Here is a 72,089-nt window from a genome sequence, read left to right as displayed (position 1 = left end):
ATCGACATCGTCAAGACAAGAATGTTCCTTGTCAAAAAAAGAAAAAATACAAAGCGTCAACAAAGGAAAGCATGCATATCGGGGCATGTCAGGACAAACCGCACGACTGCTGGGCAACAGAGGAAAACAAACACTTGAACAGAGTGAAAAGACACTCACCATCATCGGACACGTACACTACATTCCCTGATTGTAAATCTGCTTGTCACAAAATCCACCTGCATCGACGAACACCATTCACCAGTGACGAACCACACATCCGCACCCCATCAGAGGCAGACAGAACCCCACCGAAGCTACGCTCCTCTACTGACGGCCAACGCAATTGCAAGGAGCAGAATTAGCGTGTCCACACCCGTCAGTGTCCAAGAAAGAAGTGAATCCTTGCGCCCCCTGCAGGCCGTTCTCATGGGTCGTGACGTCATCCTATTGTCTCAGGGCTACACTGTTTTTTTCCACTAATGCTCCTCTAGACAAGGTCAACCTGAAACAACAGTCGTACGCCAAGGTCTTCGTTCCGGATGTAATAGGATATCACCAGTCGACCGTCGCAAAGCAAAAAAGAAAGGAATGCATGTTCGCTATACAACCGAAGAAAACAGTGCCGTGCTTCTACGCAGCGATCATTATACAGGAGTGAATTCACTTTCGTTTTTCCTTTTATTTCCTTGCACCCATATATAAGAATATTATAGAGCAGAACGGGTAAATGTGAACATCATTCTCTACACACTGTAGCTCTCATCATTTTTAAACCAAACCACTTAACATGTGTTCATAGGTCTTCACTAAATAGGTGAGCCGATAATGACTCAAAATAAAATGAAATAAAATAATCATTCCAGTATCGCTGGCTGCAAGCTTGGGTACCCAACAGAGCAGTGCACTCCCATCAACACGCCTTGGGCTGACCTTACACACCCGAAGCCTTTTCTGAATACATTCTGCTGGTGCTGGAATAAAAGATTTATCGCGATGGTACTACAATGTCAGCTCTGCTTCTGTTAAAGTGATAAAACAGTGCGCTCACTCGGGGGAATCGCGCGCGTCGCGCGTCCAAACCGCGAGAACGGGCCCGCGCGCGGCTCCCGTGGGGCGCGGTTCGGGCGCACTGTTTTATCACTTAAACAGAAGCAGAGCTGACATTGTAGTACCCTCGCGATTTGTTTTCTGATTTGATTTGTTTTCGCGATTTGAAGCTTTGTTTTCTTTGCAAAAATTCAGACTTTATGGTATTAAGCTGTCCGAGTAGAAGTGACTTTCCCTGCTCGCTTAAGATAAATTGTGTGTCCTTTTCCTGTGCTTTCTTTACGCAGGGACAATGCAATTGAGTATTTAGCATTATCCAATAATTATCTGATAGCAGAAATGGGTGTCTTTGTCACAGTTTATTAGCGTGTGCCTCGTTATTTTATTTTTTTTCTCTTATAGCTATGCGAGCAAAAGTGTGCGTAATTTTCGCTGCTCTTTTCTTATTTTCTCTACTTTTACACAGAAGAAAGCCTCCTGGTAAAAGCTGAATAGTGTTCTATCAGTGGAAGAGGGGTTGTTTGCTTGATTTTGTTGGGTGTTCGATATCTTGATGAAGTAAGCAGTGTTTAAATTTGCAGTCATGGGTTTTTGAGCAGAAATGCTGGTATCTGAGCACGGAGTAGAAATTCCTATATTTCTCTGCTCCCTAAGAAACTTTGTATGTCGTTTTCCGAGCAAACCGCGTTTAGTTTACACGAAATAGAAAAATGAAGTTGTGTATGCTCTATATGATTTTCTTTCGCAGGCTTAGGCCCTTTCCCCGATGAGCAGTATTTTGTATGCGATGTCTGGACTTGTTCAGTTGTGTCTTGCAAATTTTACCCTTCGCTAATACCTTGTTGCTGTCATGTTGTGCTAGCCGCGTATAGCGATAAGCGGTGATTCTCCGATTATTCCTGAGCGGTTCGACTTAAGCCTTTTCCCTGCTCACTTAAGGATTTGTGTATCCCTGTCCTGTGCTTTCTTTACGCAAGGGCAATGCGACTCTGTATGTGGCATTATGCAAGAATTATCAGGTGGCAGAAATGGGTGTCTTTTTCTCAGTTTATTAGCGTGCGCTAGGGTTTCTTGCTGTTACAGCTAGTGTGGAACAAATGGCGTGTAATTTTTCGCGGTTCTTTTCTTCTTTCGCTGCTTTTACTCAGAATGTAGGTGAGGGGGGAAAGTCAGCATCCAGGTAGAGCAGGAGAAAGCCGCTCGGCAGAGGAGAGTTCATGAGACTGGAATTTGTTTGTTTTTTGTTATATTTATATGCATGTATGTATGTTGTTTTGTATGTATGCAGTTATAAGTATTTGCGCAGAAATGCTGGTATGTGAGCGTGGAGGAGAAATTACAATATAGCACCTCTCCTTGTGCATTCCTGAGCTGATGACTGTATGTGCCTGCTTTTTTCCTGGTTTGTGACGTCATCATGGCATGTTGGGGCTTGTTTAGCAGTGTTGCAATTTTACCCGTGCTATTATCTTGTTGTTATCTTGGGTTAGCCGCGTAGCGATGTGTGGTGACTCTGCGATTATTCCTGAGGTCTTAAGCCTTTTCCCTGCTCGCTTAAAGGAATTCGTGTGCCCTTGTCTTGTGCTTTCTTTGCGACAATGCGTCTGTGTCTGTAGCTTTGGGAGAATGCGCCTGTGCATGTAGCATTATCTGATACCAGAAATGGGTGTCTTTTTCTTAGTTTATTAGCATATCCTTCAGTTTTTTTAAGTCAAGCACAAGTGCGCGCAATTTTTGCTGCTCTTTCCTCAAATCACTGCTGTTGCGCAGAAGAAAGTCGCATGGTACAGCTGAGAAGTGGGTTTCTCTGCTTGTTTGTTAGATGTTGTTAGGACCTCGGTATGTTGAAGAAGTACGCTGTTATAGGTATTCGTGCAGAAATGCTTGCATCTGAGCGCAGGATAGGAATTCCTGAAGCACAGCACCCTCAGTGTAAATTAATTATTTTGGATATGAGTCTGCTTCACTGCATGACAAGGCTGAAATTGGAAGAGAGAAAAATTGGAACGCTTCATTAATGGCGATCCAAGTAATAGGGCAATTATAGTTTCCATGGAAAGCAGAATTTTAATAGGCTCCTAAAATTACAGTTTTGTAGTAGCTTTTCTAAACTGCAATGCAATAATCATTAATATAGTATAGGAATGCCATCGTGTTCCCGTAAAGGCGTTCTGTCTAGTCCTCCGTCGAGCGCGAATAGAACTTTGCCCCCTGGCGTTCGCGCCTTTTTGCTCGCAGGTGTAGCCTCAGACAACGAATGTATGAGCATAGAATGGGTCATGTATTACATAAGCCTGGTGATGATGTTGAGTGGTCTCACTTATTATTATTTTAAAAGAGCAGTGGTAGTTTACTGGTGATGTGATTCTAATGATCATGATGAGCCTTTGGGGGTGAAAATCGCTAATATGCATGGTGCTTTTTTTTAAATTTTATTGTAAAAGTGTACGTCATTATGAATCGGACAAAGTCTCTTGCAATTCAATAATTAATAGGAGTCTTTGCAGCTGTCTTCTTCAGACAGGATGTGATGACATCACGCAGTTTGTAGCAACGTGTTGACCATTACTGGAAAAAAGTGTAGCAATAGAAAAATGGTGTGTATTGCCCTGGACGGATTTATGATGAGCACTGTTTTTGAATAAGAGGAGTGCATGTGCTTAGAAATACTTTGATACTGGTTTTCTTCTTTGTTCAAGTGTTTCTTTTCGCTTTTTTCCACCTTGTTGTCTGACAAACATGCGCTGACATGCCTGGGCCTGTTCTGACATGCTTTCCTTCTACATGTAGTTTTTCCTTTTTAAAGAGAAACATTCTTGACGATGTCGATAGTGCTGCCCTGAATGTGAATAGTGCTACTCTTAATACTTTTGCAATGGACATGTCTTGCTGAACCATTATTCTATTTTTTCCTGTACAGTAAGACTTTGGGAATGAAATGCTTAATTCCTACAATCTCCTCTCATGTATGGTGCTCTTCTGCAATAGTTCCCTATGCAATCATTATAGTAGAATAAAGGAAATAATCTTGGGATAGTGATTCAATAAATAACAGGTCCCCTGTCTAAAGCGTACGCGGCCTTGAGCCACGCACCTGCATGATGACGTCATACCGGGAGATTATTGTTTCAGGTTGACCTTGTCTAGAGGACCATTAGTGAAAAAAAACAGTGTAGCCCTGCGACAATAGGATGACGGCGCGGCCCATGAGAACGGCCTGCAGGGGGCGCAAGGATTCACTTCTCTCTTGGACACTGACGGGTGTGGACACACTAATTCTGCTCCTTGCAATTGCATTGGCCGTCAGTAGAGGAGCATAGCTTCAGTGGGGTTCTGTCTGCCTCTGATGGGGTGCGGATGTGTGGTTCGTCACTGGTGAATGGTGTTCGTCGATGCAGGTGGATTTTGTGACAAGCAGATTTACAATCAGGGAATGTAGTGTACGTGTCCGATGATGGTGAGTGTCTTTACACTCTGTTCAAGTGTTTGTTTTCCTCTGTTGCCCAGCAGTCATGCGACTTGTCCTGACATGCCCCGATATGCATGCTTTCCTTTGTTGACGCTTTGTATCTTTTCTTTTTTTGACAAGGAACCTTCTTGTCTTGACGATGTCGATAGTGCTGCCCTGAATGGGAATAGCACTATTCTTAATAATTTTATGGTTAAATTAGTTCCGAAATTAACCGCAAGAGGGACAGATGCATGACTTTATAGAGGAAAAAAAGCATTACGATTCAGTTCCGTGCCTGGCTATCGGATGGAATAGACGCATCGTTCTGCACTCCTTGGTACTCACACTCTGTGTTGATTTGTTGAGTGCCTAGTCCTCTTATTGGCCATTGATGGAGTTACGTGTTAGGATATTTTGTTCTTTTGCAGTCTCATTTAGTAAGACTTTGGAATTCCTACGATCAGCTTTCATACATGGTGCTCTTCTGCAATAGCTTCCTATGCAATCGTTATAGAAGAATAAAGGAAATAATCTTGGGATAGTGATTCAATAAATAATAGGTCCCCTGACTAGAGTGTACGCATCCTTGAGCCACGCAGGTGCATGATGACGTGATACCGCGGCTTCATTGCAGATTGACCTTGTCCACTTGTGTCGACCGCATGAAAAAAGAAACGTGTAGCCTTGGGACAATGGGATGACGTCACGACCAATGAGCAACGCAAGAAGGGGGCGCAGGAATGCTCTTCTCTCTTAGCCTCTCGCAGGTGGTCGGCGCAGAGGACGCTAAGAGCGCACGCACATGCGTAGGTGCCGCGGCACGGCGCCCCAGTATGGGATGACGTCACGACCAATGAGCGACGCAAGAAGGAGCGCAGGAATGCTCTTCTCTCTTAGCCTCTCGCAGGTGGCCGCAGAGGGCGCTAAGAGCGCGCGCGCATGCATAGCTGCCGCGGCGCGGCGCCCCAGTCAGTTGCTCGCTGGCTGTCGCGGAAAGCAGACGTGCGCTCGGTTGCTCCGCAGTCCCCGCGCTCGCTCAGTTTCTGGCTGGCTGTCGGATGGAGCAGTCGCATCGGTCTGCGCTCCTGCTGTGGTGAGCTGATTTGTTGTGTGACTAATGCTTTCGCCAACTTTGTTCCCGCTTTGTTTGCGAGTTTCGTTCGCGTGCACGTCGGGCGCTGGTTGCTGTTGTCCGGGCATCCCCACCATTTTCTATCTTCTTCTGCCTTGGGAATGAGAGTAGCGCAGGGGTGATTCTTAATAATTTTGTCGTGAGATTAGTTGAGAAAGTAACCGCTAGGGGGTGCAGCTGCGGGACTTTATACAGGAAAAAAAAACATTATGAGTCAGTTCTCTGCCTGGCTGGCTGTCGGATGAAGCAGTCGCATCGTTCTGCGCTCCTGTCGTGGTGGGCTCATTTGTTGTGTAACTAATTCTTTTTGTTGTTAGCTATTGATGGCTAGCATATTTACTCTTGCTTTCCCAGCCTCTGTATAACGAGCGTTTTTCTCCTCGCATGTCCAGAGCTGTCCTAACCTGCCCAGACATGTCATGGTGACGTCACAGCTGACGTCACAGGATGTCCAGAACTTGTGGTCATAGCTGCGATGCTTTGCAACCTGCCTCTGTGCTCCGTCGCTCGGCGATGGTCAGCGGCCATTCCGTACCGCTTTCTTCAAGATGGCGTCGTTGATCTTCAACTAGACTCCTTCTCTCCACTCTATCTCTATCTATTTTTTCTTTTTTATGAACTCTCATAGTGCACAACGGTCAGCTGGTCTGGACACGAGTTAGATGCTCCCCAATTAGTGTGGTGGCTCCCTGGAGGGTGCTGATTAATGTGGGGGGTCCCAATTAGCTCTAATTGCTAATTAAATCGTGTTCAGGCCAGTTGAGCGTTGTGCACTATGAGAGTCCAGTACTTACTACTGATGGGGACGGCGTCGGGCCATCGGGTGTAACGGTCGACAATGGTTAGTAAGTAGCGTTGGTCTCGGGACGGTGGTAAAGGGCCCACAAGGTCAACGTGGAAGTGACGGAAGCGACCGCCGGGTGGGGGGAAGTGGCCGGGAGGGGTCTTAGTATGGCGAGTGACTTTGCTCTTCTGGCAGGCAGTGCAAGATCTTGTCCAGCGCCGGACATCGGTGTTTATACCAGGTCAGACATAACGTGAGCAGAATAGCCGCTGCGTAGCCCGAATGCCAGCATGACTAATGTTGTGCAGCGCCTCAAACGCGGAGAAACGAAGCGAAGCGGACGAGGCGCAGAACCGGAAACGTCACAAGCACTTGACACTTGCCAAGCACTTGTCACTGCCATTTGCACCGCAAGGTGCAAGAGGCAGAGAAACAGACTCCAGGCGGAGGGAAGATTTTGTTGTGCCAGGAGACAAGAGGGCTTGAAGCTCTTTGTTGCAGGCCTGCGCAGCTGCAAGAGCATCGAGTGCGAGAGCAGGAGTAGAGATAGCCTCGATGCGCGAGAGAGCGTCCGCCGCTTGATTCTTGGTCCCGTGAATGAAGCGAATGTACGTGGTGCATTCGGAAATGGAGGAGAGGTGACGAAGATAAGTACAGAGATAGGTCATGCGGTTGGTCTTGAAAATAAAAGTCAAAGGCTTATGATCTGTAAGGACGTGGAAATTGCATCCGTCCAGGCAGTAATGAAAATGCTTGATGGCGTAATAGATGGCGAGAAGTTCGCGGCTGAAGGTACTGTACTTCTCCTCAGATAGTTTAAGGCGCTGGGAAAAGAAAGCCAGTGGCCTCCAATCCGTGGAGGAAGAGTGCTGGAGCACAGCCCCAACAGCTTGTGTTGAGGCATCGACCATGAACCGAAGTGGGGCCGAAGAAATGGGATGCACCAACATAGTAATGGCACCGAACATAATGATGGCTGTCTTTGGAATGTCTTCCGGTGCCACAGATATTTGATGGTAGGCCTTTACCAAATCCATCCTTATCCAAACCAAACTTTTAATTTATATTTTACCAAATCCAACTTATCTCTGCTCCGAAATTCATTTTTGGCATGGCCGTTTCCCTAGAGGGAGGAAACAAATGAACTATTCAATCAATTATGTAACAGAGTCATATTTAAGAACGAATACGGCATTTTTCCAGAACTTTTGTCGTCTTTTAGAAATACTCTGCGCATCTTGCAGTAACTGTGCTTAACAGGGCTGTGCGAATATTGTGATTTTTCGAATTCTGAATAAGCAAATACTTGTGCATTCGATTCGAATTCTCTTTTTTCCTTCTTCTTCTTCTTCTTTTTTTGCAAAACTGTCGAGGAGTGGAATGCCCCTCCACCAGCTGTTCTGTCCCTCTGATCTCTTCCAAGCTTTGTCAACGAGATAAAATCTTTGTTGGCAAAGGGGCTTTTCTTCTTCTTCTTCTTCTTTTTTTTCTGTTTAGTCTTGTTTGTGATCATGTGCGTGATTTATGAGGGTTATATGTTGTTTTCTTGTGAGTCAGGTTACTGTGTTTGTTAGCTTTATATCAGTTTATTTATTTATTTATAGTGCTTCTTGCGATTGCCATAGAAGGAGGGGCAAACACACAAATACGCAAATACACACGTCCAATATGAGTGGAATTGCAATGGAAATGGAAAAGAAATGTTAAAGGAGAAGAAAGCACAAAAAAGCGAAACCAGTCACACATCCTGATCTGTCAAGTAATCAAAAAAGGCTGCGTTAAATGAAGACAAAGTGTCACATGCTATGACCTCTGTTGGCAAAGAATTCCAATCATGGATACAACGAGGAAAAAAAGAGTGCATACAGAGTTTGTTCAAAATCTAAACTTTTCTATATACTTAAGGTGCTGAAAACGCGCTTTGCGCTGAGCAAATGTGATGTAATCATTCCGTCGGATGCATGTTTGGTTGCGAAGAATAGACCAGAATAACTTCAGGCGACAAAGGCTATCCCTGACTGCAAGAGTGGGAAGGCCAGACTCATGCGGAAGCCCCGAGACAGACACTCCACAAGAGTGTTTGTTAAATACGAGGCGAATGGCCCTCCTTTGAATTTGCTCAAGCTTCTGTATGGTTGAAGCAGTCTCAGGAAACCAGACTACTGAAGCATACTCTAAAGGGCGGATCCCATAACACGCGACAAGCGACACACTACAGATTCTGTCGCTGTCGCAGCTGTCGCGGGAGGAGCCTCCCGATCTAAAAACATCATAAAATTTCGACTGAAATGCCGCAGGAAGATAAACACCGAGAGAAGTTTACACTACCGTAAGTTTGTTACAATATGTGCGTCTGTCATGGCGCTGCAGTTCTATCCGTTTCCACACAATGTGCAATAGATTTTGGCCATACGCGATAACCATAGATTCAAACGGCTGCTTTTCCCCTACAATCTCGAAATTTCATTATAACGAAGTTGACGTGCCACTCACGCTACGCTATTTTCCCCGCATCTGTATGCTGTGTCGTTCGCTCCAGCTACATACCGCCAAATCTAGCGAGTTTTGGGCACGCGCCGGGCAACGGTGACTGACGACAAGCGACAAATATCTACGGGAAGCAGATGCAAGATGTTGTAGCTGCGGCACAGTTTTTTTTTTTTTTTTTGTCGCGAGAGCCCGGGTGCCGCCGCCGAATTTGTCGCGTGTATAGCTGTCGCTTGTCGCGGGTTATGGGATCCGCCCTTAATACTGATCGAACCAATGTTCTATCAGCTGTCAACTTCGTATTAACGTTAGCGTCTCGCAACGTCCTTCTCAAGTAATACAGTTTAAAATTTGCTTTATTCATCACTGTCACAATTTGTTTATCCCATCGTAGATTATCCTGAAATATAAGTCCTAAATACTTGTGTTCTTTAACAGAGGTTAGTACTGATTCAATCTTGTAGTCATAGTCGAGGCGGGATCGCTTGCTAGATATACTCATTTTACACTCTTGTCACCATTAACAGACATCTGCCATTTTTTGCACCATGTAGTAATCATGCATAAAGATTCTTGGAGATTCACTTGATCTGATTGCGAAGAAACTTCGGAATAAAGATTACAATCGTCAGCGAAAAGTTTGACATTGACACTAGTATTCTCAGTTATGTCATTGATAAAAGAAACAATGAAATAAAGAAACAATTGGGGGCCGAGAAGGCCGAAAGGCCAGTTTTTGATAGTAGGTTACCATGTGACTGCCTGGGCCCGAGATCGGCCTACAGCATTGCTAAAAAAGAAAGAAAAAAAAGCTAACCGAATGTGGAAAACTACATTGGAATTATGAATAAATAATGATGATGATGTGGGATGTTTTCCTGCGTTGAGTGCAGGTCCTACCTCATTCCAAAAAGGTTCACATGAAAGGATGACGAGGGAAGGAAATCCCTACAGTTCTTGAAGGAGGCCGGTGACCCTCAGAAAGGAAAGAAAAGCGCCAAGCGCACGGCACTGCTGTGCAGGGTTACTCCATGGCCGAGAACTTTGCAGATGTTGAATGGCCTCTGATCCAGCATTTCAAGCTGACATTTAAAGGCCCGTCGCCCGCATACGTACTGGCTACTGTCTTCTATAATGTGTCGGATTGTTGCTGGGAAACCACAAGTTGTATACAGCGCCGTGTTACTGTGGCCCAGCCTATACCGGAGTGCAGGGGTGAATGCAACGCTAAGTCGTAAACGACGCACAAGAGACGTAAAGAGGCGAGGGAAACCTCCTGGCATTTCAAATGATAGAGTTGGGTCAACAGCATACAGAAGCGACCACCGGGTGATGTCATGGTGGGCCCAGGGCGACGTCAACGCGGACAAGAGGGAGCGTCTATCCCCGTTCGAAAGTATGATGGAGACTGCTGAGCGGCTATGGTGGGTCGCAGCAGCTGCCCGACCGCTACCTCATTGCCTCTTATTCCAATGTAGCTAGGGACCCATTGGAGGGTCAGCCGGTGGCCCCTGTTTTCCAAAACCTTGAGCGTCGTCAAGATGTTCACCACCACCGGAGCCTCGGATGCCCATGTTGTCTATGCACTGCTGCGCTGCCCGCGAATCTGTGTAAACCACCCAGGCGGGGGTGGTGATCCATAATAGATTTGAGGAATAACAGGATGGCATACAACTTCGCAGAAGTGGCCGAGGTGCGGTGTAATAGGCGGAACCCACGTGAAATTGACTCCTCTGGAATTACAAATGCAGCAGATGAGCCGCCAGTAGTGGAAGAACCGTCCGTATATACGGCGGTTTGGTTTCCGTATGTAGCGTCCATCAACTCCAGAGTAGACTGCTTGAGGACTGGAGCAGGGATTTTGCTCTTCGGCCCCTTGACCCCCGGGATGTGAGTCGTGATGGATGGTTTCGGCAGTGTCCATGGTGCTACTGAAGAAGCGGTTGGGGCAACAGTGCAGACAGGTATGTTGCCAGTTACTTCTTGCGCACACAGCGCGATTTTGCCGTGTTTCCGCTTACGAAGCTTCTGTGCCAGTGGGTGACGGCGATGGTGAGCAATCGCAAATAGTGGCGGAAAGTTTCTCTCTGACGGAGGACGCCAATTGGGAGTTCCCTGGCTTTGGCTACCACCATCCTCGTCTCAGCGCAACGCGGAACGCCAAGACAGGTCAGCAAGCTGCGCGCCAAGACACAACGGATCTTGTGTTCGGACGTACGTGATAGTCCGTGCAACGCAGGAAGGCTGTATACTACTGAGCCACGAACAAGCGCTTTGTGCAGTGCAAGAAGGTCCCGCCTAGTACATCCACAGCGCAAGCCGGCAAAGTGACGTATCACATTTCACCAACGTTGCGCCTTTGAAATGAGATGGTGTCTTTCCCACGACAGGTTGCGGTCCAACACAACACCGAGGAACCTGTGGTGCCTGATCTGCCTTAAGGGGATCCCCTGATGTGTAATTGGAACCGGCGCATCTTTTTCCGGGTAAACGGAAGGGTAGCGCTTTTCTCAGTGGAGATGTCCATCCCGGCTTTCAGGAAGTAGGCATGTATGGCATTAAGTGAATTCTGGAGCCGACGCTGAATTGCAGGGCGGGACTTGCCAACCGTCCCGACACAGATATCATCAGCATAGATGGACAGATGCACCCTCCGGGGAAGGCACCCCTTGAGGCCCATCAAGACAATGTTAAATAACAGAGGGCTAAGGACACTTCCCTGAGGAACTCCCTGTGGCACAGTGATCTTTTCCGTGTCCCCCTCGCCAGTAGTGACGAAAATCTTCCGTTCACGGAGGAAGTCGGAGAGCCATGTCAGCGCCCTATGAGGCACCTGGGCCTGCAACAACCCATGAATGACACAAGGATGGCTTACGGAATCGTACGCCCGCTTGATCTCCAGAAAGACAGCCATCGCTATTTGTCTTCGAGCCTTCGCTTCTTCGACCGAAGACACTAAATCGAGCACAGAATCCATCGAGTTACGGTGCCTGCGGAAACCCGCCATTTCCTGAGGAAAAACAGAACTTCGCACCAGCAACCACTCGAGTCTCTGCAGTACCATACGTTCAATGACCTTGCCTAAGCAGCTGGTGAGGCTCACTGGTCGGAAAGACTCCAGATCAGAGGGTTGTTTCCCCGGTTTCAGGATGGGGACTACACATGCCTAATTCCACGCAGCAGGGACCTGCCCATCTCTCCATGACGTGTTATAAACCTCTAAGAGCGCCAAAAGGGATGCGTCGTCCAAATTGCGGAGCGCCACGTAGGTGACCTTGTCTGGACCGGGCGACGACTTCTTGTGGGAGAGTGCCAGCGCAGTCTTGAGCTCAGCAAACGTGGGGTCTTGGAATTTTGAATTGAAGCGATTGCTGTTCTAAACCAAATATATTGGAATAGTTCGGAAGCTCCGCTCATAAGCCCGAAAACGAACAAAAAATCGTGCTCCTAGTATCAGAAATATAACATTAATTTACTTGAGAGCTTGCCTGAATCTCAGCGGCGATCCTGGTCGACACAAAAATTGACCAGAGACAACAATACTCCCGATTTAACAGTATTTGAAAACTGCGTGTTGCTGCTTTCTATAGGCCCGCTCCCTCAGCCTCGAATCTACATTGTCCAAAAAGTTCCAATATATATCCCCTTCTCCAACTGGGCATTCCGTTAATTTATCACGAAAGCTGGAACTTCTAATGACGACGAACTGGCGTGCAAACATTTTCTCTACTGGACAATTCTTGTACCGAGATGCCCGTGTACCGGGATCTCCGTGTACCGAGATGTCCGTGCACCGGAACGTCCGTGTACTGAGATGTCCGTGTACCGAGATGTCCATGCACCGAAATGTCCGTGTATCGGGATGTCCGTACCAGAATGCCCTGTACCGAAACGTATTGTACCGAAATGTCCTAGAGCCAAAACTGAGAGGCAATCCAAAAAGTAGGTAGCGTATTGAGTAGAAGATACCATAAAATGTATTCGAAATAGAGTACAAATACTCAGCCGAAAATGCATTGATTAAGATACCAAATAGTATTTAAAATACAGTATCTTAAATGCAACAATCTAAATACGTCCAAGTCTGCACGGGAGTGACGGAAGATAAGGAACAACCGTAAGATCGCAGAAGACGCTTTGATGTTCCTTCTCCTTCTCTACTCGACTAGTACACTGCGTTCGCGGCGCATTCGTCACTCATAAGCTTCCCAATTCCATCACTTCAATCAATTGCATTCAACACTATAAAGAAGCACTTTGCGAAAATTTTTGTGTTGCTGAATAACTGTTACTCGTATGTAATCTGTGTTACTGGTTCTGTGTTGTATTTGTGTTGTTTTGAAATGCCCTGCTCCCCTCTGTAATGCTTCTGCCCTGAGGACAATAAAATAAATAAATAAATCATCCATGATAAGAGCACGCTATCTTACCTACGGAACGACAGAACCGCTAGCGCTGCTTCCGTCACCTCCTGGATGGTACACGAACTGGCACACGGATAGCTGACCAAAAGAGCGCATTGGTGCACTGCTCCGTGCAAGAAATATGTAAGCTGAAACCGATTAATTAATTGCTCGAAAAAAGCATCTTGCTTTTCTTGGAATATTTTTCGCTGAAGGTCCCGATAAGAAAAAGAGAGGTTCCATAAGCATGCGAAGTAAAATTTAAAAGTTAGGATGCTTACTTCTTTAATTAGTGAGCGTATGCAAATGAGCCACTCACAACTCAGTTCATGGCCGATGTCCCAATGACATTTATCGAAGATATTTTTTTTTATTTTTTTATTGTGTGTTAGCGCCGCGAAGCAACTGTGGCTATGAGCAGCGTACAGATGTGGACAGACGGAGAGAGGACAGCAGGAAGGAGTGGGGGACAGAGGGATTAGTATGCGTCCTGGGCCGATTTCAGGGGGAACTATGCCGACATTCGACAGGAAGGTCTTCGGAAAACCCAGGAAAAACCTCAGACAGCACAGCCGGTGGTAGGATTCGAACCCACCACCTCCCAGTCTACAGCACGGCCTTACGACCAACGAGCGGACGCCTTAGCCCACTCGGCCATGCCGCTGGTATTTACCAAAGAGAAATTTCTTCCATGGCGTCATCTGTTCACGAATTATTCAGCCGGCGTTCTCCATGGAGCACCCGGTATAACGTAGCATTCCAATGCCCGCAGCTGCCTCATGATGGCCTCACCGAACAAACATGCCTGGAGCTATGAGAAGGGGAGGAGTCACGTTGAATATTGCACGATGAACAGCACTGGGAACGGGACCGAGAGAAGAGACGACAGGACAAGTGCTAAGACAGGACCTAGCACTCGTGTTGTCGTCTTTTCTCTCTGTCCCGTTCCCAGTGCTAGTCCATCATACAAGATCAACACCAACAAGCCCGTTTTTTTTACTTTGATGTCGCGTTGAATACCCTGCCGTAAACGCTCCTGTGCTCACGGACAGCTCTATCGTCCGAACCAGAGACCGCAGGCGCAGACTACAGCACAGGTATTTCCACGGGGGGGGGGGGGGGGGGGGGGGGGTTCGCGCTATAATGCTATTGCTTTGGAATCTACTTGCCCGAAAAAGATTTTGGCTGACGGTATTCACCTTCTGGGAACTTTTGCAGGACTTAGGCCTGCTTTAGTTCGCTTTGTTTCGCGGGAAGATAATTTTCTGTATTCAACCAAGTTGCCAAACTAAGGTAACGTTTTGGTGCCGTTAATATGCACAGTAATATGCCGTTAATATGCACGTAGGAAACGTCCAAAGTCATTAAAAGCACACATTCCCAAAGTGCATTGGTACAGTAAAAAAAAAAAAAAAAAAAGTACGATAATCGTGGTTTTGAGACGCGCTGATTGCTGGCACAGCGTCACGGTAGCGGCTGCCGCAGATGATGACACCTCCGTGTGACCACGTTTTGGTGTCTGTTTTCTATTCGCCTCTCCAGCTGGCTGCTCGCCACCTAGCGGATCCCGGCAGAAGCACTCAATGAATGATAGTAACAGCAGACGACAGGTATATTTCGCGCTGACCCAAAACTGCCCCAACGTCCCTTCGTATCCCATGGGGTTTCCCGGCTTACAGAACTCAAACAGGAACAGCACTGCTCAATTCCGCAGCGCTAAAGTACAGCGGAGAAGAATATTCGATGTCGGGAAGGGGAAGAGGAAAAAGATACTATCACAGGAGCGGCGTGGACGAAAGCAACGAAGACAGCAGGAAACCACGAGCGAGTTCTTTGTACAATTTTTGAGGCGTTTCTCGCGGAAGAAGGCACGAAGCAGGGCGCTTTATTCCATAGAGTTAATATAGGAAGACTAGAAAACGTACTTGGCGCGCCGTCAATGGGATTCTCCTATCCCCGAGCGTGACCGCCCGGACGCAGCCATCCGTTGGTCATGGACAGTGTTAGTGGACGAATTTCCGCTGCCTACAGCGTAGCTGCTCTGGTTGTTGCCAACCCTGTGCGGTCACGTGGGATAACAAACGGGGAAACGAGCCGATGGAGGGAACGACGTCCAGCGTAGGAAGCGAGGGATGCCTGGTAATTGCGTTGAGTACGTACGAAACTTCTGGATACGTGCAGAATTGAGTAGTGTTATCGGAATCACAACGTAAACATCATATCAAACGTGAATCATATTTTATCTATGAGATTACTTGGGACACCGCCAACCCTTTGCTTTCCACCAACACAGATGAAGATGTTTACTGCGTATGATGTGTGGAAGCGGCGTTTGTATGCTTTGCGAACGAAATCAATAAGTCGTTACCCATTGTAACAAATGTAGGCGTGTATTTCCGAAGACAACAATAATCCAAAGATGAATACACACAGTAAACCGTCATCTTCATGCTGCTCTGCGAACCAACGGGAACCGGAAATGGCAAAAACGAAACCATCCGCCATTCCATGCTCTGGTCTGTCGAGTTTTGTGATAATAAAGTGACGAACGAACGACAGCACACAAGTGATGTAGTGGGAAAATATTCACTGCTTATTTGTTCAACAAATACATATGAGATACCCATATAGTACGCCGAATTTAGATAGCAAGTGATTAATTTAGGAAAACGAGCACGTCAAGTTTAGCGGAATGGAGCAGCCAACGGAAGGCAACGCCTTCCATGACCAATGGATGGTAGCTTCCTTGTGGTCACGCTTTTTTGAGCGAGTCCGACCCCCCTGCTTTATTCATCGGCAATCATTTTTTTCTCCGCCATCTTGAAGACGACGCGAGCGCCTCTATAGGTATGTTCTTTTTTTTTTTAGAAGAAAAACGATGGGTAATAGCAAAGACAGCTATCGACCGAGTTGTTCTGTTTGGTACGCCTGCTTCTCTGTGACTTAGCTCCACCGCAATTCAGGCACAGATTGAAACAAAGTGGTTGCGCTATGACTAGCTCTGTCTTCAGCAACAGAGAAAAGATAAACACGATTTTGACTTTAGGAGCGGCTAGGACGGAATCTGAGAAGGCAACCGAGAAATACGCGGAGTGGTTTCCCGGTGATAAAGTGCCCACGTTTATGACAATACGGCATACCTATACGGCCGTCTCACTAAAGTTGGTAAATTTCATTCGGGCAAGACGAAAATATATCATGTGGGTACATCTGCAGAAGATGAAATAGCCGTTACCACACCGGGAAGAAGCGCCGAAAACCCACATGTCAGCGTACGCTAGGCTGTCAACAAAAAAAAAAAAAAAAAAAAGAAGAAAAGAAAAGAAAAAGAAAGGAATGGCCAGTTCTCGCATCTCCAGGACACTACGGGACGGGACCGTAACTGTACCATCCGTACCAGGCCTTGTGTGCTGCAGACTTTCCTAGTCGTCCAGACTTCTCTAATACATGTCTGGATTCTGCATCTAAACAACGAGATCACAAACTTCTCGGTCATGGAGCCCTGAAATAATGAGGCGAACTCTACTAGGAGTCCACAAGTCAATACGCACAGGCGCACTTCTGGAGCACAAGTAATTTACGCTGGCTACGGCTGGCAAGAAATCGACCGGCCTCGTACCGTCGACCACTCCCATGTGATAACGACACCAGCGCATGACTCACTCAGCCAATGTCATGAACTTGTACTACAGTGAACGAGAATGTATATTATAGTTCATTATGCATGCACGTCGCAGAAGCGTATGCGTCATGTTGCGTAAGATTAAGAACCACCGTACAAGAAATTTACGTCGGCAAGATACGCTAATCTCTTGGTTTTACGCTGATGGGAACGCTCTTGTGAAGTTGCTAGCTGTCCGAGTCTGCCCTCGTCCGTTTCGCGCTGCTTCGACATATTTCGAGTCAACCAGCACGCTCTACATCCTCTTGCAGTCGTGTAGCAGCTCCCCAGTGGCGCAATTGGTTAGCGCACGGTACTTATATGGCAGTAGCCGTGAGCAATGCCGGGGTTGTGAGTTCGAGCCTCACCTGGGGAAGTTTTTATTTAAGATATTAAAAAATAACTAATAATAAAAAAATAATAAAATAAAATATAAAATAAAATAAAAAATAATAAATAAAATAAAAATTCGAAATCGCGTTATCGCAAGTTTTTGAAAACGGCTCTAGAACACGACTGCCCAAGCCTAGAAGTATTGTGGGCTGCGACGGACAGACAAGTGGTGAATACTCTTCATAGTGCACTTCGAGAGAAAAACACAATCAAAAATCAAAACAGAGTACGTGTGAGGGAGGTACAGGCATGATTTACACGGCAGAGTAAACTGACACACAGTCGTGACAGTCTTGAAAAAAAGAAAAAAGAAAGAAAACCAGCTCACCATAGACAATGAAAGGAAAGGAAAGGAAAGGAAAGGGAGGATCGGATGTAAGCTTACATAACTTCGCTTCGACACTACGTATGAAATTGAGATTTAAGGAATCTGGCGGGAGTTAGTTGGATACCCTTGGGATGTAATACTCTCGCTGCCCTTTGCCGTAGCTTGTAAAGATGCGCGCGGTTATACAAATCATGTCCATGTCCTCATGGATTTCCTTGGGTGTCACACCTTTCTTTTGCAAATACTTTATGACTGCTCGGGTCTCTTGTTTTGTCCATTTTTAGATTTATCGCACTTCCCTTCACCTTTGTATGGGCCTCACCTGCACACAAATTAAAACAGAAATCTGTATTATTTTTTTCTATTTTTATAACAAGTAGTAGTGTGTTACAATGACAAAAATGTTCAGCTATGGCTTCTTTCTGGGTGAGGCTTACAACTTTTTGAACGACCCTCGTAAATATAAATGAGCGTGTCGCAGCTGACGAGACAACAAAAAATACAACTGTACACTTGCGTCTACTAAACACCACTGCAAAATAGATCACAGTACCTGAAAACACCTTTGATGCTGTTTCCGAACACCTTACAAAAGGGTGTTATTTCAGAAAAATGCCCTTCCACTGAGTGCTAGTAATAATAAATGGAAGTGAGTCAGCATGTGTGGCGACATGCCGCATTTCAATCTTTTGACGCTTTTGACGTGCAACTCCGAGACGCACGGTGCTGGAAGCCCACGATCTCATGAGTTCAGCAAGCCAACACGTTACGGACTGAGCTACCCAGGCCGGTTTGGGTGCTGCAGATTATTGGATACGCATTTAGGTGCTACTGGCAAATTGGTACGAAATTATCAGGAAAATAGCGAGTAAGCAGGCCAGCACACGTGAACTTGTTAATATAAATTTATTGTCTTCATCCATAACGGAGCCCTGAGACTGAGGGGACACAAACGACACAGTCTGTGTCGTTCGCTTATGTGTCCCCTCAATATCTGGGTAGTGTTATCGATGTTCGCCGCCATCAGCTCGCCTGTTTCCTCATTGCTCTATCAGATATTTTGTTATTTTTTAAATGGACTAAATTAAATTAAATTAAATTAAAAATTCTATTGCGGGGACACGTGCTGGTCTGTCCCGCTTCCGCAGGCAGACCACTTCAAAATGGTGAGGGTGTTGAATGCAGAGGGGATGGGGAATATGTTTAATAGAATGAAGGGAAAGAAAAATGGAAATGTCAGCCAACCTAATTGCGGCTTGCTATTCTAGAAAAGAAACTCAATATAAACAAAGAAGAAAGAAAGAAAAGGAAAAAGTAAGGAAAAATAAATAAAAACAGTTAGTGCAGCACATGCACGACATGGCACAAGGAAGCCCAGTCAGAGGGCAGACACAAGGCCCCGGTCTTTCAGGAAGCGGAGCAGTGCTGTGGTGACGGCCCACTGGGTAGGCCGAGGGACGGGACCAAGGATGGTGGCCATGGACATTGTGTTGCACACAAGCTGCATTAGACGGCGACGGAGCGCTTGCCGTTTGGGAATATATTGCCGGCAGGTGCGGAAGATAATGCGGAATGCCGGCCACCTCGCCACAACTGGAACCCAAAGGGGAGCTCTATTGACCCATTTTGCGAAGAAGCAATGGGGTGCGGGCAACGTTGAGACGGAGGCGGTGCAGCAGTGACTCCACCAGACGGCTGCAGCGACACGCAAAAAAGAAGGCAACCGAGGGGTCGATGGACTGCACGTGACTGCTGTAGGCGGCGGCTAAAGATCTAAATGCTTGGGCACGGGCGGCACACCGTTGACGAATTGGTAAATGGCACCGAAAGTGTAAGGGGAAGATGTGCAGTGTGATGTGAGTAGCAGTTATGGCAGCCCGTCTTGCAGCCACGTCTGCGCGTGTCTGCCCGGTCAGGCCTACATGACCGGGCACCTATTGGAGGGGCAAAACGTGACCATTGGCGCGGAGCCTGTTGAACGTCTGCAGGATCAGGCTGGGTATATCCTGTATGAAGTTGGGGCGAGAAGGTATCAAGCGGAGGAGGGACGCCTTGCTGCCGGTGATGACGACCCCTTTCCCAGATGGCAAATCAGAAATGTATTCAAGGGCGGTAAGTATGCGGAAGTGTTCAGCCTCGGTGGACGACATGGGGTACGGCAGTTTGCCTGTTCATGGTCTGTATCGTAGGCATCGGTGAAGATTTTTTCGCGGATAGGGATGAGTAGAGGTGAGGTGGACCAAAGCTTGTTGTTGAGCTACCGCAGGGCTAATCGCCTGTTTACGGAGAAGGTCCTGTATAATAGCGTGAATGCGAGGCCGTTCTAAGGTCCACATTGCTGGCACAAAGGAAGGGGCAGGTGTCAAGGATGGAAAACAGTCTTTTAGGCGGGCAACTGCATTGGCGAAAGCGGACGCAGGGCAGCTCACAGCAATGCGACGAAGGGGATAAAAAGTTGCGTCAGACAGCGGGCGTAGAGGCGGAGGATGGGTGAGTCCCGCAGGATGGGGATAGGCAGCTCCCGAGCTGCGGTGAGTACAGAAAATGTCTCAATTGTTCGAGGGACTCCAAGACAGATACGGAGACTGCGGGCTTGGAGGTTCAGCAGTTCCCGTTCTTGGGTGCAGCTGAGGGCATGAAGGATCAGGAGGCTGTATCGCAACGTGCCCAAAAGAAGAGCCGTATGAACCCGGTGGAGGTCCTGGCAGGTCCTGGTGGTCCCCGGGAAGGACATGGGATACGTTTGAGGACATTCACCTGTCTGGGGGCTTTCGTAACAAGCGTCTTCACGTGAGAGAGCCATGTGAGGCCTCGGTCAATTGTGAAGCCTAGGTAACGGCAGGTTTTGGCAGATTGGATAATACACCCTCCAGAAAGGGTCTATTATCCTGGAGTGTCACACTGCAAGAATGACGCGAGAATCGCTAAAACAGTGCTAAAAACAATAAGGACAACACAGGACGGACGCACTGTTCCTGCACTGTGTTGTCCTTACTGTTTTGAGCACTGTTTTAGCGATTTTATCATGTATGACCAACAGGCCTAAATTAGTACTTTATAACACCAGAATGCAAAAAAAAAAACAGCTATATTTAAACGAACACAATTGCTCGTACATATACACTGACTAGCATGTCTCATAATTGAAACCAGACCAGCTGAAAAAAGGAAAATGTTGGAGGCCAATAATCTTCCATTCTTATGTCTAACAGATACATAACATGTGAGAGTTTTTCTGAATGGTGAACGGTTTCTCTACGATGAAAAGTGTATTGAGTGAGGAGCTGTAGTGTGTAGTGTACGGAATATAATCTTTTAGGCTTCGTGCAAAACATTTGAGCGGTTTCTATACATAGGTATGTTATAAACAAACAACAACAGCACGTGGGATCATTGCTGACTGCAATCGCCAGCACTCCTCAGACGACTGCACTGGAGACCAAGGCTTGAGTTCAGAGCTGGAGGTAATTCCATCAAAAAGACAAATTATGACAATGTAAGCTGGCTTAGTGAACTCATGCTGTGGCGTCCCACAGCGGCGTAGGTTGCAGATCTGTGTACGGCTCCGACGCTTCAACGCAACTATCGTGTGCGTCCGCACTGATCTTATCGCTACGAGGTCGCTGTCTTTCGCTGCGTCGGGCGGACGCTGATGCTCAAATTGCTACTGCCCATTCGCACTTACTTTCCGGAGCGTTTTGCATAAGCGTTTGTATTACTTTATTTCTATGTTTGCCTGTCAGAGGCAAGAGAGCATGCTGTAAAGGTAACCATAGGGTAACTTTGCGTCTATGTTGCAACCGCGCCTGCCACATACTTATGCACGGCTTTTTAGTTTTTAAGTATAGATGATTTTGACCAGGCACTAGTGCGTATGCGGATTGATTTTGCCAAATTGCTTATGTCACCCGTGCACTTAGTTTTATTAATACATGTCGCAGTAATTTATGTCAGCTGCAACCATGACCATCTCTATAATGTACGACCATAACACACGCCCGTTCACGTATGGGACTTCCGTCCGCGGCTCGAGGAGCGGAAGTGACGTATTTACGCATGGAGCGCCCGCCAGGGGCGCCACTTGCCGTACTCACAACAGGTGGGTCAAGCTGCCTTTAAACCAGCGTCAAACAGCGGAGGCTGCCATCTTGTGGAACGCAGTTGCTAGACCCGGAAACCCGAAGTTCGCCCGTTACGGTGGCACAAAACGCCGCTGTTGTCTTTTTGTCATATTTGCTTAAACAAACGAATTTATTGAAAAATGATGCAGTAAACGGGTAAAAATTAGTAATAACTAACCGATGTTGTCTTTGACATTCTTAGACATTCTTAGCGATTGTTGTAACGCTCCCATTGTAGCGCATGCACAAGCTAGAATGACAGTTTCGGTTTCGTGGTTGCGGGGCTCGGGGCTCGGGGCTTGCGTGGTTGCGGGGTTTTCTGTAATTGTGAAGGGGCTCGTTATTTTATTCCTCCCATTCCATCCAGCGATGGGGTAGAGTATCGCCTGTGGCGATGAAACTCCCCACTCTCCATGGTCGAAAATAAAGTTGTTGTTGTTATATGCAGGCACATCTGGAACTACATGTTGAGCGAAAATCTTTCTGAAATGTTTTTGATATCTTTGCAAAGGAGGGGGAGGATGGAACGTTAAACACTTCGCATCACAATACTGCTAAGGGTAAAACCTAATTGATAAATGCAGACATCCAAAGATCACGAAATGTGGACCACACTTCGATTGCATAATCCTGATGTAAAGCCTCCATGGACCAGGGGGGAAGGCATAGCAAAAAACAAGAAAAACAGTCGACATCTACCAAAATGTTACAGATCAATGAATTGATGCTTCCTCTTTTCCTCTATCGTGATTACTCAAGCAGCTCATTTCTAAGGTACAGCAAACAGGTACAGGTACGTGCGAAATCTGCAGAAAAATCGTGGAAGCCATACTCAGCTTAAAAAATAGACAGAGCAACGAAAACTTCGACCTCCGTGCATCAGAATAGGGCAACATGGCGGAGCAGGAGAGTTGTGTTCAAGTACCGCTAGGGGAGCTATCGGTGCAGAAATCAAAACGATGTCCCACATGGATGCTCATCGGTAGTACCCCTAGCGGTGCCTGCAGATAACTCTCCTGAGACCACCATGCACTACCATGCACTCTCATGACCGCCCTATTCTAATGCATGGAAGCCGATGTTTTCGCGCTCTGTTTATTTTTTTACGCTGAGTATGGTTTGCAGGATTTTTTGTAGCTTTCGCACGCATAAATACGCCATCGTACGCCACCGGAAGTTCCTCGGGTAAGTAGACAACGAGTCACATGTAAAAATGCGGGTCATGTTTTTTTGCACACACCCTGTATATTTGCGAATAAATCCAGTCTACGACTATCATACACTGTGTGGTATTATTCCACAACTCAGTCGCAAAAATATTTGTAGTTACGAATAGCGTTTGAAACAATTTCCACAGGCAAATCTTCGCAACATAGCTTTCAGGGTCGTCGCAGAAGAAAATTGTTTCACAAAGCACTTGTGACAGAAAACATTCTTCACTTGCGAAAGCGAAAACGAAGCTGCCTACTTCAAGCACTGCCGTTCATTGGCAATCACAAAACATAATCTGCGCACTAACGAAGAAGTATTTTAGCCAATATACGCAGGACGACGGGTATGAATGCACAAATGTAGTCACTTCTTCGCACAATGTCGTCGTAGAGTTACGCTGGGCACCTTCTTCATCATCCAAAGCAGCCTCAGCTGGCTGGCGAGCATCACAATATTTAACGAACATCACAGTCCACAGACACAACTGGACAGAACGCACAGGATCGTACGTCCGCAGTGATTGGAAATACCGTGAACACATCCACACACCCATTGAGGAGCGACGGCAGCCATAACTCACGCTGGTTTGGATACGGATTGAAGTGGCTATTTTGAAAAATAGTATGCTCGGTGCACATTGTTTGCAGAAATTTCTACTTCGGTACAAATCTAGGTGGCAGATTTTGCGATGTTCGCACCGTCCCACAAGATAGCGATCCCCGTTGGGGAATGGGCCGAAATACATGGCAAGGTGGCGATTTTGACCCATCTGACTCACAAGAGCGCCTGTTGTAGCTCAGCTGCGTGCAATATGAGTGGTCCTTGCTGTTAATTCTTCGTGCGTACGTGTTTGTGTATTCTCGCAGGTTCTCTGAGCATGTAGAACTAAGAGCAACAACAACTTTATTTTCACAAGGAGAGTGGGGAGGTTCATCGCCAGAGGCGATACTCTACCCCATTGCTGGTGGGGATGTGGGGTATAAAATACAGAGCCCCCTCACAATAACGATCGGAGTCCGATGGTGTCCAGAAATGTCAAAAGGGCTTTGAGCGCTGAACGTTGCTGAGCTGGATTGGGCAAGGGACCAAGCAATTTCGAGAGGGAGAAGGGGCGAGAGTCCAGCTGACGAAGAGACTCGGACAGTGAGGTCCGGGAAGGTTGGTAGTGAGGGCAATGAAAAAGAATGTGCTCCAGATCCTCTACAGCACCAAAGTGGCAGCAGGTGGGACAGTCAACTTGTCTCAAGCGGTAACGCCACTGAGCTGTAAAGGCCACATCGAGTCGCATTCGGTGGATTAATGCAGCATCTTCACGAGAGGTGTTTCGTGGCATGCGGAAAGCGAGCGTTGGATCAACTATGCTCAACATAGATTGGGGGAGAATGTCGGTTGTCCATTGGTGGGAAGCCAGGGGTGTCACGAGGCGTCGCAGAATGGAACGACGGTCCCCTCTCAGCAGAACAATACTGGTCCGTTCCCGATACGAGAGTGCTGCTACTGCGGCGCTGTCGGCCTGCTCATTTCCCACGACACCACAATGGGCTGGAACCCACTGGAGAACTAGCCTGTGGCCTGCTGCGTAGACAGTTTGGTAAGCCATTAACACATCTGTGACCAGGGGTGCGGATGGGCCTCGTATGCCGGAATTTTCAATAGCGTGAAGTGCAGATTTGGAGTCTGTGAAAACTGCCCATGCCCGCGGGGTAAAGTCAGCGATGTGTTGTATAAAGAAAAGGATAGCATAGAGTTCCGCAGCTGTTGAGGAGGTTGGATGTGAAAGGCGTCGTCCTTGCACTACGCCTTCGGATGGTATGACGAATGCTGAGGCGGACTTGTTGTTTCGGGATGCGCCGTCTGTATATGCTGCCGTGAACGTAGAAAACTTCTCGTCTATCGTCTACCAAAGCATGAAAATGGACTCGAAGGACTTGAGAGGGAACCTGATCTCTTCTTTCCAGAAGGCTCGGAAGGCTTACGAAAGTCGGCGGTACCGGCAGAGACCAGGGGGCCTACGGCGGTATAATGTCCTTAGCTATGAAGCCAGTGAGAGTCTGGCGTGTCCTCTGCGCTACTTGATAGAAGTCGCTTTCAGGGTGGTATCGAATTTTCCTGAGGAGCGGGTGACGGGGAATGTGACCTCGCAAACGTAGGAAGTGCCGAGCCGTTTCACGTTCACGTAGAACCTCAACCGGTAGTTCACCAGCTTCAGCCAGGACTTGCCCTGTTTCAGCCATTCTCGGAACTCCGAGGCAGCGACGAAGGCTTCGAGCAAACAGGGACCGAAGAGTATTTAATGATGTCCTTGATATCCTGTGCAGGATAGGAAGGCTGTAAAGCACAGTCGCCCTCACCAAAGCCGCGTGAACTGCGAGCAGGAAACGCTGATCACAGCCCCATCCTGAGCCAGAAAGATGTTGAATTGCGGGGAGCCATCGCTGCACTTTAGTTTCAAGGTGTTTAATCTGGCGAGCCCAGCGAAAGTCCGAGTCGATTACCACGCCAAGGAAGCGGTGCAAGCGGACCGGCTCAAGCTTCTTGACACCAACCCAAAGAGGGAAATTGGTCATAGCTTTGCGCGTGAAAGGGAGCTCGACGCACTTTTCGGGGGAAAGGTCCATCCCAAGGTGCGTGAGGTACGTGTGGACATTATTTAAAGCGAGCTGCAGGCGGCGCTGTGTGGCTGGGCGTGATTTTCCTACTGTCCAAAGGGCGACGTCATCGGCATACACGGAAAAGGACACTTTGCGAGGAATTACTGATTGTAGGCCGGCCATCACCACGTTAAAGAGTGTCGGACTCAGGATACTTCCTTGGGGGACTCCTTGAGGAACAGGATGCTGAAGGCTTTTGCCTTGGGACGTACGGACAGCGACAGTTAGGTCCGTAAGGAAGCCTTGGAGCCAGATGAAGAGGCGACCGGATACCCCAAACGAGAGCAAGGCGTGCAGCAAGCAAATGTGCGAGACGGTATCACATGCGCGCTTGATGTCGAGGAAAGCCGATCGGACAATCCGCCGATGGGCAGGAGCATGTTGGACTGTAGAGACTAGGTCGAGAACTGGATCCATGGAGCTTCGGTGGCGACGAAATCCAGCCATTTCTTGAGGGAACGCACGTTGTTTTTCGAGCGACCAGTCGAGTCGGTGCAAAACCAATCTTTCCATCAGTTTTCCCATACAGCTTGTCCGGCTCACAGGGCGAAAGGAGAATAGGGCATTTGGGGGCTTGCCTGGTTTCAAGATGGGAACAACCAATGCCTCCTTCCAGGTAGGTGGTAAAGATCCTTGTTGCCAAGATGTATTATACACATGAAGGATAGCTTGGAGTGACTGCCCGTCAAGGTTTCGTAGTGCGGCATAGGTGATCTTATCGGGCCCCGGGGACTAGAGCTAAGAGTTGTGAAACTAAATACTCAGAAACGGGCTGTGCTCCGAAGCGTAAGGTGGCATGTAAAACTGTAAAACTCGCGTGCTATGTGCCGTACATCGTAGGTATAAACTTGGCAGCAGCACCTTCTGTGTCGGACCAGTTACCAGATTGTTATATGCAAGCGCGTTCACAACTTACGTTTCGCGTGAGAGGCGTTCCGTGTTAACATACAGATTAGTTACAGAGGATGGGTGAATGCGACCGTACAAAGAAATTGTGTGCTCCTGGCAAAGAAGTGACTGACAACTGTTACGACGTCCAAAAGAATTCGTTGTATAAGCAAGCACTTGTTTTGAATCAGCAGTTACTTGTTTTGTTTTCCTACTTATTGGTCCCTTTTTATGCTTATTTTTAGTTTTTTTGCGGTCTGCCACTACAATGCTCTGCTAACCTTCATTATGCTGTCCAGATAGATGCCACATTGAGAACTTTTCTTGATGATTGCTTTCCTGCGACGCTATACCTTGTGGTGCCTGTTTCTTTGTGTTCCCTTTGCACTCGTGAGAGATGCAAGGCCGCTAAACTTCGTGATCACTAACGTCGCCTGTATATCGTCACCTCCTGGAGGCGACGTTGGCCTCGCAACGTCAGGAGAAGATGGGACGTCCTGCTTACTGGTTTAAGAAGAGAACCCCCTCTTACTCCCACCTTCCAGTGGATGCCTGGTGAGACGACGTCGCGGGGTCGTCACTGCAGGTTGCTTGTTTTGGGGGTATTCTTCAAACACCGTAGGTACCGTAGCTACCTTGCCACTTCGGAGAAAGTCCTCGGCTTTGAAAGGCCGAGAACATACCGTCGAGTAGTCTCTCACAGGTCATGGTTCATTCGTTCTTTCAGAGAGAGATGCGTAAAAGGTACGCAGCTATTATATGAAACCATTTAGGGTACACCTGTATGAAATGAAACAATCTCAATCCAGTTACCTGGGTCAGGACCCCGCGATATATTTCCAGCCACTTCTCCCGAAAGGCAGCATTGGAGGGGAACTCGTGGAAGGAAATATTCGGGTCCGACACTGCTTTCTTCGGCTTGCAAATCGGGACGGTGCAGCACACCATCACGTCTCACGTCTGATAAACCATGCAGTGTAGACAAACACCTCCGACCACGTGTGAAAACCAGCGAAAACCAAACGCGAATGGCGGCAGCGAAGGTACATGCATGGCAGGCGTCGTCTGCCGAGGGGCTGAGCGAGGGGCCCGTATTCAGAGCCACAAACGTGCGGCGGCGGCTTGGCGAAACTAAATCAGCGGCGCTGGGGCTAGGTGCGAGTGTTATGATCGTGTATTAAGAGATGGTCGTGGCTGCAACACATACAACGATGAAAGAAGGAAGTCACTGAAAAGGTTATCCTGCCAGTGAGGCTTTGTATGTATTTGTCCTTTCTATGTGTTCAGTCTGAGAACATCAGTCGCCATCATGTTCACACATACAACGATGAAGTATAAGGTACCTCAACGAGTGATTTGTGCAAACTAACCTCTGTGGAGTGATCCACAAAGGGCCAGTACCCACGGGATAATACATGACATGAAAGGATTCATGATCGTAAGCTGCAACATGAGATCTAGCAGAGTGTGTACTGATTTTCTTTAGTTTTTCACACGTTCGGCGCGCAAAATCGGCTCTGATCGGTGAGTATTTCGCCCACCACCTATCGGTGGCTTTTGATGGCTACATTTTGTTGTAGAGTTGTAAGGTAGCGCCCTCTACTTCTAGTCTTGCCTTGGATACGTGCTCCCAGACGTGAGCCAATCCTGTTTGGTCTTCTTCTCGCTTACTTGTAAAAGTACCATGGGGAGAGCTGGTCGCTCTCGGTTGGAACTTGGTCATGGAATAAACGTGTTTATCAATCAGCATGCATCCAAGCCATCCGAGTTATAACATGGTGTCAGAACGTCCAAGAACCTGCCCCCATTCCTGGTAATTCAAAATGACTTCATTTCTCCAGCAAATTCCACGATTTGAAGCGACGTCAACGCCTTGTCAAGCATGGCCCGACTGGAGACACTGGTACGAAATCTACGAAAAGGCGTGCAAGTACGACGTAGAATCAGACGAAACTCGTATTGCGTTCTTTCTTCATGTGGGCGGAAAAGAGGTCACCCAACTCTATCAAACGTTGAAGTTCCCCCCGATAAAGGATGGTCAGAGCAGGACGCTTGCCAAGGTTTTGAGCACCTTCAACGAGCATTTCAAGAAGTTCGAAAATTTAACGCATGCCTCGTTTGTGTTCCACAATTTGCGTCAATCGCCCGCAGAAACTTTTAACCAGTTTTTGGTTCGTGTTAAACTCCAAGCGGAAGCTTGCAACTTCGAAGACGCATACCAACGAAACGTCAAAGACTATCTTATTCTCGGCATTAGCGACAATGCCCTTCGTGAAAGACTACTTCGAGACCCAGCTATGGACTTGGACACTGCCATTCAGCAGTGTATGTCGGCGGAGCTCTCCAAGCATCGCGCACTCGACGTGAGGAATGAGTCACAGGCGGTGGAAGTTATACAGCGTCCTGTTACGCGTCAGAACCCAGGCTTCGTTCAACAGTCTGAATGTGAGAACAGGCGACCTTGCACCAGATGTGCCATGCCCCCAGAAGCTGCCCGGCGTTTGGAAAGCAGTGTCGAAGATGCGGAATTTGGAATCATTTTGCCAACGTCTGTAGACAGCCTTCCACAAGACGACTCACTCGCCGTTCCCAACCTCCACGTCAAGTTCAGCAGCTGGATCTTCAGGACTGTGAAGACTGTTTGACCACTTCAAGAGACATTGTATCGCTCGACGTACTAACTGTGAACAGCATCTATGAGGACAGCTGGGCGGAGCTGGTTAATGTTCAAGGACATAACATACTATTTAAGTTAGACTCGGGCTCACAGGTGAACGTTCTACCAAAGAAAGAGCTGTGCCATCTGCAACAAAACTCTCTTCGACCATCTTCTGCGAACGTGGTCACCTACTCTGGTGAGAGACTCCCCATTGTAGGGGAGGTAACTGTGAAATGCACTGTCAGAAATAACATGCATGAGGTGACGTTTGTTGTAGTAGAGCTGTGTGCTAGCCCTATCTTGGGGTTAGAAGCATGCAAAAAGCTTGGACTAATCCAAAGACTAAGCTCCCTGAATAGATCCCGCGTGTCTGCAACAACTCAGCAAGATCCCTACGAATTACTAAACAGTTACACTGATGTGTTCGAAGGCACTGGACGTCTCCCAGGGGAGCACCACATCATGTTGCACGAGAATGCTGATCCTTCAATTTCACCTGCTCGGAAGATATCAATTGCACTGGAGGAGCAGTTCAAACGTGAACTACAATGAATACTGGATCAAAAGATCATTGCTAAAGTCACTGAACCAACAGACTGGTGTAGTCCCATCGTCATCATTACTAAGGAAGACGGCACTCTAAGAATCTGCATGGACCCTCGTAATCTCAACCAAGCTATCAAACGGCCGCATTACCGGATACCAACGCAGGATGAACTGTTTGTGTGGTTACATGGAAAGTCAGTGTTCAAACTGTTGGATGCGTCTCACGCCTTTCATCATCTCCAATTAGATGACGAGAGCTCCAAGCTGTGCACTTTTGCTACCCCCTATGGCCGTTTTCGGTTTTTAGTCATGCCCTATGGAGTCAGTTGTGCGCCTGAAGAGTTTCAACGAACAATGGATGAGCTCTTTCAGGGTGAATCAGACATATACCCTTACTTTGACGACCTCCTTGTCGCTTCTGCTAACCTTGACGACCATGACAAGGAACTGGCAAGAGTATTCGAAATAGCACGAAAGCACAACTTGAAGTTCAACAAAAGTAAACTTCAGCTTGTGTCTCCTGTGGTCACTTACCTCGGACATGTGACTGCCAGAGAAGGAATTAGACCTGACCCCGTCAAGGTCAAGGCTATATCCGAGTTCCCGACACCGACAAGCAAAAGTCAGTTGCAGAGATTTTTTGGGCATGGTTACACATCTCTCAAAGTCTGTCTCAAATCTATCACGTCGCACTCATCAACTACGTCAACTGTTAAAGGAATCTATAGTGTGTGGCTTTGGGACGACTCTTGTAAGACCAGCTTTGAAGACGTCAAACAACACCTCATCACCGCTCCTGTACTGCGATTTTTTGACTCTTCGAAGCCTGTTATGCTGTCAGTCGATGCCAGCTCGCAGGGGTTGGGTGCTGTTCTGCTTCAAGACAACCGCCCGGTTGCTTATGCGTCAGCTGCCCTCACTGAGAGTCAGTGCCGCTTTTCTCAGATTGAGAAAGAACTACTAGCTGTTGTGTTTGGTGCAGAACATTTTCATTACTTTGTGTATGGTCGATCAGTGGTGGTGCAAACAGATCACAAACCACTCTTGGGGCTACTGAACAAGTCGTATGACTCAATGTCACCGAGGCTACAACGGCTGGTACTTCGGTTACAGAAGTACGATTTACGTTTAGAGTGCATACCTGGGAAGGACTTGGTTATTGCGGACACTCTGTCACGGGCACCACTCCAGTCTGTTACAATCACAACCACGGAACAAACTCCCAAACAAGCAACTCTGGCTCTGTTGGTAACTGCATCGTCAGGTGTTGGAGTTGGAGTTGGACGGACTAAAAATAATACGGTTCTTGACATGATTCGCCGTGCTACAAATAGAAGATGAGTGTATGCAGACTGTTATAGCCTACTGCCGCAATGGCTGGCCTCCTAGTCGGCGCCACTTGAGGCAAGAGCTTCAACCTTACTGCGATTGTCATGATGAGCTCCACTTTGAACAAGGCCTCCTATGCAGGGGCATGCGACTTGTCATCCCTGACAAGTACCGAAAATACGCCTTGGATAAACTACATGTAGGGCATCGCGGAATGACAGCATGCAAGAGCCGTGCCCGAGAGTCCTTGTATTGGCCGAATATGACACAAAACATTGAGCAAATGGTCCGTGAGTGCAACACCTGCCAGAGCTTCCAGCGAGCAAGCAGCGACGAACCACTGCTAAAAGTACCTCTTCCATGTCTTCCGTGGCAAAAGCTCGGCATAGATTTCTTTCACGTCAGTGGCCAAACATATCTTCTTGTGATTGACTATTTCTCAAAGTATGTGGAGTTGCAGCTCATGAACACCACCCCCAGCCAGGCAGTTGTCAAAGCGCTTAAGAAAATCTATGCACGGTTTGGTATACCCTTTGACGTTGCGACACACAATGGCCCTCCTTTTGATTCTGAGGCCTTTGCACAATTCAACAAGGATCGGGATGTTATCCACTCTACATCATCGCCATGCTACCCCAAATCAAACGGCCAGGTCGAACGGTGTGTTCAGACTGTCAAAAACACTCTGCGGAAAGCAGTTGAAGATTACCAGGACGTCGACCTCGCTATCATGAATTACCGAGCCACACCATCTAATCACTTGTCAGCACCTTCTGAAATGTTGATGGGAAGGAAAATCAGGACCTTGGTTCCCACACATCCAGCACTTTTAAAACCAGCATACCCTACCAGAAACCACTGCCAAGGGTTACGCTATCGCCAAGCCTGTCAGACACCACGGGTGGTCGCCCGAAGGTCACCTCTGCCGCCATTAAGCAAGGGCCAACACGTGTGGGTCAGAAGTCGTCGAAGCTGGGAAAAGGCGGTTGCCATGCAAGTAGTACCCGAGCCGAGGTCGTACGTTGTCAGGAATGAGCAAGGAGCTACAATGAAGCGTAATCGCTTGCACTTGAGACCGGGAGTGACAAAACCAAGCGAGGATAGGCGTGCAGATGACATTTACGACAACTCGACGACTGCCTCCGCTAGTACTGGTCCAGAGTTCACTACAGTGACTGCCTCTCCCTCTGCACCTGTACGTAACCGTGCACCTCCTGAAGAGCCTCCTTCACCTGTACGTGGCCGTACACTACCTGAAGAACATTCCTCATCAATGGGTCCACCTTCTTCCGACAGCCGAGTGACAAGGTCAGGAAGACACGTCGTGCGCCCAGCCTATTTACTAGATTACTACACCAGCTGAAAAGTCAGAAGGACTGGCCGTGATGGAAAGTGCCTGGGTCCATTGAATTGTTGAACATTCTTTAAAAAATAAAATAAAGCGGCATGTTGTAGAGTTGTAAAATAGCTCCCTCTACTTCTAGTCTTGCCTTGGATACGGGCTCCCAGACGTGAGCCAATCCTGTTTGGTCTTCTTCTCGCTTACTTGTGAAAGTACCATGGGGAGAGCTGGTCGCTCTCGGTTGGAACTTGGTCATGGAATAAAAGTGTTTATCAATCAGCATGCATCCGAGCCATCCGAGTTATAACACATTTTAGACTTGAAGACAGGATGTAGACATCGAACGCGCTGCTCCAGGGTCCAGCTAAGCTGCTTCTTTGTCAAGCAGGCCTAATTTTAACCTGTGGGCTGGTCGTACACTGTGACAGGCGGGACAGAGTGCTTGATACCTATTTTACTCATTTTCATTGCATTTTCAATATGAAGCCAAAGGAAGTAAAATTGATTGATTTGATGCGCTCGTTCCGGTGACCAACGGTGTATAAATCATTTCAACGGACCGCGTGAATAATTTAGCGACCTACGTTTATTTGTGCTTTTCACTTATTATAGAAAACCAGAAGCACTATAGCTACTTACCTAGCCTGCGAAGAGATTTCTAATTGCTCAAAACTGCTTTGCTCTTTTCGAGAACACGCTAGCGAGTATTGCATTATGCACAATTTTTTTTTCCTTGTTGCTCTCACTGCGTATTTGGGCGGCTATGATTAGGGAGTTCTGGGAAATCGTAAGCGCCATCCGATTCCGACTCCGCATTGCTGTCAGCCAATCAGATAACAGCAATGTGATGTCAGCCACTCCAAAGGAATGAGACGATTCGCTATCATGTTTTCGGAAACATTATCGTGAAACTTTTACGTTCTCCTAAAACCCCCTATTGCCAACATGCATTACGGCTCTTCCGGAAAAAAGCGAAGCTGAAGAATCCTTGTGTTCCCAATCTGTTTATAAGGAATTGAAAAAACTCAGGGAAAAGAGATACCGAAGTCAGGAATCGAACCTGAGTCTACATGACTGTGTCGTCCCTAATTGTTGTGAGCCCCGGCCAATTCTGGTTGTTTATGTTGTTTATCAAGATTCGGAAGCACATGTCATTCATCCTCCATGAAACATACGCATAAGGAAGGGATAGTTCAGTCGAACACCGCCCCCGCATGACATTTAGTCATGGTTAAGGTCACTACAAACAAGTTTTGTTATTAAGTAACTCAGCTGTACATTTGTGTGTGTGTGATCTTCTACGTTAGAGAGTTTTGGTACACCGTACGCTATCGCCTTTGTGCACGTAAGGGATAGCGTTGATGGTTCTGCGCACGCCCATAACAGAAAGAGAGCTTCACGCAGAGCCACAAACGCTATCCCTTTTGTACGCAAAGGCGATAGCGTACGATGTACTAAAACTCCCCAGTATTTCGTCAGTGCACTACTATGCCGTAACCAGAGCTGTACGTAACGCGTTACTCGATAACGCGTTACTGTTTTTGGTAACTAAGTTACAACTTAGTTATCTTCTAAAAAATGTAACTAATGATGACGTACCTAGTTACAAAAAGTGGTAACGCGTTACTCGTTCGTTTTCTTTCCTTTCCTTTTTTTTTTTTTTTTTTGCTCACTGTCACCAACAATGACCGCCAGTTGTGGTTTTTCCGGCGCACATGGCGGCATTTAACGAGGCTGAAGCACGCTGAAAAGTCCCCAGCGAAGACACGAATACAAGATGTTGATGAGAGCAACGCCTTTCTCACTGAGGCAGCGTTCACACGAGGCAATTTTCGAGTTGCTGGCAGTCGGCCGACACCGGCAACCTCCAGCAATTCAAGTTGCTCGGTGTCGCTTCCCGACCGAAATCTGGAGAAGTGGCTCGTGCACCGGCCGATCAGCGAGGTGAGTATTGCCACGTGACTCCCGATGGCGTGATGTGATTTCGTTCGTGGGTTCATGGGTTGAAATCCTGGAGGTGCATCTGAGAAATAACTTTTTTTAATTACGTCACACGGACACGTCAATACCCATTTCTTGAAGATAATGATGAACTTTTGGCGTTTTGATAAACAGCAGGTAAAGAAAAGACACCATCAGTTGGATTTGAACAACAATTTCTTACCCGAGGTCAATTGCCACAGTGTTCCTCACGTGTAGTGTATTTTCCAGTCCGCTGTCCTCTCCCCATTAATGTGGACTACCTTTCAGTAATCCGGCCTGCATACAGTAGGTTGGACTGTTGGTTGTACCATGAATCTGATGGGTCATTTCTAGGAGCCCAGGTTGGGACCCTTGTCTTCTCTCACTATGCGAGAAGCACAGAGAACACAGAACTCTCCACCCAGATAACATATTGCTGATCTTATGCATTCATGAGCTCCTGTCAGTCTTTTGCGGAATACTGTGGATGTCACAACGATGTCGACGATTTGCAATGACTTGTCGTCGTGGCCCCAGCTATCTGGCATGCTCAGAGCGGTGGAGAGAATGGACAGAAAAAAAAAGAAAACATTTTGTTGCCTACACTGAAAATGCCTGCTGCTGTGTCTCGCTCAAGAAAAATTCTGTCAGCTTTGAGCTTTGACTCATGCAATTTCGCGGTGCCTTGCAGCCTGCAGTATAGGCACTGCTGTTTGTACTTTTCCTCTCAGATATCGAATGTAGTTGGCAAAGTAACGCGTTAGTTTTTCCGGCGAGTAATTTGTAACGGCAAAAAATTACTTTTTCATAGAGGGTAAAGGTAATTCCCTTATAAAAATGATTGTTGTTTTTCTATTAGCATCATATGTATTTTCTATGTATTCTATCGCCTTCTTATTGATATTTACTTTTTAGTGCCAATTATCAATACAAACTCTCAAGGCTATGTATCGACTTTTTATGTGTGTTATGTGTATTGTGTGTTGTGCATAGGCTGCATATAGCAACATATTGGTTTCTTTTTTATGTTCTGTTTATTGTGCGTTGTGCATAGGCTGCCTATAGCAACATATTGGTTTCTTTTTTATGTTCTGTCTATTTTGTGTTGTGCACAGGCTGCCTATAGGCTACATATTAGTTTCTTATTTATCTGCTGTCTATTGGGTGTTGCGCATGGGCTGCTATTGGCAACATATTGTTTTCGTATTTATGTTCTTTTTATTGTGTGTTGTGCATAGGCAGCCTACAGGCTGCATATTGCTTTACTCATGTGTTGACTGTCGTGTGTTGTGCACAGCATGTCTGTTGACAACATATATTAAACGCCCAGTTTCCAAAGTTATTTAATAATAATGGAGGATTAAAGAGGTGCTAATAATAGCTGTCTATATTTATACTTCGTGACATTATTTCAAACAAATATTTGACACAGGCACATGCTATTATATTACATATACAGGATGTACACGCTAAGTGTGAACAGATTTTTTAAAAATATATATAACACTTTTTCCAAGATGAAATCAATTGCAATATAGCATATGCTAAAGGGCACTCCCTAGCAGGGCATTAGCAAAGTCCAAAGACAATGTCTTAATTAACTTTCATTAATTAACTTTTTAATTATAAAAGCTACAAAGTTGTCCCAAGGAGAACATCTGTTCCTTTCGGTCACCTGATATCGTAGCCGTTTTCAGAACAAAAATCCGTTCGATAGATCGCCCGCAAAAAAATCGTGAAGGAACGCCATTTTTTTTCTTTATTTTGTTCATTGCGCTTCTTAGAAGACGCGTATTTCCTTCATCCCCAACGGGGGAGGGGGAAAGAGCACAGTGCCGCCTCATGCGTCGAAGATGAGCTTTAACTTGCGGAAACAAAACAAAAACAAATGTATCGGGTGACTCTATCGGAACTGGCCTTATCTTGGGTTGCATTTTCTGTTTCCTTTTAATATTTTTCCAGGACGCGAGAGGCGATAGTGTGCTCTTTCTCCCTCTCACATTGGGGATGAAAGAAAGAAGAAAAGAAACCTGTCTCAGTGTTTCTCGATATTCTACTAACTTTTCTCAATGAAAGTTCAATGAAGACACAGTAGCTGTTGTGCAATACATGTTGGACGGGAACCCTACCAGCTTCCGTGGCATAGTGGTTAGGATGGTCGCTTCCCACACCGAGAGTGAGAGATGACGCGAGTTCGAATCCCCGCACCGGCAGACTTTCTATATGAATATCTGCGCAGTTCCCCCTGAAGTAGGACAAGGGCTCAAACCAAGCCCCCTGTCCCCCACTCCTTCCCTCTTACGACGTCCGTTAGGCGTTGACAGCCACAGTTGCTTCGCGGCGATAACACGGAATAAAAATAGAAACTCTGAGACTATTTCAATACGAACTCAGTAGAAATACAGTAACAGTTTTGCGTTGCAGACTCAATAGGAACTCTATAGCCTATTACAGTGCAGGTCCAATAGGGACACAATAATAGTTTTGCAACGCAGGCTCAATATGAAATTCATAGTCCCTGTCGTAATAAAAGCACAATAAGAAGTCAGTGGCCACTTCCCAACAGACATGCTACTGGATGCTCATACAGGGTCTATAAACTTTTTATTGATTCTATGAAGGCTTCGTGGCTTATAGAGGTTCTACAACAAGTTGTTCGTAGATTTATCACGATAAGGGCTCAATAAGAAATCAGTGGCCAATACCCAAAATACTCTCTACAGGAAGACCATACAGCGCTTATAAACCCTTTATCGAATTCCTTCGTACTCCTATTGACAACTGTCAATAGACATTTTATATAGTAGCAATACATTTTTTCATAAGGGAACGGTACTTTTTTAGTAACGTGTACAAGTCTGCGAGATGCGTCTGGCAGCGGCGTTGTTTGCGATCGTCTTGCGTTAGTCAGCTTTTATCGTGTCAACTCGTATCATACTTCGAACCTGCTGAAAATATTGTGATAATGGTTACGAGATACAGGGCGTGATATCGCCCTTCGTGTGAGTTCATAGTGAGAGTGATCGAGGTCTGTACAGTTTATCTGATGATATTGATTGTGAGCCAAAATGCCGACCTCTGTGCACAAACAAAGTTCGCAGGTTTGCCAATAATAATAGGAAAAGTTAGTGTCTAAACAGAGATGCACATCCTTCGAAGAGATATTCTGCGTGAAGGGGCAGACTGTTTTGCTTCTTTACACCCTCTTTACACCCATGACTGCGAAAGCGCTAACAAGAGCGCCTTCATAGAGCTATTACACTCATTTCACACTCTAGACGAACAGCAGTTCTTCTAAAGAGGGGGTAATAAGGTAGTAATGAAAGGTTTGAGTTTGATTTCGAATTTTCTGACGCAAAGATATCTGCGATCATGCTGCACCGCACTAATTATGTTGGTTTATTAAAGGCTAGCTAGTTTGATTCGTTGCCCATAACCTTGTATCACTGGGTGTGTGTCCACCTCAGGTAATGTTGTGTAGTGAGCAACGTACGGTCAATTTTCAAGCCATTGTCAGTGGTTATTTTGCCATAGGTAATGTATATCACTTTTACTGAGGTGCGGAACTTTGGGTACCTCCAGGCGGGAGAGACACCAAATATTCCTCTGTTTCACATTGTGGAGGAGTAACGAAAGGAATGCACCCCTATTACTCTCTTATTACACATAAAAGAGCTCCCGATATTTCGAACAGAGACTGTTCGTCTACTAAGCTTCTCCCTGTCAAGTATGTCAGTCAGCACCGACATCATATATATACTGCATAGATATAGCAGTCTTACTTGGTGTACCGAAATACGATCTCTGAGGATCAAAGGACCTCAGCAGGGGCGCACTCTAAAAAAAACACACACAAAGAAACAAGGAAGTCAAAAGGGAGGTTAGTGCGGGGTGTTCCGTGCACTCCCTTCATGGAGGTGTGTTAGCTTCACTCCCCAATGTTTATGACGGAGTTCTTTGAGACTATGCAACAGTGCAGTCTCGTACTTTTATTAATTTGTTAACATTATCAAGACACACCTGGAAATAATGAAAAAAAAATCCTGTTCGTGACATGGTCAAAGCAGTTGTACCCCTGCAGAGGTCATTTACTTTTTACAACCACTCCTCTTCCTTATAACACCACACCACAACCACCACAACCACTTTTTACAAGTCCTGGCTGCACAAAGGAGGCCGTTGATGGCAGATATCCTTGGAAAGTACCCAACATTACGTACTGAGAAACAGGTAATGCAATTTTTCAAGCAATTTGGAGCCTACATCTTGTTTTCCTATATGCTCATAAAGATGCCTGCTTCTACAATGCAGTCTTTTTGCTCTAATTTTAATTGACACTCGGATTGGTCGTTTCATTCCAGGGAAATATGCGTCGAAATACTCTCTAATGACAAGGGAAACGGCAGGTCAAGTAAGAAACGCAATGTCCGATAGAAAGGGACATCTGTTCTGTAACGCTAAGTGCATTGAAGTTACTGCAGATGCAGTTCGAGTTGATGAGGCGTATGTCCGTCACCATTATGAAAGTGTTTCGCTCCCTTGTGCTCTATGAGCGGGTTGTAAAATTTTGGGCCATGTCGTATACGTTTCGTCTTTGTTTTCCTGAGGGATGTTCACAAGCTTCTGTGTGCGATGCCCTGGTACGACTGTTAACTGGTGCAGCACCTTGATGCGGTCAGTACTTCGTGGAAGGTGTTATTCGCAGACGGGTTTCTTACTTCTCTCAGTGCATCATCAGCCTTCTACGTCCCAGAGTACGGAGACACACGGCGCGAAGGCCTCTCCATATCAGGACACAGGAGCATCCTTCTTGTGCAGTGAACAAAAGTATAAGGCATCCCAGTTAGCAAAACATCTCGATTGTTAGGAGGGTCGGTACCTACAAACACTGTGGCTCCGCACGAAGAGAGTACTATTCCGAGGTTTTTCGTGAGGCTGTAACTATTGCCAAACTACTGTACATATGCGCATTGAAGACCTCGCCCCCTGATGTCAAATCACATGTTTATTGCTGGTGCTGAGACACGTTTGTCTCTTGTCTGGCTCGTTACACAGAGCTCCGATGGACACACGTCGCGACGGCTTGCAAATGGCCGTTGAAAAACCACTGTTGTTGGGTGGATTCGGTGATTTTACGTCAAGCTGACGCCACGGCCGCGAAGCTCGCCGGTTTTCTGTCGAGTAAACAACGCATGCGGTTCCCGGTGAAAACGCCGATTCTAGCGCCGCCCACGCAGCATGCAACGGCGTGAGCTGTAAACAGTTGTTCTGATACCTCGACACAATAGCTCTTTTACTCCGCTTTCTTTTTCTTTGATTGAAAACTAGATAACTGGTGACCGGGTGTATGCTGGGCGAACGATACCACGCTAGGATGATTGACTCAGCACGGGAGCCAGAAGTGACACCGATTTATGCACCAACGTCGGACAGGTAGCTGTGCGAATTCTTCTGCTCTCTCGCTTGCAAGTATAATTGCAAGTACAACGGACAACGGCGTTTTCATCGTCATCTAAAACACGCAACCATGATGCAAGACACCCGGGATAACTGGACGGAGAGTCTGCCCCTGATCATTTTAGGCGTTCTAGTGGCAATTAAAGTTGCTGTGAGATGTCCCTTAGCAGAGCCGGTCTACTGAACACCTCTACGGCTACCAGCATATATTTTCACCCGTCCAGTAGTCTTATGCATTTCAGCCTTCATCTCCCATCTCTGGCAAACTTTGCATGGCGAGACACACCTTCTCCATCGTCATTCATTCCAACTGACGAGCTTCACTCAGCATCCCGTGTTCTCGAATGCGTCCAGCACTTCAGCCGCCTTATTCTCCAAGTCTTACAAGGTCATACGAAGACTGCATAAGGCATTCGTCATTGACATTCGCGGCTGCCCGGAATCAGTCTCCATATGCGGTCGCATACGTGCCTTCCGGAAAATCGCTCTCGCCTCCTCACTAAAAAGTCCTTTACCTGCTCCGTCACCTTACCGCAAATGTCTGAAAACATGGCGCATTGTAGTCGTCCACATTCCTCCGGAATTCTGAAGGACTGGCCCCTGTGGTGGCCCCAAAGGAGGCGAAGATACCGATCCCCCCGCCGCCCACGGCAGCATGCAGAAGCAGGTGAGAGTAATAAACAGTCCGGTACGGTATGTCGATCACAACGGTAGCCCTTTTACTCCGCGAATTTTTGCTTTATTGGTAACCACAACGGTGTCACTCAATTCAGCACTCATTACGCAGACAGACTGTTGGCACTTCAACGTTGGCCGCGAATTCGAAGATGTTGGGGGCGTGGTACGGTACCACAACATAGTTCAGGACGCGATAGCCTCGCTTAGGGTGGCTCCTCTTTTCTCGGTTACCATTCATAGTAATGATTATTAGATGTTACTATTACTAGGTCAGTATTCTACATTTTCCTCTGTCGGGAGCTACGAGGTCCACGAAGGGGGCAGTCATTCTGCAGAATAACGGCTCCAGGATCTGATTCCATGAACACGATATCTACGGGAAAAGGTGACAATCTGAAGAATATACATTTTATGTGCACTAACGCATATAATGTACATAAATCAAATACAGAACCAAGTCATCTCTTTAGATTCGTTTTACATATGACCTATATTGTAATGGTCATGCACGCTAGCCGAAAGTATGTCGATATAGGTTGACCAGGAAGTGCCTCTTGCGACCTTGTTTCAATCGGCAGACACAAAATTTTTCCAGCCATCGATCTTTGATACAATACGACTGGTCTCCATACTTATTACATCGGCTGATGTCTCCCACCACGTTAACGTCACCACTAGAATGGTTCGCTCGCACCGTCGCTTCAAAGATGGCGGCCGAAGGACGTGTCTGCACAGTCACCCAATAATGTGTGATGTTCTGTTGCCTTTCTTCTTCGGAGCTGTAGCCTGTTGCGATGTCCAGTACATAATCCAAAGTCAAGGGGAAACAGAGACGCCAATGTTTTTCCAACCAGGCGTTGATTTTTTTCACGACGTTTCGACCCATTGCCATAACAAGAGGGTCGCTCATCGATATGTCCTGATCGGCGGCTTCGCATGAACACCATTCGCGTGGAATAGAGGCGTCGTCGCAGGTCCTGTTTTCTGGAATCTCGTGAAGCAAACTCAAACCACGTTTTGTCTTTGATTCTGCAGTACGAGGAAAATTGAGGAATTCGACGAAGGTTGCGTGGATATCGTACGGCGTTGTTAACCTTTTTTGATTAGCCTCCAACGCATTCAGTACTGCAGGATTTGCATTCAAGAACCATCGGGGGAAAACTAAGAAAGCGAAAGGTTGACGGTCTTCGTATCTTCCTATGAACGTCGTGCGGATGTTGCCGTACCGTATACCATGGTCACTGAAGAAAACCAGCACCGTCCTGTTGAGAACCTGTTCGATCTTGCCGAAAAACCTCCGTAACAGTGCATCCATATATCCAGCGTTGTTCACATAATCGTGAGTCATCGTACCGAGGTATAATATGTAGAAAAATAGACCAACTTTTGTATGCTTAAGGAGGCGGGTCAGGTAATCTAGATAGTACTCCGTGCTTAGGGTCTGCCTGATGCATGGTACACCCTCATCGTGATATTGCGACACGTTCTCGAGATGTTCGCGAAGAAGTAGGCTAACTGGATGAATGTAGTAGTCTGTTGGAGGATTACGGAAGCCCTTGAAACAGTAATGAAACATCCCGTAGTAACCAAATTCGTCTTGAAACGAGGTCCTATATCCACGGCGGGCGTATGGAATCCAGAAAAGTTTAACGCCGTCGAAGAAACCATCCTCTGTTATGGCCTCGATCTCTGCAACAGACATGCCTGCAACCATCGCCATCAGGTTGGGAAAGGTGTTGTCGCCGACTTTGTTGTAGCCGTGCAGCTCGAAGGCGTCTATGTGTTTGCGGATGAAGCTGCCTGTCAGTGGTAGGTGTCTTTTGAAATTAAGGTACGATATAGAGTCGATGCCCAAGAAGATGACACTCAGGTTGTGGTGATCCCTTGCGCGGGGAGCATCACGGCATCGGTCTTCGACGTCTTGTTTCATTATCGGGTTGAAGAGGAATTGTTCGTGAAAGACCTGCGTGGAATTGGTCGTCGAGCAATGGACATGCAGAAATTCTTTTTTCAGTGGACGTCCGAACTGCAAAGGCATCGTTGGCCCGTAGTAATAGTTTTTGTCTGGTACTGGCATTGAATAGTTTGCGAAAATCTCACGATAAAAGCATCGCAGTTCGGTTACAGATACCCCGTGTGCGGATAAAGCTTCTGTATCAATGTGCGGCAGTTCGTCGTAAGTTGTGATGAAGTCGGCTTTACCTGGGCAACGGGGCTCTTGCACCTTCTGGATGAACTTTCCGACCGTAGGGTGGAAGGGGTCGAATTCACGCACATTACAGCCTTTGGTTCGAATACGATATTGGGAGGAGGTCACGCGATTGAAAGGATTCCCACCATAAACAGCGTACCACAGAGCAGCGGGAATATAATGAACCACCATGATGATGAACGTGGTCGCAAGAATTATCCTATTCATGCGTTTCAGCTTTCTCATTGGATCGCCAAACCTGCATTAGATAATGTGAACAATGGTTAGGCGATCTGAAAGGTCTGTGAAGGTTTTAAACACTTATACTAGAATCTACTATCTGTTGTGCACGTATGACAACCTGAGTTCTATGCCTGCGCTGACACTCTATTGATTTAACCAGCGACGTGGAACAGCCATTGTATATGAATCAATATCATGAGGAGCATGGATGAAAATGTCGTTTCCCAAGGTAAGGACGTCTATAATTCTTACTTGTTCAGTAAATCTCGGAACTGAAGCACTGCACCACTGGAACACACAGAGGATTGCAGGCACGTGCTTGTACAACTCGACACGCAAATGCCTCTTCTTCTTCCCGAGTCTCTGGCCAACATCCATCAAGGGAGATTGGCCAGGGCTAAACGTGACTATATTTCCTAGCTATGGTTGATGAGGATGGTGAATGCGTGCGTTTTGTGGACAAAAAGAGACGCAGAGATGCAATGTAGTGTGCGTGAGCGTGTGAGGGAGCACGTGAAAACTGAGAAAGTACAACCGTTACATGAACTATGTTACCTAGAAGCGATGAAGCTCCTTTTTTGAGGCACTTCTTGCCCCCTTCCACATATTCCAGACAAGGAGAGCCTCACTGCAAAAGGTAGTGAAACATAAAACCAGGCCTCAAACTGATTAACTGGAGAGCAACATCAGAACGCACGACAGCATCAGTAAATGTGCTAGTGTAGGTCACCCTTATGAACAAATTTAACTTATAAACCAATGAATGACGCGAACTTGTGAACGAATCAAACCAAACTGAGCGACGACTCTCGCAGTTCTGAAGTTCCGATTTTCTGAAGCTTCACGTTAACGTGCATTGTACTTTCTTCTTCGAAATCAGGGTACAATGATATATTATGCAAGAATGCTGCTTTTGGTAGCATAATAGCAAGGTAAGCATTTAAAAACCTCTAAGAATGGCGGCAGGAGCGAATCTTGTGACACAGGATCCCACGCCTTCACTAATTATACGTTCAAGCTACGGTTAAAACTTAAAGAAACATAGAGCCATTGCAGTAGAAATTTGAAACATACCTTCGATTTTGTCGTCTTCATCTATACTTCCCGTCTCGACTGTAAATCAAGTGAAAAACCGCGCTAAACCTGTACAAATGCAACTTATACACGCTTGGCGCCCTTGCACAGTCCTCACTGGCGCAGTTCCGAGACCGTGCGGTAAGCGGCGACCCTGCAGACGCACGCCGCCAATAGCAGGGTGTCGAACCGAAACGTTTTTCGTTCCGGTTTTCGTTCCAGTTGTATCATAAACGGTCCGGTACCGGTTCTGTTCCGGAGCAAAAAAATAACGGTTCATACCGGTTTTAACCCGTTCCGCTTCTGGTGGGCATATTCATTCCCAGAACAAAAATCAATGATGCTAAATATAAACACGTCTATTCCGCACACATGGTATTTAATATTAATAGGCAGCTGTGAAATTGGTAGCTCCTGGTTCCTGTAGGTTACTGTCTGTTCAAATAGGCTTTCTGCTTTCTTGAAGCGCATGATACAGACGGATTTGTTTGTCGTAGTGTCATACGTAAAGTGCTTTCTTTGCGTCCCATCCGAGTGTCTGTTGCTGCTGCCTAGCCAGCAAGCACCACCGCACGAGTATGACGCAAATCGAGGAACACCTTCACTCACAAACGCGCTGACGGCTCCGTTTTCTTTTCTTCGTGTCCTGCCCACAAAAGAGGCGCCACTTAGCAAACGCTTGCCCTCGCGGATACCTAAATGTATTCAACTTCGCTGCTCTCAGACAAGGGACGCGTTGCGCGACATTACCGATAGAGAAGCCGTTACGCAGCCCCCTTGGGTCGTTGCTTAGTTGAGGAGACGTTGGGCGGATGAAATTAAAACGAACACTGCGGCACATTGGTAGAGAGTCATAACCGGTCACATACACCTCTAAGTCTATATGCGCGAACGATAAAACGTTACAAAGGGAGCCTAAGGGTCATAGTATACCGACATACATTCCACCGTAACCGTAACCCTCGTAAAGTATCCATGACGTGACTTCAGAGCACACGACGTCAGTTTCATTCGCTTATTCGTAGTCCAAACCGACGAAGTTTTTTCTTGGACCGAAAACCGTTAAATAAATTTTTCGGTTTCCCTCCTGAGCGAAAAAAAACGTATACGGTTTCGATTCTGTTCCGGTTCGCACCAAAATAGCTGTTGTTTTTTTTTTTCGGTTTTCGGTACCGGTTTTCGGTTCGCTCCGACACCCTGGCCAATAGTTTCGAAATAGAACGGCCGGCACGGCGTCCTCCTGTGTTCTGTGTTTTGGTGATGTCAGTCGGCAGAACAGTTTGTAGAAGTGCGTTCACGGGCTGATTCGTGCGGTGGTGTGATTCTACCCGTGTTGTGCTGTTTCTGGACCGCACCTATTATCGCGCAAACAGTGTATCAACTGCGAAACTGGAATGCTTCATGAGTTGGAGCAGATGGAACGTGAAGAACGCGTTCGGGTGCCGTCTCGATGACAGGATTACGTCACAAGCGCTTTCCTCTTTGCTGTAATGTATGATGCACTGCAGCAGCGAAAGAAAACGCTCATCATATGAAATGGTACGCACTCGTGAGACTGGCTCGATATTAGGAATTGGACGGTGTGTCCGTTTTGCGTCAAGTTCGAATTTGGTTAGAGTGTGTCAGCAACGCAGTGTACTTTGTATTCACAGTGCAACCATGTATCAGATCTTTGAATCAGTGCTTTGTGTGAATAAAATGTTTCTTTTAGCCAAACGTCGCTTCTGTTATTTTGAATACGGGATAACGGCGGCAGGCGTGAAATCCAGTAGAAGTCGACGGTAGCCAGGACCGATTGAAAGGTCTGGCCGACTGTCTATGCATAATACCTAGAGCTACGACGTTGTACTCTCATTGATCGTGTGCCCATTGTTCTGTGAATTATCTCAAACACTGGGCTCTATGGGGAGCTGTTGGAGCCTGGTGTATATCTTATGCAGTATTTGCGTGTGTTTTAGTGCACTTTCTAAAACAATGCCGTGACAATGATTCCTGGAAGCGCATCTTCGGTATCCCGGAAGAGTTTTGACGCTAAGAAGACGTACACTGCCCACGAAGAAGAAACGGACGATGAAACGCAAAACGGACTGCACATAGCTTTTTCTAATGCATGAGTGCTGACCGTGATGCTTTGATTACTATTAATTACATGTTTCATTTTCGAAACTTGGGAGGAACTGGAAGAGAAACAGGATAAAAGTCTAAAGATTCCGAACGTATGGTGAAGAGGAAGGGGGGTACATATCGCGACCTGGGGGCTTAATCGTTTCACACGTTCAGCTTAACGGCACGAGACAGCTGAACGTCGAGGCTTACGACGTCAGGCTTACGACGACGTTCAGGCTAACGAAACGAGCAACTTTATCGACGCTTTGCGTGGTCGCAATCTGTGCTCCTCGTGAAGCTTCTTCTTTGTGGTTATGGCGAATTCGGGTGGTCATTTCGGAGCAACTTTTTTTGCCAGATCTCGAGCAGTCATGTACGCTTGGTCAAAATGAAGCAAATCTTGCATATTCGCGTGGCGCTTTCCGAGCGCTCGGAATTTGCTAGCTAGCACTTTTTTTGCCCGGTCTCAAAACGATCGAGCAGCAGATTGCTCAACTGTATCCGGTGTCGTCACATCCGCACTGCAACGGTGGCGAGTGCCCTCATTGGCCCGCATGTTGAAATCACGTGGTTTAGCAGACGACAGAACGCGAAGACTTGCGACCGCGACGCCCCTAGCGTGATCCAAGTACCTAAAACCGCTAGATTCCTAGCAGTCATGTTCGGGTGGGAACGGTCACGTGATCCAGCTCGGTCGCCGACCTAGCAATTTCCGAGCGCTCGGCCGTTTTGCTACGAAATGACCACCCGAATTCGCTATTAGTTTGCACGTCGCGAGCGCTCACGTGTTGTGATGTCACCGCCCTGAGCGAAGAGCAGGCTGGCAGCGAGGCTGCATCTGGCCATCTGCATCTGTTTCATTTGTTCCGATAGCTCGCATTCTCGTGCTCTCATACATGCTCATTGCGTTCCAATGTTCGTTCCCAGGCTCGTTCGTCATCTTCTTTTTCTTCCCGTCTCAATATATGGCTCGCTAGTCGTGTGAAAATAATTAACAAACATGTACATCACTGTAAGGATAATCGTCGAGCTATACGCAAAAAATTGTAAATCATTTTCCTACCCTGACGATGTGTCGGGTGAGAACTAGTGTGTGCTAAGTTCTGGTTCACGTGGGAGTCCGAGACCAGAAAGGAAAGACGTAGTGGTATCAGAAGTATCAAAAGAAGAAAGAGGAGGAGGCTGCCCGTTCTCCTCAACGTATACACTTATTTCATTAACATTATGTAACTTTTTCTTCAAGCATGGAAGTACAACGCGCAGCCTTACAGTCAGGCTTCATAAACAGTGCGAACAGCATTTCTTCCCGGACGGAACAACTTTACAAAATCTATCTGGTCCAATTGAAAGGCATCCTGACGCCTAAAATAAAATAAATTCGCAGTGCAACAGTTTTCTAGTGAGCTTGAACAGAACGTCAGTGAACTGTTTTAATTCCATGTTAGCAGCGCGAAGCAAGAGAATGTTATGAAACTATTCAAGACAATCGACCTCAGAAAATCCACAGAATCATTTGCTCTTCCTTTCATTGCTACACCAACACTATGTCTGCAATATACTATTAAAGAGAACAATTCGAACACTACTATATACATCCATTTCGCCTTTGTTGTTCATCACAACACCCGTAGCTATCAAGACGCAGTGAACAGACATGTACAAGATACTCAAAAATGTATTTAAGATAAGATAATAAATACTAACGTTAGAATGTAATTAAGATAGAGTATAAATACATGAAAATTAAAGTAATTAAGATAGAGTACAAAATACTTCAGAAAGTATTTGAAATACAATTAAGATACTATTTATCCTTAAACGCAAAAAGTCACCGGTCACTCGTCAATGCGGCTAGTCGCCGCTATGTGACATGAATCACCTGAACCCCACGCACTACGCAAGCCGCCGCTGTGTCATAGGAGTCATCTAAACATAAGTCCCAAAAAGATGACAAAAGAGATACCACATAACTCCACTAAGTATATGTGACCCAGAACAGAGCAAAGTTCTAGCAGGTGCCTGCTGGGAGAGGTCAGAATTCGCCGCCACCACGTCAGGGCACACATATTAGAACCCTCACTCGCCAAGGATTAGTACACACGGGGCAAGATCTCTAAATGTAGACTACCAAGAAGGGCCAATGTCCGGGTCAAGTCCGAGGGACTCAGGGAATTTCAACTGAACAAGCAAGATAATGGAAAGACAAGACACAGAAAGTTTGAGAGGGAGATCCAAAATATGTAATTAGAGTATTGAGTAGAAAATACCGTAAAATGTATTTTAAATAGAGTACAAATACACAAAACAAAAGGTATTGAGTAGAGTACCAAAATACCACAAATTGTATTTAAAATACAGTATTTTAAATACAATACTCCAAATACGTACAAGTCTGGCAGTGAATTACACGGTCACAAGTCCTCACAAACGGTGCGGAAAGCGTTTCTTGGCGGACGGAAGAACTTTACAGAATCTCTCTCGTCCAGTTGAAAGGCATCCTGACGCCATCACGTCCATGGGGCACAGTTAGCTGCTTGTGTGATCGCCCAAGCGAAGAATCACTCCGCCATCTTTCTTCGGCAGCTTCAACGTCAGCGTGTCGTTACGAATAACGAAACGAAGAAACTTATCGACGCCCTGCTGTGGCACAATCCCTGCTCCCCGTTTAGCCTCTTCGTTGAGGCTATTGTGCTCGTAACGAGCCGTTACGTGTTGTGATGTCACCGCCCTGAACAACTACAACTACAACTGCCAACGAGGCTATAATCTTGTCGACCAATGAGGTTGTTTAATTTTGTTTGGATAGGGGGGGATATGTTTATTAAGAAAAAGCTCGCATGGTTTGTCTATGGTTTGTCTATGGCTTGTCGTTGTCACTTCTTCGTCTTCTTTCTCGTCTTCATCTGCATCTTCTCGAGAATTTCTCGCAGCGCTCATGTAACCACTGGTGTAAATATGACGAAAGGGGGAGCATGTCATTTTGTACACAGTGTTGGAGCAATACATGTTCGTTTCTGCAGAAATTCCGTTTCTGCAAGTCTCCAAATGAAGATGTTTCACATTCTAACGAGTGGGTAGACCCACTCGTTAGGCAAACGATCTAATTTGATCGTAACTGGACCGAGAGGTTACGCCCCTGTCACTTTAACGAAAAGAGCGCGTCATACACCACGTGCTCGAGCTCCCGAGTGCCTCACGTCTCGTTAGATCATGAGGCATGCACTCTTAGAAATGAACTTCACCGTATAGCACGCTCCTAGCCAACCATAATCTCGAATGATATAGTTATTTTCCCTGATTTGTTGAAAACGGTAGGCGTACGCCTTATTTGTGACAATTATGAACCGCATAAGTGTCACAAAAAAGGCTTACGCCTCCCATTTTCAACAAATCAGGGAACATAACGATATCATTCGAGATGATGGTTGGCTAGGAGCATGCTATGCGGTGAAGTTCATTTTTAAGAGTGTGTAGGCGATGAAGCCTGTGAGCACGTGAACACATTCGTTAGGCAGACGACACCGTCGGTCGTTACGCGAGCAAGAGATTACGGCTTTGTCCCGTAAACGAAAAAAGCGCGTCACGTGAAACGTGTCACGTGTTCGTGTTAACGAGAGCTCCGCCCCTCGTTGGCTCGCGAACGATGGAAGTGATTAAGCCCCCTGTATGGGTGTCATCTTCTCTGAGGAAATACAAGATCTGTGGTGGTCAAGAACTCGTATAGTCAGCGCAGGCACATACCTATTCTAGACACAGTGAGTGGTGAGTGCGTATACTACGTAGCAGAGATGGGAAGTTACTCGACAACGGGAACTCGTTACCAGAAATGTAACGAAGTTACTCGTAATGAAAACGAACTTTAATTTCCTAAGCTACTTTTGAAACGTAACGAGTCACTTCCATGTTACTTGCTACCCAATATATAAATTTTAGTTCTTGACATTTCTATATTTAATTCAGATCTTGATCTCGGAATCGACCATGCACGACATTTCAAAAGTTTTGATATACAAAAACTATATGAATATCTGATAAGACCATTTATGTGCTTCTTTAGGTAGGGAGCTGATTTTGAACTATTAGGTTCGTGCAGCACAAGACAAGTTTATGTTCTATGAGTTGTCCTCTACGTACATATCGTAGTAGTGTGCCAAGTTTTGCCCCTATTACAATGCCCTCTCTCATATTATAAGTACACTGCTCGTTGCTAAGATGAGCGACTCCTGAGCCTCCTAATGTGCGGCCAAAACAGAATTTGCAACGTTCACCGGAAGCTCCAAGGGAGTCAGACGCGCCGTGTACGTTGCTAAGTCACGGAGGGAGGCCGCGGCTTGCGATGTTTGCAGAGAAAATCGAACAAAAGGACCTTGGAACTTTCTCCAAGTTACGTTGACAAAGTTACCTAACAAATCAACGAGCCCCTCAAGAAGTTACTGAAACTCAAAGGCAACGAGTTAAGTTAAAAGTTACTGAAACAAAAAATAGTTTAGTTACAATAACGAGTTACCCCAACGTTGCTACGTAGTACGCACATGGAGATGTATTGATTATTTATTTCTGCTCAGTGTGTGTTTTAGTAGAACAAACAAAATTTACTTGAACAATATGTGCATTTCTACGCATTATTTTCGGTCATGCAATCAGCGGTCCCAGCTGCTAACTGGCCGGATCGAGGGCCACATGGACCATAGTGGTCCCGGCTCTGGCCACTTAGCAGAGGGGACCACTGGATCAATTCCGCTGGTTCCACTTCAAGTGTAACCATCATGAAACTGGCTCCACTTTACACTGGTCCGAGTCACTAAATGGTCCCGCATCCAAGGTGGTTCCTGTCCGATAATCCACTTTGAACTGGTCCCACTCCAGATTTTTGCCTGGGAGTTATTCCGTAAGTTATGAGCACAAATGCTGCAGTAAAATCCCATTCTTCGAAAGTACTCGCCGGTACGCTGTTTCACATCGAAAAAACGGGTGAATTCGTCTTCGAAATAGCATATCTACGAAACACAACAACACACGAAGCGGACGCCATGTTGTATTCCCGTCGGACGAGATGTGGCCGCCGGCGCTCCGGCACTAAAGCGAAACGCACCGCTTCGAAAATATTGTCGCCACTGGCGCAGTTGCTCTGAATATCCCTAATTGGCTGCGTGATATATGGGTAAACATTTGGATGCTCATTGCTCTCCGAGAACTGACGTCAGTCTTACTTCGCGCTGATGGGGCTCGAGTCATTGAATTGAGGAGTGAAGATCCGGTTCCGAGCGTCCGGTCGAACGGGAGAGGAGAAAGAGAAACGTTGGAGGAGAGGCGTCAAGCCCACGACCAACTCTATAAGCTAGCAGCTACCCACAGAACCATTAACCGATCTCACAAACGTACACATTTGCTCCCGGATACGTTTTAACTATACGCCCGTACTACCCTGCTAGTCAAGAGAAAATTATGCGAAATGGACGTCGTAGGCCCGCCCATGCGGATTTTCGAGGGACCTGTGGAGGATCTATTCTGGCCCCTTACCCAGGCAAAAATCTGGAGTGGGACCACTTCGAAGTGGATTATCGGACAGGAACCACTTGGAATGTGGAACCATTCAATGGCTGGGACCAGTTAAAAGAACCAGTTTCACGGTGGTACCACTTGTAGTGGAACCAATGGAAATTATCCAGTGGTCCCCTCTGCTAAGTGGTCTCGGATCCGAGCACTTAGCAGATGGGACCACTAAATGCATGACCAAAAGTAATGCGTAGAAAAGCACATACTGTTGACGTAAATATTGTTTATTCTGCTATGAGCATACACTAAGGATAAAGAAATAATCGATACATCTCTCACGTACTAAGTCACACACGGGTAATCACTCACTGCGTTCAGACGAGGCAAGTGCTTGTGTTGAATTTGCGATGCACTCACGGACAACAGGGAACATGGCGTTTTGTTGACCACCTCACACCTGTATTTTCTCAGAGAAGATGACACGTCCGTCCATGTAGGTCGCGGCATGTACCATTTTCCTCTTCACCAAACGATCCTAATCGTAATACTCGTCTTAACCATGTTTCTCAGGTTCCTCTAGCTCCTGAAATAAAACACCTAATCAGTAGTAATCGAAGCACCACGGTAAGCACTTATACCTCTTAAAATTGGAAGAAGCATTCTGTGCAGTCCGTTTGGCGGTTCACCGTCCGGTTCTTCTGCGGACGCTGTGTCTTCCTAGCGTCGAAACTTCTCCGAGATATCGCCAATATGTTTCACATGACTCATTGTCATCACGTTGTCTTAGAAAACGCACTAAAACCACGTAAATAGTGCACAGGAGATGCCCGATATCTGCCACGGCAACCGAAGAGAAAAAACGACCTCGCAACGACGCGTCAAGTTCCAACTGACGCGTCCTCTCCCCTCTCTGCTCCCTCTCGCGGCCCGCCGTTAGAATTTGAATTGAAAGCCTCCCGCCGCACCAGGGCGCCCTCATAATTATTGCATCTGCTTTGGGTCAGCCCGTGCAATCACCTCTTTGTTTAGTTCTTCTAATTATTTGGCGGAGTGTGTCATCTTTGGATTGTGTCTTTTGGCATTTTGCTGGTACATTTTATGGCATTTGCTTTAGATGAGAATATGAGCACGAATTGAAGTTACAGCATATATTTTATCGAAGACGTAAACGGATAAAAAACCCAGAAATATAGATCATACGTGTGCTAAAATACATCAAAATAATGGCTAACAAAGCAAAACAACAACAACAACAAAAAAACAGAAGGGTATATGGCAAGAGTGGACTCTTCTTCTCCTAACGGATCTCAAAGGGGGAAGCTGCCCAGCTTGGAATCTAAAGTGGTTCAATTGACCATTGTGGGAACAAAATGGTACCTGTGAGGCTCCCACTGTAAGTTCTGGAACCATTTGAGGCCAGAGTGGTACCACTGATTTCACAAATGTGGAACCAGCCACCCCACTTGCGAATCCGGCTGGGACCACCAAGATTCAACTGGAACCATTCCGGAACCATCTACATTCAAATGGAACCAGTCCAGATTCAAATGGAACCATTCTGGAACCAGTCCAGATTTTTGCCTGGGTAGGAATCGCGCCCCTATGGGAGTACCGCAATTTTACTCATGAAATGAATACACGGACGCAAGTGTGCACCAAAACATTTTATTTCCATGTGGACACTTTGAACACTCCTTTAAAAATGGAGCCCATTGGCCCTTACACGAGGTTTCAGCATTTGTAAGCTAGGCATTCGCACATGTCTGCTGGTACATAAGCGGTACTAACAATGAAAGAATGGGACAAGGTGCCATAGGCAGATCATTTCCGTTCATACAGATCGTGATCACAATATCGCCACGTTATATAAACAAGAGAAAATCATCCATGTTACTCGCCGTATAGTTAGTTGATATCCTGCATGGAATCGATGCAACTGTATCCTCACGCGCCTTCTCGCCTTATGAACGGCTACCGGTTTCTTTATATTGTTCCTTCGTGTGTCTTCCAGCCTCTGGAACTCTCTGGCAAAGTTGAAGTTCTGCCACCGAGGCACACTGATAAAAGCGACAGGCATAATAAAGGAATCATTGTTCTCTGCCTATGGCAGATACGCATACCAGCGTTTGGCAATACTTCCCATTTGTCTGCGTTCTTACTTATATCGCATTAGACAGCAAACAATTCCAAGCTTGCTCAAAGAGAAAGCATCCCACACTTTCCGGGAGACGCTGAGACGCACAGAACGAGAAATGGCCAATGCTGAGAGGAAAAGCCGTTTATGCCTGAAAGAACATCACGAACACAGTGAGTGGACTACAAAATGAAAGTAGCACACACGCTAATATGCCTATATTGCAAGCTCAGCTAGGACCGATTGCATTTTTTTCTTTTTCATTAACCAGTGGGCTAAAGCGACTTGAAGAACAATGGAGTCTAAAACGCGACAGCCAACAAACAAATGCATCATGGCCGTTTGCCTGTGTTTCGTTTATGGATAGTGGCCGCCAGTGGTGTATCCGTTACCTACAAGGCAGAGCCGTATATTAAAAGGGAGTCTGGCCATTAATGGGTCATGCCTATACCTGAAGCTCCACCCACTTTTTCAGCTTTCCGACCAATGAAGTCTTGAAATATGGGGCGCTATCAATCAGCCTATCCTCACTATTTGCCCCCCTATCCAACATGGGCAGCGCCATTTTGGGTGGCAAGTGGATTGGATGGGATTGAAATGGATACCTCTCACAATCTGCAAAAGTAGTGGATTGTTGGTGCAAATTTGATAAGCGCCACCTAAGGAGCGTAAGGCACGTTGGGAATTGTCGTCTGCTTCCGTCGTTGTACCGCTGCCGTCAGAACCACCTGCTGGGACACATTCTGTTGTCGGTATGATTTTTAAACAAATCTACATGAATAGTTGGAATATAAGAGGCAATAATGTTTATATCCATGAAATCCAGCTGTTAAAAATAAGATCGTACAGCACAGCGCCGTTTTTGTTATGATTTCCTTGTGATCGCCGTGTTCACTAGGCCTAACACCGGCGACAAAACGTATTATTTTCAGTTAGATATTGATGGATGAGCATACGTTGAAACTGATTTCCGAGAAATTTATATTAGGATGTACATTTGCAGCATAAAATCAGGTTAGTCTGTGAAAATTTTTTGTCACGAAATCCCCGCTTCACTGTGTTTGTTTTCGTCGCCATTTTGGGTGGCAGTATGGTGTCATGGCGACCCCCTTGGTAAAAAGCAAACCAATCAGAGGAGCGAAACTGTGATTGACAGGTCGAGCCTCTTTTTGTGACTCCTCCCAATGGCCAGACTCCCTTTTAATATACGGCTCTGCTACAAGGCATACTCACCTAAAGCTTCACAAACTTCAAGCTGTACTGGTGCTGTTTGCGTTGCTCCAAGCAATTGCAGACGCCGCCATGTTTCTCCAGCGCCGGCATCTCCAGCGGCGTTTGAAATCATCCGCACAACGGGCTATGGCATCACGTGACTCTCTTCTGCGCATGGCGAAAAAAACGAGCCTTCTGCGCAGATTTCTCCTTTGGCGGCGACGCAGTCAGACGACAGAGCGGGAGAGACGAAGGAGGAAGAGGGTCAAGAGCGAAAAGGGGTGTTCAAACGCCTCTCTGTGGACACTGTGCTGATGGTGTGCGCACGGTGTCCACAGGGTGATAGACGTGGGCGTCTGCTGTGGTATACTCACTGAAGCATCCCAACTAGCGCGTCCCGGAAGCGTTCAATGGATGTTCACACTAGACTGCGGATGCTCGTACCCTTGTTGGCTGTCCAGGGGCGGTTACGGGTTCTGTGGGTAATACAGTTGGTCATGGTCCGGCCGTGCGAGTGACACTCGCATTGACAGATGTGGGGACGTTTTACTGGCTACACCAGCGCCGAACCTACAACTGGTAGAAATCGTATGCGCCTGCGCAGTAGCGCAGTATGGGGATGCGAATATCGCAAGCAATGGAAGCATTGTTCATACGTCTATCCAATATGGCAATGTGCAGTTTCCATGGATTCGCGGGAGGTACGTGGCTCTCATTTTTTTTAAGCGGGGCTTCTACACTGAGAGAAATTTCTCTGTTGTCTTAACAGGAAAGTGCTGAAAAAAAAATAGTACAGGAGTCCTGTTAATATCTACATATGCCTGTTTTAAGGCTACGGTCCCACTTTCTCCCTTCCCTATCACGTCGAAGAAGCTGCTACTACGCGGCGCCACCATCCTTACCTAGTCGATTGGTGTCCAGCAGCCGCTCGGCTTTCGCTAAACAGGTTCCCTACAAAATACGTATTCCCAAAATAGCCCTTGGGACCTGTTCTACCCCACGAGCCTATTACCCCTTCACAAAGGCAAGAGTCAAGGGCGTTGGCGGATTGAAGGAACGTTTTACGGAAGGTTTCCGAGATCCGCAAAAGACCAGAATACTTCACACTGAGGCAGTATCACAGCATATGCCTCATGTAAAAAAACTAAATTTTATCATGATTTGCTATATCTTGTTCTCTCTCTTTCTTTTGTTTTTCTTCGCACTCTATACTCCACTATACTCCATTCAGTATCAGAAAGCGCGACGGAAACTTTTGAAAAAAGGATGAAGAGAGAGAGAGAGAAATGCGTAATACGTCGAAGCTCGAAAACAACTGACCTGTCCTCTTGATGTTTTTGTTTTGTTTTTCTTTGATGGCGTTTCGGATACCTGTTGTTTTGCTTGTTACCTTGCTTGCTTCAGCATTGAGATAATAGTGAGTCTTCCTCGTGTGGCTGCTTGATATAATTTGAAGGCAAACGACAGTTTTTACGCGTCTTTCCATCTCGTTTTTTTTTTCTTTTTTTAGCTATAACCATTTAAGCCGGAAATGTACTTTGTGACGGGGCGGGGAAAAACCCTGCACGCGCTTTCTGTTTGTGACAAAAAGAAGAGAACATGTTGACTCGACAAGTTTAAAAGTTCAGGTATTGAAATGAAATTTCCCTATTATATTCCCTACAGACGAATGTCGTTGACTACACATTTTCCCTGACGCGCTTTTTCTGTTAATTTCTTTTATCATTTTGACATTATTAGTTAAGCCCTCTGTGTGTAAAGTAGTTACAACGCGTAAAACTGTTGAATAGCAGGCTGCATATTTATGCCCTGGCTCTTTCGCAGACTTGATGGCTGTACATAATTGTCGGCATTTATTTGGCTGTCCCACCACATTTTCGCCATTCCCTGCCTTGAGGCGCAATAAGCCAGGACACTGTGTAAGCGCCCCTGTCCCATATTTCTTCTTCTTCTTCTTCCACCACTAGGAACAGTGGCCACCAGCCACACAGGGCGATTGGCCAGGGTTTGGTGCGGAGTAATCTCTAGAGGCTCATGAGACCCACGGTGACATGTTAGTAGAAGGAAGCCATAGCAGAGGGGAGGGAGGAAGCGGGAGGTACAAGATGTTTCAGAAGCGGCCGCAGATGGTCAGAAAGGCGGCGGCTCTCGACGCTATTTCAAACCGCCATTTTTCGGTGTGGGAGGCTCCAAATGACAGGATGGCGTCCAGGGAGAGGGGAACCCCTTGTCTAGCCAGCGGCTGGGCAAGGTAGCTAAGGCCGGAGCGGTCGTAGAGGGGGCAGTGCAGGAGAAAGTGCTCCACAGTTTCCTCTTGACCGCAGTGGACGCACGCAGGAGAGCGGCTGACACCCGCGCGGTGCAGGTAAAAGTTCAGTGGAAGGGCTAGACAGCGCAGTCGAGTCAGCAAGACTTCTACATGACGGGAGACGCAGCGGTCAGCCTGCCAAGCGTGGGAAAGATGGGTTTACCGGGCTGGCAGTGAGCGGAGAGCGGTCAGCTCCAGCAGCCTTCTATACCTGGCCCGCGTGATAGAGGGCAGGGGCGGGAGGACGTCAATGATAGGGCCGGAGAGGGAAATTTTTGCAAGGTTGTCCGCCAACTCGTTGGGAGATAGGCCACAGTGACCAGGAATCCATGTCAGGACCACCTCCGTGATGTGGCTACGACTCAGGGCCTGCAGGAGCTCGAGCCACTCGCTGGGGGGGCTGGCTAGGGCAGTGATGACCGACAGGGAGTCGGACAAAAGCAGGATCCTGGGAAATGTAAGGGGCACCATTCTGAGAGCCAGTATCATGGCGAGGAGTTCGCTCTCGAACACGGGAGTGTAGTCAGGGAGGCGGATGGGGCAATGACAGTCGAGCTGAGGGAAGACGACGCCGGCACCCGCTAGCTGAGCCGAGACCGAGGCATCTGTCGCGACAACAACGTGAGATGGGAACTGGTTGATGTGCGCCGAGAGGAGGGCTTCAAGCCGGGGAGACGGAGCGTAGGCAACGCCGGGCTGGAACGCGTCGACAACTCGCAGGGCCATGGACGAGACCGGACAGATGGGCGCAGGAGGGGCAGTCAGAGAAGTATTCAGCGAGGCTAGAAGGGATTCGACAAAGACGAGCTGCGGGGTGTTGGACTTTCGCCACCTCCTGGCGATCCACTGGGCCCGATCCCTGAGAGACTGGTTCTGTCTGGAGGCTAATGGGCTCTGGCAGAGCGAGAGGAAGGTGTTCACAGTGAGTAGGCGGAACCGAGTCTTCAGAGGGGAAATGCGGGCTTCGGCATACAGCGCCTGGTTGGCCGTGTACTTGGGGAGGCCCATGCACAGGCGGAGGGCTCTCCTTTCTACGGCGAATAGCCTGCTCAGACGGTAGTCGGGGAGGTGCGAGAAGACGACACACCCAAACTCAAGAATTGGCCGTACGTAGCACTTGTACAGGAAGAGCAGGGTGCTCCTGCGCATACCACAGCGGGCGCTGGCGCTGCGGAGGATTGTGCCAATTGCTTACCCTCCGCTAATATTTTACCCTCCGTGCCTGCCTTTCTCTTTCTCTTTCATTTTCTCAAATATGACAACGGTTTCGAAAGCCATTGAACTCAGCTGGACAATGTGCGCGGGACTACCTTCCAGAGAGCTCGATCTCCATCAAGCCCGTCAACCTGAAGACGGTTCGGAAGAAGGCGGTGCGAGCAGAAGAGAATAACGTTGACACGGATACAAGGAGTAAAACGGGAGGAAATGAAGGGGGAAAGGGAGAATAAGCGCAAGAGAAACCGAGGCCACTATGAACACGAAACTTCAACGACGAAAACAAAATCTGCGGATGCTGGCGAGTCTGTAACCGAGGGTAAGCGCAAAACAGAGAGACAAAACCGGCACAGTACAACCGGAGAGAGACAAAACCGGCGTAGTAAAGAGAATTGGATACTGAACCGAGCTACAGCTGGCCTGAATTGACAAACGAGTCGTCCTGTAATGACCACCCGAATTCGCAATAAATAAACAGATATTTCATCCTATTCTTCTTCCTTTGCATTAAAGCTTTCTGTTAGGTCTGTGGTTGTCATTTTCCACTACGTCTACTTTTTGGTGTCGAAGCCTTCGAGAGGCGTCGGCCATATAGTATCGTTCGCGGAGAAAAGATTTCCACGAACATGAAATGACTCAGAGAGAACTAGCGTACTAATGCGCATGTATATGAAGTATGTAGATAAGGAAAGAAAGTCAACAAAAATACATTACGAACAGAACAGCATTCACAGCTATAATTTGTGAGAAGACGGTGAGATAGCATTTCTCTTCGTAACAGGTTGTGTCCGCGGGTGCGGTAAACTCTGTGGCCGCGGATGGGCAAAATTTGTCATCAGAGCGAGCACTGTAACGTCGCGGATGGAAATGCTTGCCTTGCGAAATAAACGCCGGACAATCATTGTGATAAGGGGTGATGGAAAGCATCAGTCACCGGTTGCACCGCCAGCTAAACTGTTTTGCAGGTATCGGGAATGCAGTGCTGAACAGCAGTGGCAGGGGATTACGTCCAAGAGCTTCCATCAAAGTAGGGTGTCCGGTGAGAAAGTGTCGTTAAATTTCTATAAAGAAATCTATGTGAAATAAAAATGGGAAACCTTGTGCACGACACTTGTGGAGGCTTTTGCCACCCAAACAGGCGTTGGTGAGTCTGTGAGGGTACCTCATTCATTAATCTAATTAGCTTAATTGAACTCAAGAATTTGCAAAGGAAAGGTAACTTTTTCTGAGTTAATGCGAAAGCCCATGGCCACAACACACCATTTCAGTCACAAAACAGGATCTTTTTCAATGTTTCCACAAACATTTGACACCCGAAAACACGTAACAACCGCACAAAAAAGAAAGAAAAAGAAAACCGTCGCACATCCAGGCGTGCTCGTTCAAGTTGCCCCGCCTAAATTATGGAGAGGAGGAAAGGACAACACACAAAACAGCCCAGAACATCCGATGTCGGTGATTATTAGTAACTGATGGTGCGAACAGATAAGCTTGCGATGATTGGGCCGGTCCCCACCCCCTTTTTTTTTCTGCTTTTCTCATGCTGTTTCCATGCGCAGTGACTCCCACTGCGCATGTCTTCAGGCCTTGCCGATAGTGCCCGCATTGATGAAATTTGAAAACGGGCTTGCAGAGTTGCCAAGTTTTCGGGTGTCAAATAATTGGGGAATAGTTGAAGAAACTTTAAATTACGATGCGATAGCATGTTGTGGCCACGGACTTTCTAATTAACGCAAGAAGTTACCCTTTCTTTGCAAAATTTTGAGTTTAATTAAGATATTGGTCTAATTAATGAGGTACACTCATGCAAATCGTTTGTTTGGGTGGCAAAAACCCTCAGGAGTGTCATACAACAAGTCTAAAATTTTTACACGTGCAGTTTTTTTCTATTGAAATTTAATGACACTTTCTCACCGGACACCCTATAATTTATAATGCAGAATTTGTAATGAAAGGCGAAGAAGGAACAGACAATGCTCTTTCATTTGTGCATGAAACCATGTTATTGCTTTCAGCACCGTGGGTGGGTCAGCACGTCGGAAGAACCCAAGGTGGTCTAAATTATTCATACCTACCCTGCGGCACGTGCAACATATCGCCACACTGCGCAGACAAACCTTACGTGTAACATCACGGTACCATTATTATTATTATACCACATAGGACATAGCTCAACGTTTCGCCAGATCTTGAACTCTGGTCCGCAGAAAAAGAAGTTCCTTTTGTCCTGACCAATCTCTCATTGGCAGAAGAGGAAGAAGAATCTCTCTTAGTGGCTCACAGCCATCTTTTGATTGGAAGAGGAAAAAAAAGTTCTTTAACGCGCGTGACAGTGTACCAGAGTGGCACCATTGCTACATTGATCGAATTCTGCAGTACTTCACCTCTGGTTTGTGACTGAGCTGTCTTGGAAGAGACTCTGTACGCTACTGGGGAACCGAATTTTACTTAATTTTCTATCGTTGATCGTGTAGAATCATTTTCCGGCACGAATGATGAGAAATGAGGTTAGTGTACGGTACGGGGACGATCCCAGTCCGATGTGGAAGACGGCGCAAAGGACGCCACGGACACTTCACAGGCATAGTGCCCGCGAACGATCCCACGAATCTTACGGGACTCGAGTGATTACGACACTGGAAAGCAGCAGCGACGACACCGTCCTATCGATGAACCCGAACGAGGGGCCAGTCGTGCGTGTGCGGGCCAGGCGAGATATCAGAAGCCCTGGCCTTCTTTCACGAGACTGTTTGGGTGAGTCGCCCAGCTTATCGACTCCAGGAGCGTGGTCTGAGCCGCGGTCAAACGTACTACAGCATGACTACAGTAACGAGGACGCCAAGAAGTCGTCCAGTGCGAGTTCACTTCACATTCTTATCCGCCAGCCAAAGCGGCGCCCTGGTTCAGGTGGAAGGATGCCTCCCGTACTAAGAATCAACATAGCAGACGAGAGTTCTTCTTCGGAGGCCCACCAAAGCCCTGCTCCTTCGCACAAGCCAGTGTACCGTTCAAGAATGGAATACGAAAGTTCGAGTGGGACGGAAAGCCCACTTCGTCCTTATTATTCAACAGGTTCCAGACCTAGCAAAATGGGCGACATGTCTGCGAGTGGATATCTGCCCCAAATGGCCAGAGCTAGGACATCACAACACACATATGATTGTGAAGTTCAGGAACTCTATAATCGAAAAGAGGAGGAAGGATCACGTTCGCCGCTTCCAGCTGGCAGAGAACAAAGGAGCAGAGGTAAATGTGCACAAGAATCTCCGGGCTGGACTGGAGAAAGCCAAAAGACAAGTGCCAAGAAGGGTGATGGTGTCAGTCGCAAACTGAGATTTGCTGATACAGAAACCCGTCAACGTGAAGAAGGTTCGGAACAAAGCGATGGGAGGAACGCGTTCAAAAGGGATCGTCGAGGGAAAGAGAATATCGTTGACACGGATACAAGGAGTGAAACGGGGGGAAATGAAGAGGGGGAAAGTGTGAATAGGCGAAAGAGAAACAGAGGTCGCGATGAAAACGAAACTTCAAGGAGGAAAACAAAATCTGAGAATGCTGGCGAGTCTGTAACGGAGGGAAAGCGCAAAACATCTGGAAGACGTTCAAGCGGTGGAGCCGGAACAAGAAGAGAGAGACCAGACCAGCGTAGCAAAGATGAATTGGATACTGAATCGAACTATAGTGAGAATATCAAAAGGCATCCAAAGAAACGTTTGAAGAGAAACAGAAACGAGGCTACCAATAAAAACAAGCGTCAACGAAAGGAGGAGCGTTCAAACTCGCCAGACGACTCTTCTAAAATTCGTGGTAAGTCCGACAAATTTCAAAAGAAGAAACCTAGTGGGAAGCGCAGGGGTAGCAAGGCGTCAAAGAGAGGGGGAAACAGATCCAAGTTTTCCGAATATCATTCGGAAACGAGCTCAGAGGAAGATGTTTCCCCAAAGAAGCGGCCGAAGACAAAAGGAGAAAAAGCTTCGCATAGCAAAAAGCAAAGGAAAAAAGAAAGCGTCTCCGAGAGTACCCATTCGGACTCGGACATGCCGATCGAAGCACCTTTAAGCGATCCTGCAGACGAAAATGGCAGGAAATCTGGGCTCACCAGGAGGGAAGGAGACAGTGATAACGATACTCCCTCAGAAAATACCTCGAGCAACAAAATCAAGCTCCGTGAACAATCTACAACATCGACCAGCGATCTCCCATCCTTGACAACCCCCTCTGATGATTCTAGCGCATCTTTGAAGAAAACGCAATCGGATTCATCTATAGAACGCAGCTCGAAACGTGATTCATCTGGAGACATTTCGATTGCGGCTGAGAAAACGAGAGCCAGTGAGCAACCATCTGAGGAAGCCGGTGCATCGCCAACCTCGCCCACTAGTACAGATAAAGAAAACAAGAGCGCAATGGGAGGGTGCCTCGATTTTTTTCGAAGCACCTGTTTTTCGGAGTCCCCTGAACGAAGTGACAAATCAACGCAAACGAATGATGCAGGTTCCGGTTTAATCGTAAGGAACGCCTCTCGTGGAGGAACGACGATACTTCTCCCAGATAGGAGGACCAGGAGAACTCCAGATGAGTCGTTCGGCGGCAGCAAGGGGCAGCCTACACAAATAGACTGGAACACAGTTAAGCCTTTTCCGTGTTCCTGCCATACTGGACCCCGGTGTGGGCAGTCTAATATGCGCGGTAATAGGAAGAAGCATGGCGTCACCCAAGTGCCTCAGTTTGAAAGTAGGGAGTCATGGACCGCGGCAGCACAACGGGAAGAAGCTGTGCAGGGTGAAAAGGAACCTGGTTGGAGGAGAAAACCCAAGCGCCTTTTCCGGATTGAGTTCCCTCTTGGCCCTCCAGAGGAAGAATACACATCAGAATGCAGTACAGAAACTGAGTTTGCTTTCACTATAAGCTCTACATCTGTTGAACATCCAGCTGCTCCTCCTCCGACACCGAGAACAGGTAGCTTCACTCATCCGCATGGACTGCCAGCTCTCAGCAACTTTAAGTGGAATTATCAGAAAACTGCTGCGAAAAGCAAGCACCAACCTCTCGGACGTAGTAGGCGCTCATTGCCCTCACACTCCAATAACGGTAGAGAATATGTGGATCTTCAAGAGGGGAGGTCATTAAGTAAAAAAGGAAATGAACGCAGCAGTCTCTATTCGGGAGCGTATATGAACAGGAATGACACACAGTCGCTGGGACCTCAATTTCCTGTTGAGCCCCAGTTTCATTTTCGAATTACTTCCAGAAGAGGAGGCGAATGCACGGTGGATCAGGTGGGGCCACGTCAACAAGCCATTGGGGATTCATATTCAAAAAGGTATAGGGTACCGTCTACCTCGACGACGCGAGGCGTCTCATCTCCTGTACCGAGCTGGCTCTGTGGCACGCGCTATCCAATACCAGCGAGTGCTGCCAATATGTATTTTTTCCGCAGATGTGAAAACTTTCCAGGCAGCTCTAGAGCCAGGGGTGATCATACTGCTTCCATATCAACCCATTCAAAGAGAATGGAAATTCAACGTCTCGAAGACACAGCTACGGTTAGCAAGCGAGAAGACGATGACGAGCAGCTGCTGGTAGCGAACACCGTTGCACTGACAGAGATGCCCACTTCCGCCGAACAGCCGAAATATGTCATTGAAAAAACGCAGTGTGCCGGCCTTTCACAGATAATATCTGAACCTACGGTGAACGATAGACTGACGTTGGATGATGTGAACCATATTCTTGTTCAAGGTAACTACTACAACTCATCAGCTGTGTTCGATGTGCCCTCTGCTGAAGCACTGCAAATGGCGTCACATGGCAAGCGTATTACAAAGAGCTGCAGTATAATTGCCTATTTGTCCCTTGCTGCGATAGCCACGACCATAATATTGACAACCATTGCATTCACTGGTAGCACTATCCTCACCACCAGGTCTCGCGGTTTCGTTACTGCTATTTTGAATGATCCGTACAGACAACTCAGCGACACCTCAGTGATAAGCATCCTTCCCACGAATTCGAACAATACATGCAAATCACCCTTGTGTGAAGGAGACGCCAGTTACCTGAAGGAGCTCATTAGCTGGGAATTGGATCCCTGTGATAACTTCTACCGCTTTGTGTGCCAGCGATGGAAGGGCGTACCTATGGAAGAAGGAAGTGTCGCAAGAAGCCTTCATGGCGCCCTCACTCACCAGCTTGAGATTAATGTACGGGGTCTCCTTCTAGATCCTGACTCCAGTGAAGAGTTTCAAATAATTAGAGCGTTGTTTCACGAATGCATGAGCGAACAGCGGCACGAAAAGGACGGCTGGATATACCTGCAAGAATTACTTAGCCAGTCTGGGCTTCGAGGGTTTCCTTTTAACTCGACGGGAAGAAATACGTCATCCGTTTGGCATGTAGCCGCTAAGCTGTTGCGGACAGCCGGAGTGGAAACTCTTTTGGCGCTTCAAACAGTCCGTCATCCTTTCAAATCGAATAATATTATATTGGAGATCCAAGCATCTAAACCGATATCACCCAACCCTAGTAACAACAGGGAAACATTTCGCTTCTACAGCGACTCCTTCCATGCAACGTGGACGGCCTTAAGAGAGGACCTGTACTCCCCAGAGGTTGCCGAGGAAGTGGTAGCCTTCGCCGCCACTTTGGAATTCTTGTCCTTTAATGCCACTCACCAGTACTGTCCCTACCAGGCCGACACGTTAAAAGCTAATCCGTATTTGCTGGAATTCGTTCTGGAAATATTTTTCTCGGAGGAACCGCCTGTGTACGTCGGGATGCAGACAGAAGTTCTTCTGCCGTGTCCAGGCTACATCGAACGCGTTGGAGTCCTGGTAAGAAGCACCAAGCCACATATCGCACTAAATTATTTAGGAATAAGGCTAATGATCGAAATGTCGGCCTTCGCACCCAGTTCCGGTGGTCCCTTGATGCGTGCCTTGACATACCAACTTTACGGTCAGTCGTACTCACCGATACCTCGCTGGAGGCTGTGCATTCGAATAACGGAACGCGCTGCATCGCCACTTTTCTTGCACGCTGTGCGGCACGTCTACCTCAACTACATAGCCAATGACACAATTCTACATTTTGTAAAGCGCATCCTAGCACACCTAAATAGCGCATTGCATAGGCTGGCAATTGTCGACGAGGATACCAAATCAGTAGCGAAAAAACTGCTGAATCGGACGAGACTGTATGCGTTCCATCCAGCATGGGTTGCCGACCAACAGGAGCTACGGAAATACGTCTCGAAACTCGGAGCTGCAATGAATTTGAAAGGAATGTGTATGTTCTATCGGCTTCGTGCGTACAACTTCTTGCTTTCATTACGACAGGATCCTGATGCCCACTGGCTTGGTTCCGCGTTTGACGCAGACTGTCACGTGGCAACACATGTTCTATACATCCCAGTGCTTATGTTCGACTTCTCGCTTTTTCACCATGAATTCAACGAAAGCTTACACATTCCACATGCAGGCTTCAAAATTATACGCTGCTTGGTACGTATGTTGCTACAAGATTTGGCGTCGAGAAATCAGAACGTCCAAAGCAACTTGTGGCCAAATCTAAGCGAATCTTTACTGGGTAATACCCAGTTATGCTTCCACCAATATGCTGTGGCCGATTGGACAACCTCAACACTATTGGAGTCCACAGCTGCTCTACAACCTGCTCTGGAGGTTTACGTTGAAGAAAGTAACACGGCTGAACAAGTTATAACGCTCCATACATATGATGCCACGCATTTATTTTTTCTGTACCACGCCCTTGGATACTGCGAGGAGGCGTCAAACGGCAATAGGACAGACTCTGACGATGCTCCGAATGAGCTCATGGTGAACGCACCTCTTTGGAACAGTCGAGCTTTTCAGGAGACTTACAGATGTGGAGTGGGAACTCACATGAATCCCCTAAATAAGTGTGTGATTTGGAATCGGCGATGATCTGCCAGACGAATATAGTACTCTTCTATACACCCTTAACGTTTGCGTTGATTGATAATTTAGCTATGCATACAATACTATCGGAACAGTCATTCATGAATGGGTGCACAATGCTTAGTGTTCTCTATGTCCAGAAGGCTTTATCGCGGAGATGCCTCGATCTTATTGATGTCTAGCCGTGTGTGTGTGCCCATGCAGCGCATGGGATAATAGGCGTCTAAACATGGGATATGTTGAGACAACGTCGTAGTTGCAACGTCTAATAGACATCTACGGGGTTAAATGTTTAGCGAATGTCTGCACGAAGATGTCTATTGTTTAAATGTCAGTAGACATCTTACATTTACATTTAGATATCTACAAAAAATGGTCTATGAGACACCCCCGAGACGTTCCACGTTGGAAGTCTCCTCCTTGCGACGTGCAGCCCATGTAATGGTGTATATGTGGAGTTAAAATACGCGGAGACGTTGGTGACAGCTACGAGGACCTGCTACTCCGCGTTTGTTAGCTGCGGAAGCACACTGAAACATATGCGTCACTGGGGTAGTCACAGTCACAGAGTTAGTCAACGTCGAGACGCAGTCAAAGCCTAGAAACCCAGCCCGTGTCTGTCAGGAATCGTAGCAGGGCGTCTGTCGCAAGGCGTTGGTATGATGGATTGTTACAGGGCCCTAGAAGGACTTTCAGGTACTTTCGTATGCTGGTACTATTCCTTATGTGGAATTATCCTTGAAATTATTCCCCTCTGTCTGGCTATTTCTGTTTCCTAGCTGCTGCACTGTTCCCACGGGAGAGGCAGTCAGCAGACAAGCTGGATTCTTTGCACCCCCCCCCCCCCACCCCACCCCGTGCTTGGGATCCGAGATAAACCACTACCAGTTCCATCACGGAGCTAGGAAATGCGACGCGAAATAAATGAGCAATTACAGCATGTTTTCACAAAAGGCGAAGTATCTGCAACAGAAGTAGAGACGAAAGAGATCTTTTGCGGGGAAACGCAACATAATTAGCTTGCAGTCTGCCGTTTTACTGCTCGCACGTCTTTCGAATATAAGCAGGGAGTGCCAAAGCACACACTATTGTAGCAGAAACAAGACACACACACACACACACACACATGCTGCTTGTTCGTCGAGCACATCCACAGCTTTCGATTCAGTAGTATCCATGGAGTAGTATAGTGGAGATTCAGTAGTATATTATTCAGTAGTATAAAGATGGACATGAGACCATAAAATGATAATAGTGTAGCTTCACTGCAGGTGATACTACAAACGTCAAGGATGCCTTCCAGATTTGCCGCCCACCGCCCGCAAACTTTCATCCGAGGGTCCGGCAGGGCCGGGACACTTTCGTTCACCTCCGTGAAGCCACTTTTGCTTCGGTGCATGAATACTAACTCCCTCTGTGCAGAGGGGAGCTAGTATTGAGACACCAAACCTTTGCTGACACAGCAGCGCCAGTTGCGGACGGGGGACTTCTTCTGAGCGTGCGCAGTTTGCGCATGGCAGTGTTTAACGCCGATCTGTGTGGGTTACTGTTCATTACGTATACAAGATGGCGCTTTCTGGATGTGCGGGGTCGTTGCTAGCGTACTGTTGTATTCATAGATTGAGAAGTTACCCACCAAAAAGAACTCGTTACGAGTAAAGTTACCGTGTGAAAAATGTAACTAAGTTATAACGAAGTTCTTCAGCCTGAAATGTAACACGCAGTAATGGCTTTACATAAAAGAAGAACAAGATTCTTCAAGTTTCTTCTTCCAACACAAAATAGCACTACACAGGTGCAGCGCGCGAGAGCAGTTGAGCTAGACGTTGAGCTAGACGATGAGTTGCCTGCGGAGGAGTGCAACACGCTTAGATAGTTTTCGTTTATAATCCAACAATTCGAACGCTTTGCATCTTACACCCATAAACATCATTTAATCTACCCAGACACCTAGTTACACGACGGTGGCCGCACCCAGAACAACAAGGTTTCGGCTTACAGTCTCGGCAGGATGCAGTGACCTCTTTTCCTTCGGCCGTGGGGTACTTGCTTCTCTGGGCGTCGGTGAATCATCGTTTGTTCACTGGAGCTTGAGCCATCACTACTGTGCAGGCAAGTCGGCGGGGGAAACGGCAAAAAGTTTCCAGAAAAAATGCCCCCGGAAAAAAGTGTTCCCGTAACAATCACTAGAGTGGGCGCGAGGTTGTGAAGCAAGCGATAATAAGACACACACAAAAAAAAAAAAAGAGGAAAGAAGACGACAAACAGAAGGTACCCTATTCTGCGACATGCTGCAACATGAGGCAGTGCGTCAGTGCCCGCCAGGGGCGCCACTTGCGGACCCAGAAGAACCCTGTTGTAGCTCAGCTGTGTGCAATATGAGTGGTCCTTGTGGTTAATTCTTCGTGCGTACATGTTTGTGTATTGTCGCAGGTTCTCTGTTCATTTAGAGCTAAGAGTTCTGAAACTAAATACTCAGAAATAGGCTGTGCTCTGAAGCGTAGATGGCATGTAAAACTGTGAAACTCGCGCACTATGTGCCGTACATCGTACACATAAACTTGGCAGCAGCACCTCGTGTGTTGGGCCAGTTATCATGTGTTTATGATTGTCAGACGCAAGCGCGTTCAGAGTTTACGTTTCACGTGAGAGGCGTTCCGTGTTAACATACAGGGCATTTACAGAGAATGGGTGAATGCGACCGTAAGAAGAAACCGTTCCTGGCAAAGAGATGACTGACACCTGTTACGACGTCCAACAAAATTTGTCGTATAAGCAAGCACTTCAGTTTTAAACCAGCAGTTGCTTGTTTTGTTTTCCTACTTATTGGTCCCTTTTTATTTTACTTTTACACTTTTTTTCTTCTTTTGCGGTTTGCCATTACGATGCTCTGCTAACCTTTATTATGCTGTTCGGATAGAAGCCACGCTGATAATTTTTCTTGATGGTGGCTTTTCTGCGACGTTACCTTCTGGTGCCTTTTTTGTGTTCGTTTTGCACTCCTGGGAGATGCAAGGCTGTGTAAACTTCGTGATCATTAAAGGTACTGTAAAGCAGTAGACAAGCATGATATGCCGGTGATGTGACTAGAGACTTTGTTGCTTCTAAATATCATATGCGGAACCATACGAGCGACAACGCGCTATAAATATTTTAAATTTGCCATGAAAAATGTGGCGTAGTGGAGCGGTGCGACGCCTGGTGTCAAACAACCCCCTGTACAGCGAGCAACACTGAAAATTGGTATTACACACTATTACATCGGAACTTTGTTATTTTAGTAACCATATTATTAGTTTCCCTGTTTACCTATGCATTCTGAAACCCCTGCTAACAGTGTTTTTTTGCAAAGTAACCCAGCGCTGGCTGCTGTTCGATGGAGGCTCTCCCTACTGCGCCTGCGCGCTCCTTCTGTTCGCGGCCTCTTTCGAACGAACAAACTCTCTCTGTGAACCTTTGTGAACAAACAAGTCCCGACGCTGTCTGGCTTCTTGAACGTCTGACATATTTTTTTTCAACGGCTCAGCATTTTATTTCAGTTCGCTTATCCGTTTATCCTCAGATGTGGATCGGTGTGTGAATTGCAGGAACGGATTTTATGGTGGATTATGGTGGATTGTTATGTTGGGCCCAGTGTTATACGCATGCAATGTGGTTGCCGCCGTATGTGGCAGGAGTACGGAATCATTTCGAATTAAACGTAGGTACCGTAGCCACGGTGCCACGTCTGAGAATTTTGCGCTTTGCGCGCGGTGCTAAAGTCTTCGGCCTTGAAATGCCGAGAACAGGCAGAGTTCGAGCTAGCATGCAGGCGAAAAACGATTTTAGATGGAGAGTTTTCGCTGTTGTTGCAGACAATGGTCGCGGCTGATTACTTTTGTTGTACGAAGCATCTTCATCAAATTTAATGCAAGCCTTTGCTCATCGGCACCAGTGAGATGCTGTTCTCCTTTGCGAATCTGGTTGTACGGCCGAACACACGAATCCTAACTGAATGCTAGTCAAAAAATCTAATATTCAAACTATCGTGATAATCTAACAAATAAATGCTATTTTTCATTGCTGACTTGTTGTTATGTTCATCGTTAATTCTGTAATTCCAGATGACATCTTCATCACAGTATTTATTGTACTAGTTACGGCATTTAAATACTGTATATTTTATATTTAAATACTCCTATCGAAAAGTATTTATGAAGCGTATTAAACACTCCTTTCAACAAAGTATTTTGTATTTATATTTAAATACTCAAAAAATGCATTTATGTCCACCCCTGGTCGGAGGCCACGGTTAATTATTCGTTTTCTTTTTTTTTCAGGGAGAGATTGCGTAAAAGGTACTCAGCTATATTAGATAAAACTATTTATGGTACACACTGCCATCCATAAAGTGCACCTATATGAAATGAAACAATCGCAATTCGCAATGAAGTTACTTGTGTCAAGATGCCGCGGTATATTTCGAGCCACTTCTCCCGTAAGACAGCATTGAGCGGGAACTCGTGGAATGAAATACTTGTGTTCGACACTGCTTTCTTCGGCTTGCAAAGCGGGACGGTGCAGTACACCATCACGTCTGCACCATGCACAAACCATCACAAACCATGCACTGGAGACAAACACTGTCCATCCGCGTGAAAAATAGCAAAAACCAAACGCGAATGACGCAGCAACGGTATCCGCTGTTACGATTGGGACTGTTTCCTCGCAATGCCACCCGACACGGTCAACGTAACCTGATCGGCTCGTGGGGGAATCCTGCGACTTGAGTGCCCGGGAGTGATGACAGGATGAGGCCGGAGTTCACGGGAGAATCGCTCGAACGTGCTCAAGCGACGGGACATAAACTATGAATTGTATATTTGTGTTTTTCTTGATCTTCTGTATATAAGCGAGATGCTGTAGGACCTCGCGCCTTTTTGTCGTCCACGCTATGTAGAATAAACGTTCTTCTACAATTGGACCGGGCCCTGCCTTCTCCTTTTCCTTGAGAGCTGACTCGCACGAGAATCGCAACAACTGGATGGCAGCGCTGGGATCTTCGTGCCTAGGCCTTCGTCACATGATGGTGAGTGCTTGATTTTGCCTTTGAAGTACACAGGACAGGTGTATAAGACTGGATACTTGATACATTTGCCGCCTCAGTGTTACGTGGCAGATTTGAAGGGCAATCACGACTCAGAGAGATGTTGGCGGACCTAAAGAGAGCCGAACTGCTTTCGCTAGCTATGGAATTAGGGCTTAATGTTGACCGGAAGTTACGGAAAGCTCAGGTGAGGAGGTGAAAGAGGCAGCTGCATTCGATGATGAAGAGATCGCGAAGCATTGAGGAAGTCAGAAATGAAAAAGCTGAGACTGCAAAAGAAAGACAGCTTGAGTTTAAAGCGACTAGAGGTCGAGGAACTGAGATTGCGTTCAAATGTCTCACAGGAACCCAGACCGAACGCAACGCTCGGGACCGACTTGAAAATGACAAAGCTCCTGCAGCCGTTTAAGATAGGCGACGACATAGGACTTTATCTGGTGAACTTCGAGCGAGTTTGCGAAAAGCAGAAGTTCAATAAAGAGGTGTGGCCGCAGAAACTACTCACCCTCCTCCCAGGTGAAGCAGCTCAGGTAGTTGCCCGTTAAAAGTGCTGGTGATGCGGATGACTACG

At 46.8% G+C, this 72,089-nt stretch overlaps 3 protein-coding genes and 1 non-coding gene across 4 annotated transcripts; 2 read left to right on the top strand and 2 right to left on the bottom strand.

Annotated features, from left to right (window-relative positions):
* The first annotated feature begins 17,231 nt into the window (after window positions 1–17,231).
* Window positions 17,232–17,323, top strand: Trnai-uau (transfer RNA isoleucine (anticodon UAU)). The gene is given in 2 exon segments: window positions 17,232–17,269; window positions 17,288–17,323. It is a non-coding gene; the product is annotated as a tRNA-Ile (tRNA).
* Window positions 17,324–31,090: 13,767 nt separating this feature from the next.
* LOC135384652 (uncharacterized protein K02A2.6-like) lies at window positions 31,091–32,437 on the top strand. The gene has a single exon (XM_064613845.1). The coding sequence runs from the start codon at window positions 31,091–31,093 to the stop codon at window positions 32,435–32,437; it is 1,347 nt and encodes a 448-aa protein (XP_064469915.1).
* Window positions 32,438–40,896: 8,459 nt separating this feature from the next.
* On the bottom strand, window positions 40,897–43,273 carry LOC135383502 (uncharacterized). The gene is made up of 2 exons (XM_064612930.1): window positions 43,200–43,273; window positions 40,897–42,963 (listed from the first exon to the last, which is right to left on the bottom strand). The coding sequence occupies exon 2, from the start codon at window positions 42,948–42,950 to the stop codon at window positions 41,025–41,027; it is 1,926 nt and encodes a 641-aa protein (XP_064469000.1). The 5' UTR covers window positions 42,951–42,963; window positions 43,200–43,273; the 3' UTR covers window positions 40,897–41,024.
* Window positions 43,274–57,436: 14,163 nt separating this feature from the next.
* On the bottom strand, window positions 57,437–58,426 carry LOC135384651 (uncharacterized). Its single transcript, XM_064613844.1, has one exon. It carries the CDS (start codon window positions 58,424–58,426, stop codon window positions 57,437–57,439), a length of 990 nt encoding a protein of 329 aa, XP_064469914.1.
* Between the last annotated feature and the right edge of the window lie 13,663 nt (window positions 58,427–72,089).

This window comes from Ornithodoros turicata, chromosome 2 (genome assembly GCF_037126465.1).
Source record: "Ornithodoros turicata isolate Travis chromosome 2, ASM3712646v1, whole genome shotgun sequence".
NCBI classification, from domain to species: domain Eukaryota; kingdom Metazoa; phylum Arthropoda; class Arachnida; order Ixodida; family Argasidae; genus Ornithodoros; species Ornithodoros turicata.
Note: the sequence above shows the minus strand (reverse complement) of the source record. Positions and strands in the feature narration are given on the sequence as shown.

What these genes read in the sequence shown, in the direction of transcription:
- LOC135384652 (XM_064613845.1), top strand. Translation starts at nt 31,091, where the DNA reads ATGCAGACTGTTATAGCCTACTGCCGCAATGGCTGGCCTCCTAGTCGG.
- LOC135383502 (XM_064612930.1), bottom strand. Translation starts at nt 42,950, where the DNA reads ATGAGAAAGCTGAAACGCATGAATAGGATAATTCTTGCGACCACGTTC.
- LOC135384651 (XM_064613844.1), bottom strand. Translation starts at nt 58,426, where the DNA reads ATGCGCAGGAGCACCCTGCTCTTCCTGTACAAGTGCTACGTACGGCCA.